Source organism: Bactrocera oleae, chromosome 2, assembly GCF_042242935.1.
Source record: "Bactrocera oleae isolate idBacOlea1 chromosome 2, idBacOlea1, whole genome shotgun sequence".
In the NCBI taxonomy this organism is placed as follows: domain Eukaryota; kingdom Metazoa; phylum Arthropoda; class Insecta; order Diptera; family Tephritidae; genus Bactrocera; species Bactrocera oleae.
The window spans coordinates 70,315,413-70,365,950 of NC_091536.1; the positions used below are offsets into that span (position 1 = coordinate 70,315,413).

The window sequence follows — 50,538 nt, forward strand, 5'->3', positions numbered from 1 at the left end:
TATTAAATTTAATATATTTTATACGTATTCGAATACCAGTTATTTATTAGATACGCTAAAATTAGCCAAAATAAATACATCCACTAACAGCTTCATAGTATTAAACTATGTTTCAAGTGCATTTAAATATTTCACTATAAGGCAAGATCGAATTTTTTGTTTTTTAGACCAAATCAAGTTTTCTCGATTAGCGAGCGATTAGCTTCCAAAATCGAAACATTATCCTTTGAAGTTCAAAATTAGGCTTATTTAACAGAACATAAGTTCCTTATATACAGGACTCAGTCTCTCGAATACGTTGGTTTGGTCTAATAACCAGCCTAGTGATGTACAATGTTATCATAGAGAGTATCAGAATTGTAGCGCTTTGAATATATTTACATACATATAATATTATAACGCAGCATATACCGTTATTCCGCTCACCTGCAGATTTTATAAAATAAACGATCAGGATTGAGTAAGTAATTCAATAGAAGACGCCTGCAAACTGGTAGTTCTAATATATGGTTAACGGCCTTGAAGCAAGATAACTTTGCGTATGTTCAAATAATTCTGTTAAATATATACATATCTCAATATCTCTTATTAGCCAAAGAGTAAGATCTGCCGGAACAGAAGAAATGCAAAAACATTGGGTGGAGTTCTTATATAATAACTTTGATCTTGATGTATATAAAAAGAAGGAGTGTCCCCAAGTAAATAAAGATTTGTATAATAACTACCGCCTTATCTACAATCTTTCCAACTTGAAATTTTCGACGATAATTTCACCGATTATAAAGCGATGAATGCAATTAAACGGCAACTTTTCTGAAATTTCTCTATGCGGTACATGTTGTATTGTAGGTCCTTTTCAACAATATAGATTTAAGAGATAAGAGACATTGAATCGGTGTGAAGAGGTTCCTCTTCGATATTAAAGATTTAAAAGAGAAAATACCTCAAATCGGTATTAGACTTGTCCTAATTACCAGATCTAGACGAAAACTGGCAATTTAGATCCGAATCTTATTTCAACCATTTAATGTCTGAAAATATGTTGCCATTCAACTTGATAATTATACATATTCGGAATGGTAGTGTTCAATGCTCAAGGGTTGGAAATATTTTATTGTTTTCAATATTTGCAGTACTAGCTTCACAATCTCGCTAAGTAGCGGCATTCAAAGCATAGCCATTTCTGTATATTTACCCACATATTTAAGTACGCATTGTTATCACTCACACAACCGTTATCTCTAAACCGCTGCTCCACGACTTTTGATTGATAAAATTGGCTGTCAAATTGTCCCAAAAGCCTTCAACACAATGCTGATAAGTGAAACTCGTGTTTAGTTTAAACTACTTTGAATTGCAGTAGTCACAAATATTTATTATTCTTTCCGCTTTTCATACACAGACATACATATATGCTTTGCTTAGTGACAGAAATACCTCACACCCTCAGCCTTAATAAGAAATAATTTACGATGCTCAATGTTTGTCGGTACAAAAGCATAATAAATGCATTTAAATAAACTTCAATAGATAAATTAGTATTTGTAATGGCACATTAGAGAATATAAATTTAGACAAGAAATGTAGCCCCCGCTTTCATGGTCCGTTATGTGAAAAAAATACATAAATGCATGTCTTACTGTGTTTCTGTACAGAGTATTTTAGAAATTTATTTGTGTTATCAATACCAATTATGGCCATATATAATTGACTTGTTTAGCAAAAGTTTATAAAAAATTTAGAAAAAAAAGCTGAAAGTTAAAGTTTGAAATTCATTTCCGATTTTTTTTAATACACTAATATATTAGAACACAATAATGCAAAAAGAATACTATTATTTTTTTCATAATTCAATTCATACATAATTTCATCACTTATTTATTTAGTTGGTATAAGTATAAGAGATAAGCACTGCTACCCCTTCGTACAGCACATGCCTTCCGTCTGTTGGTGTTGTGAATGACTAAATATTTAATGTTGCATTAATTGGTGACCAACGGACTGCTTGTAGAATTGTTGGGGTTGTTGTAGGAGGTAATTTACAATTGCTTGTCGTACAAGAATTCGCCCAAAGCGCCTTGAGTGGACATCATCTTGGTGAGTGTGCTCAATTTGCCAGCCAAATCGCGTTGACCGGTCAGTTGTTCCTCCAAGAATTCACCAGTTAGCCAGTCGACCAAGTGGTACCAGTTGGGTGTCTTCTCGCAGACCTTGATCAAAGAACGAATACTCTTGGTGACCTTGGTTTCCAATTCAAGCGCTTGACGGAGAGCGTCAACACCGCTGTCTACCTTAACATCAACATCCTGGCAAACACAGAAAAATATAATAGAAATAAACATGCATTAGTGGCTAAATCTTTGGATACATTTTACAATTTTTGCTTTTCAAAATATATATTCAAAAATTGTTTATGTGTACTTACAATGAGTTGAATCAAATCGGTGACGCTGTCTGTCAACTGACCACGCATGGACAGATATTCAATGAGTTTCGAGCCATGCTGACGTTCCTCGCGTGCCGACTTGAAGAAGTGCTCAGCGAAACCGGGACGATTGACGACGTCGCGTGAGAAGTGTGCAGCCATGGCCAAATAGATGTTGGAGGCATTGATCTCCATTTGGATTTGCTTACGCATCTCCTCCAAACATTGTCCACTCTTGTCATTGAGACCCACCCACTCGACGGGAAGGCGTGGCTGCTCCAAACGGCCTGTTGAAAGATGAAAATTTGTTGGAAAATTTAGCGTGAGATGATAATTAGCAGAAGTGCTAAAGTTTTGCAAAGATTTTCGAACTGTTCAATGTCATAAATTTTCACTCAATTTTGTTGTTGCGTAGTAAAATTTCTATGTACATACATACATACATATATACAATCTAAGTACATTTCCATGGAACGTTTAAATCAGCATCTGCTTATCAATTGGCGACAAAACAAAATATTGCCCTGTAACGCCTTTCCTCTACTACCACCCTTCGATCCCCCAAAGCGCCGTTGATGATGCTTTCTGGTTTCGGCATTTCAAATGAATTTAGCGTGTAATTACAAAAAATTAAATTTTATACAAATATGCGCTTGCATTTATACATATCGGTATGCATATTTATGTATACATATATATAGCACGTTAGTCGGACGAATAAGTCAGGATTGTAAATAGGAAAGACATCATAAAGAAGTAACAACAACACGTAGCATATTGATTCACACGTTCCCACAGTAGCTTGCCGAACAACATAAGCTTTAGGCAAGCATAGTTGAGGGCAAGGGGATGTACAGCGTTTAGAGCCACTAGCCAGTAGTGCCGTGTGCAAAAATCTCTCGAGTAAAACTATGAGTACATAAATATTTTTGTTGCTGAGCACTCAGAGCGGAATTAAATTTAATTGAGTGAAGTCAATGTAGTACAAGTACTTTGATCTTGACAAGGCAATACTCTCAAACCTATATACGAACGTATATATAAATAACGTGCGAATGTAGAAGGTGGGGAAACGGTGAAATGCAATAATTTACAGTTGTTGAAGTTTAACATTTTATGCTAAATATGCATATAAAGGAAATGAAAGTAAAAATTAAGTGAAAATAAGAAATTAAATATTCAAACGGAAGTTGAGAGTAAGCTGCTTGCTTGCTAAAATTAATCCAAAGTACTCATGTATTTAGTAAACAAATTTCAATAAAAAAAATCCAAAGTAGTTACAATAGGTATTGTTAACTCAAGAAGCATTAGACCGATTTATTGGATATGTTGTGTTATTAAATGGTCAGAATGTTAAAATAGCGGAAAGATTCACCTTAACTGTAAATCTAGAGAGATATGGAAAAACATAGAAAATACTCGAATTCAAAAATATATGTAACTAGAACTAAAGAAGCAATATGCCATAAATTGTCAGATCGTTTAGTCTAAACAACTTACACTACTTTAGTTAAAGGTTACAAATTTTCAGCGGTATTCTTTAAAACTGAGATTTTAATAATTTATTAATTTTTATTTATATTAAGATTAAGATAATTAATTACTTTAAGATTTCTAGTAGAAACAAAATGAAATAAAGTAAAATGCAAAATTCTAAATCTAAAACCCACCAATGCATAAACTAATTTAACAATTAAAAATTTTAGAATTTTCACATTAGAGTCTTCAATTATGGGTGAAATTACACACTAGCTTAATAATAAAAATCCAAAAGTAATTAAAGCGGTTCTTAAAATGAATATATTTGCACTTACATACGTATGTATAGTACTTAACTATGAATGTATAGAAATCAGACAAGATTTTAACCATTTCTAGTGGTTAGTCACGGCCAAATACGTATGCGTATAAAACTACTATATAAAGCTAACCGGTTTAGCCATATAAGATATAAAAACATACATACATATGGGCTTGCAAACAAACGAATTTATATGTATGCATGTATATATCCGAGTCTAAAATCTTATCGTTAATACAATTTAACAATTAAACAAAAACAGCTGTTACCTATTGAACAAAGCTCGGTTGCTGAATGGAGGAAATTTAGATTTTCGGCAAAAATAAAAAAACGTCGAGTTCATTAAAAAAGTACAATAATGTGGAATAATACAATGAGTCAATATGGGCCGGCAAAAAACATATTTCACCGCTTTTTCTCATAAAACACTTGGCAAAACGCCGAAAATCGAAAAGTTTACAATTGTCATTGTTTGTAAACAAATTCAGTTGCCTTTCGTCAACACGGTAGTCTTAAATAAATTTCTACGTATTACCAAAACAAAGAGGTTCTCACGATTTATTTTTAGTTTTTGTGCGATAAAGCCAAAAAAACCCACCCTTGTTTAGAATGACATGACTTTTGCTCGCTGAAATGTACTCGTTTAAATTCTCAGCAAATTTTTGTTGAGCGGAAATTCACACACTCTCTTGCTACTGTAACACTACTACACTCTGAGCGGATATGACTCGAAAATGCGCAGCAACACGAAATCTTCATGCTTCTTTTCATGTTTATGCATTTTATTTAAAACAAAATCACTTTGCACTTTCACAATTCATATTAAATATTTTAAAACTTTTTGTTAGTCCTGAGATCAATACTTACATGTCATCTGTGCGTTGACCGCTACGGCCAGCAACAAAACTGCGGCTAATAATTTCATCATTTTGTCTTCCTTGGTAATTTAGAGTTGTTTGGGGCGAAATTCAGGATTTCTTGCACTCTTCTCGTTGCTTTTATGGCGTGTTTCTTCGCTAACTGCACAAAAGAAAATGAATAAATTTAATTAACACACGGTAGTTAAATATCTTTCAAAAGTTTATGATTTTTCAATATGTATGTATGTATTTGCCGTAAATTTTACACTAGCTTGGTTATGTGCACAAATTTGGAAAACAAATAATCGATTTACTATCACTATGTGAATGATAAAAGGTGGGAGTGTAGGAAACACGAACTTTTTTTTTTGTTTTCGATTGAATTTGGATTTTGACAATTTATTCAAACGACTGCTCGATCTGATCTGATTCGCAACCGCCTCTGTGCCTTTATACACACTGGTATAGAAGGCAATCGTTGGCCTTTGATGAGTTAATGCGTTAGTAAATCGCCTGATAATAGAGTTCTAGACACAATGGTCGTACACTTTAGTAATCACAAATTGATTGAATTATGAATATTTGACTTGAAAGGAAAATCTTTATGCAGCGCTATCGTAAAACTCTCTTTGTTGTTACTGAATGCGAATACGTACTGACTGCTGGCGAGACGAGCCTAACACTTTTAAATGCCCACACTAATCTCTCAGCACTAGCAATAGCGAGTACGTACAAACGTTGTGTCTTTCGGCACTCACTTGTATTTTTCTTTATCGTTAATATGTCTGCCAATATGTCGGACTCGTATGATTCTTTTGTTTCTACGTTGAGGTTGGTTCTTTTAGTAATATTGTTTTTATCAAATTGGACTCTTTTTATATGCCATACACACGACTCCAATGCACGCCTATATATGAGTATGGGTACTTGTTGTATAGGTATGCACAATTCGTCAGATATGATTTGTTTTTCTGTAAAATCATGCTCATGGGAGATGTGAGTAGTCTATAGACGTTATATGGAGAGCATTCAAATTGTGTAATCCAATATGGCGTCCGTAATGGTGGCTGCCGATGACCTGAGTCAGCTGGTTTTTGTTTTCCTTTGTTGTTTTTGGTTGCACATGGTTTTTGCAATGGCATATCAAAACAAAGGTCGTGTAGAGTTGCCATGTGCATATGCACATACACATAGGTATGTAAATGATTCAGAGGAAGAGTAGACTTGTCTTTAATAACACGTTTGTTGCTATGAGCACAAAACTATTATCTTTCGAAAAGTTTTAATCTGCATAAACTCTTTTCCAATCTTACATATCACTTTGACTGACAATAGATCAATTCATTAAGAACAAGTGACATTGTCTTAATGAAACATTAAATATGCAGGCGACTTTGAGATTATGTATGTAATACTTGTACATATTTTTAAAAGGACTTATTACAGTTTAATCAGATCCTATGTTACTTACATATGTAAATACAGTTTACATTTTAAATTGTAGTAAGAGATTTTTTGTGGACCTTATATAATATTTATTCAGTTCTTGTTGGAAAAACTCTCATAGGAATCGGAATGAATGCTATTAATTTCGAAAATATGGGGGATATACATCTGGCTGTGCCTCAAACATTATTAAAAAAAACTGTTGATTATTTAAACGACTGACCCTGTAATTTCTTACCATCGCAGTGCAGTTCTATTATTTGCTCTTTAATGGGCACACAGCCTAAGAAGGCAAATTTTGGAAAGTACTAATAAACAAAATATAATAATATAGTCATTCCTTGAAAATTTTAAGCGTATATTGGTTGGTTGAGAAGGGAGGCGCATGAGTGCCAGACAACAGGCGGCAGTCATAGGCCATCATTAGGCTCATTGGGCGTATATTAATACATATTAGTAAAAATGTTTGTAGAAACAATTATATATATTTTAAGTTACACGTGATCTTCGACGGCGCTTAAACAAAGGTACTGTTTCAGTAATTCCGGCTTTTTTCGTTGAAGAAGCCTAAAAATAATTCTCAACTGGAAGATGTTATCCGTTCCGTAAGAAAAAAGTAAAATTTAACCAAAATTTTTGTTGATTTTGATCTGGAAAAATTAGATTTTTGATCATATCAAAAAACTGTTAGTTCATTTTATGGATAAAGTTCACAGAACATGCAAAAAAGGAAGATAGTGTTCGAATCCTTTGTCTCCGAGTAATGTAGTTTTGAGAAAAACGCGTTTAAAGATAAACCGATGAAGCTGATTGAACTGAGCGCCTACACTTTGGAAGTCTGTAATTTAATTAACTTAATATATTTAAGAAATCAATTAGAAATTTTGGTATGCTGTTTTTTATCCTATCGAAATATGAAAAAAATAATTTGTTTTTAATTCCAAACAAGGTGTGCTCCTTAAGCTTGAAATAATATTGCTCAGAAATTAGATATAGTTCGGTGGGAGGCAATATGAGTAATAAAAATCTATAGATTAAACTTATAATACAATCTTAGTACGATTGTTTGAATTCTGGTAAACTAAACTGCTTAGTACCATATTTCTTAATGTAGAAAGTACTTTTAAGATGACGTGTACAATTTTATGATTTTGCACACAGAAATTGAGTCGTGCTATATGCAGAAACAAGTTCTAGTAACAAGGGTTATTTTTTTGCAGACTAGCCTACACTAAATGCATTAAGTTGTCGAAGATAAAGCAATCAAATATAGCACGGCCGATATGAACAAGTCAAAGACTTGATGACTAACGACAACCCTAAAATCTCTCGAAATCTCTGTACACAACGTTTTATATATGTGTGTGTATTCACGAGGAAAACAGCTCTACTAAGAGCACACTAAAGTGGCCGCCATATTGCTGCAACGTGTTATCTACTCAGTAGAGAGTCACAGCGACGAGTGCAAAAACAACGAACGAGCTATATGACCACATATATGCGTATATATGTGTGAGTGTGTGCAAAGGCAGTATCGATCGAATAGAAACGGCAAGACACAGGCATTATAAGCGACAGTTGGAAAATTTCATTTCATTGAAACACATCTGTGCTTAAAAATATAAAAACAAAGAGAGCGTGTTATTAAAATAAGTAAAAAACGAAATACTGCTCTAAATCTTAATTGAGACATTTGATATAATCAATAAGCCCTTTGTGAAATATTAGGTAAGTAGTAGGGAGTTTATCAGAAGTTAGTTGAGGCTGAGGTGAAACCCCCTTTAAATTTGCCATACACTTTAAAAGAAGCATTATTTCGAATATAAAACTCAAACACGTCGGTTGTTGCTCCAGAGAAACAAACGAATTGAATTTTCGTGTGTCAAGCGAAAAGGTAGAAAACAAAGCAAAATACCGAATAAAATACTTGAAACGCAATAAGTGGATGCAAACAAAACTATATGTTTTTCTTATAATGTCACATTTTACAAAAAAAAAATAATAATAATAATTTATAACAACAATTAATTGGTATACATTTTTACGTTTCTTTGCAGAGTGAAATACTCAGAAAATAAAAGCCAAAATTATGAATTTTACTGCGCTTACTCTGTTTGCGGGCATTATCGCCCTGGCCAGCGCTGACAACTACGCCTGTCACTCCAATGTGACTTACGGCTGCAGTAACAGTGTCTCAAGTAAGTAAAGCACAAACAACAACAACAACAAGAAAACAACAAATGCATATTTCGTGCTCACACACGAGAAAGCGCTCGGTAAAATATCATTACTAAATCACTTCCGTATTGTTTTCTTCCTCCTCCTTTCTTTACACTTATAGGCCCAGTGATGTGCCATTCCCGTTTTGGTGGCATTGAAAATGTCGAATCTGGCATTCAATCCTACATCAACTTGAATCTGCACAAGTCCTACCAATATCTATTGTTGTCATCCTTCTACAACTCATACCAAAAGAATCGTCCCGGTTTCAACAAGCTCTACCGTTCGCTGTCGGACCGCTCTTTCGATGATGCTATTGATTTGATTAAACATGTGACACGTCGCGGCGGCCAGGTTGACTTCCGTGCCATCAGTCAGCATCCCAACTCTATTGCTCAAAGTAAATTGAAATTGGAGGAGGATGAATTACACTCATTGGGCATTGCTTTGGACATTGAGAAGACTTTGACCGCCGATGCTGGCCACGTACACTATCAGTCGACACATGGACGCCCACATGACCCACAGACCGCTCACTACATTGAGGAGAAATTCTTGCACAAGCAGGCTGATTCAGTACGCCAGGTTTCAGGCTTCGTCAACGATTTGTCGAAGATCATGAACCAACCCGATCCCTCATTGGGCATCTACTTATTCGATCAGTACTTGGAGAAGCAATAAATGATGTTGCTGAAGTGAAGATTGTGCGCTGACTTACATGATAGTTCAGCTAACGCTGATAATAACCATCTAATATAAACTACGTGCAAGAATCTATACGTATTTCTTTTATTACATTACAAACGAAAACAAAACGATGTAACAAAATTTGATTGAAAATATATAAATTCCAACTTTGCGCATTTAAACCTTCAGCTTTATGACTGTTAATTAGACATCATCCAAACAAGTTCTGCTTATGGCACAAAAGCGCATCCATGAAATTTTATGTATTATTACAAATAAGTGCTATTAAATTTTGAATTGTTCATTTCTATTATTATTATTTACTCTACATGAAATTGTAACTCTTTTCTAGTGCTTTACTTTACAAAATATAAATGTTAAATTAACGAAATAGTAAAAAAAATTCAAAAATCGGCTCTCATATTTATTTGTTTGCATTGAATTGTGACATTTGGTGCTAGAATTTGTACAAAAACTAAATAAATAAATGTGCGAGTGATAAGCAAAAATCTCAAATTCTTTTACACTCATTTACTCATTATGTGCAGTGGTACAACTCTCTGCTCTCTCCAGAAATTGGTTTATTTGAGAGGAGTATCGAGCGTTGTTTTGTCTCCATAATAAATTGATAAACAAAAACAACTTCTTAGTAAACACATTGCCAACAAACAGCTGATAGCATGATAACCAAACTTTCTCATTTCACTTTAAATACTTGTATATTCGTTAAAAAGTTATGGAGTAGAGTTGAGTAAAATAGGAAATACGTCTGAGAGGAAGATTTTTGCTTTCCTAATAATGACGACACTAAACAGTCAAAAGATAACTCATGATAAAAACCATAATCCGGTCAGCAATCACAACTTTTACCAAGTTCAATTTCAAAACTCCCATCGATACAACAGAGAGTGCCAGTTTACATTTAATTTTTGTTTCAGACTCTATTTAAATAAACGGTTAAGAGTGTTTAAACCACATCAGACTTTCGCATAGTCCACATACTAATATATACATAAACATATGGAGGTATTAACCATATCAATCTTATCAATCAGTTTCCGCGTCTGCGAATGTATTATGGTGAACATATTGGTTATTTCATAGAAGCATCATAATTCAAAATCTGAAACCGTTGCAATCCTTAACAGGTTTCGAAAATCATAACGGCAGCTCTTGTTGCGGAATCATATATATTTACTTTAATATAATATCTATTTACTTACGGTAAGATATATACGTATGCTCAGCGTCGTCGCACATTGGTTTTTGATGACCACAGGCGCATTTCAAGGCGTAGATCTTATCCAGCATAAAACGGACAGCAGTTGCAACCATGACCACTTCGTATCAGTAATTGATGCTGTTTAAGCTCAATCCGAAGAAGTTTACTGACCGTTGACGAAACATGACTCACTGGCACATATCAGACACCATGGATCTTACCGGCTAACTTGTTCTGTAGGAGGCGAAGACTGTACTATCGACTAGTAAGATAATGACCACTATTTTTTCTTATACATAAGTGTGAACTGAATCGACTACTTTAAAATGCCAAAACTGTAAGAGACAACTACTGTGATGAATTTTTGGGTCGATGGGGCACCGATTTGTAGAAAAAAACGGTCTTATCTCCTGTTATTCTCAAAATTTGACCAGTCGCGACTTCTTTTAGTTTTCAAACTGGAAAAAGTCACTCGCTACGGACTAGTTTGCCGACCTCCTGCAATTTTTTTAGATGGGCTAAGAACTAGGAGAATGAGACTATGCTGACAAATAAATCACAAGTTTTCCAAAACCCTTAGGAATCATTTATTTAATAGTTCTAAGAGTACTAGTGGATTTTCGAAGTAAATTATTGTCAAAGGCAGAGGAAAAAAAAGACAATAGTGAAACGTGGTATAAATTCAAATATGTAAGTATGTAGATATGTAAATGTTGTAACAAGCGCACACACATAAACCCAATGTCACATATTGCTAGAAAGGAGCGACCGCATTGCATACACAACCTTAACACCGTAGTCACCAGCTGTTGCATCACAATTTTATAGTTTTATTGTATCCGGAATAGAAATTTTAATTGGCGCACATTATTAAAATGCATAAATTAAAATGAAATTGCTGCAGAAACAAATGACTTTCAATGGCTTTTCGAATACGACGAGCATATTACTTACCAAAAACTAATATGCAATTAGAAACAGAGATGTGAGCGTGTATGCAGAAGCGTTCTAATCTGAAAATCACTTTGTATAAAGGGTTAGTTTATAGTGAACAATGAGATATACTTATATATGTATATATACATGTTACTGATAGATATTTTAACATATGGTACGCTGGAATATACACATGAAAGTTGCTTGAATTTCTCCATTGCCATAATTCCGAATATATTGTAATTTTAGCTAAACAGCAATTATTTTGGTGTAATAACCGCCCCAAATAGTAGACGAATATTCATACAATCATAACGGTACAACACAGGTAAGTAATAGGGTAAGAGCAGTTTGAATATAATGACTATTGCAGTGATACACATGCGACCGTTAAATGAACCCCGCCGGAAAAATGGGTACTCGTACTTGAGAATATGAAGTGTGAGTAGGAAAGCTGTGTCAAACGATTTGAAGTGAGTACGAAGTAGACTACCCACATCAGGAAATACGAGTTTTGGAAAGAAAATTCTAGCTGGTCAGGTCATATATACGCTCTGAATACCCATAAGAATATCTGAATGTAATAATATTTCGGCAAAAATTATAGAATTACTTTTTGTGAACCAAAATATACATTTCTAAGCTAATATAAATGACGAGCACCTAGTTGTAGGCTTTCTTTTATCTCTCATTGAGAGCCATCAATTTGTATCGTTTTAGAGGGTTTTTTTTTACTATAAAAAGGACCTTGGTAGTTCCTGAAAGGTTTCGTAACAGTCATATTTACTACAGGGAAAATCAAAGAAATAAAATGATTAAGCCCAGAACCGCCATAGTCGTATTAATGAACACTTGATGCGAACTAGAAATAACCAGGGTCCATTCATAACATTAATGAGCCGAAACTATTAAGACGAGAGCTCCAGAAAAATAATTGCAATCAAATTTTACTAAGAATGTACCTACATATGTAAGTATGCATGTATAGTACATAGCATATGCATGCGCTTAAGTATGATTCCCAAAGTCTGTGAGCCATAAGACATGTTTAAATCAGGGCAATTAATATTAAATGGATTATAGTAATTTAATGAGTGACCAGTGCAATCTGTGATGGTCCACTCAGAATGCCCTAGCAATTAAACGATGTGAATTGTGCGGCCAGCGGGAACCTGGAATTCTTGCCAATTTGTGCTACATTAAAAAGCACAATTTTATTGCAACTGTATACGCATATGATGAACCAAACTCCTGGCATTATGGGCAGATTGGCATATGCGTCTTCTAAGTCCATCATTTATACTCGCTGCTCGTAATTACAGTAACGCACGCAGTTAATGCACGGATTTGTGTTGACGCTACGAGAAATTAATGGCAAGTGGTTTGAGGTTATTTCTTTGGTCTCCCACGTGAATTTCACGTGTCTGTTGCACATTTGCTGGCCCATGTAGGCTAGTTGAATAGCAGGGCACATGTTGGCCCTATTAAAGCGTAAAATATTATTTACTATCAGTTTGTATGTTTATGTGCGAGATAATCTTCATTTGGTCTTTACGCTTCGGGCTTCCTGTGATAGGCTTTATGTAGTATATATACAGATATTATATATGTTTGTATGTATGGGCACATGTGCCCGCAATTGTGGCACATTTCTATAATGACCGTTACTAATTGATATATGAATCTTATTTGTAGTTAATTTTTATGTGAAAATTTCCCAACTTTATTGCCCCTGTTTAAGGTTTACTCTATACTTTTTGTACTTATCTTTGGTCCATTACTTGTATAACGTTAAAAATGAGATAGAAGTAAACTTAGAACTATAAATATATTATCTTGAGAATTTTGTAGATTATTGTGTTTTAATAATTCATTACTCGATTAAAACTAAGATTTTTTACCTATTTTATCTTTTTAGTTTGATAACATTTTTCAATAGTCAAAAAAAATTTTAATTTTATTCCGATTTCGTACCACATATCCATTATAATTTACGTTATATCGTTACAAAGTATTAGCCCATTTACTGATTGAAGCATATGACTGCCAATAGTTCTACGAAGTTTTAATGAGATCGCTTCAATAGTTTGCGAAATATGTTCATGAAAACTGTGAAGAGCGCCGCTCATCTTTGAAAAGTTCAAATCCTGCATATATCCTTTCTCTTCTTAACCTCAAATTCAAAGTTTTAACTCAATGGGGTACAGAGTTAAAGCACTCTTCATATGTATATTTAAATAACACTGTTTTGGGTGAGTGAAAAAGGTTTAAGTCGTAGGAGTTGGTGCCCGAAAAGTCCAACGCTATAGGTATGTTTCGGTCTCTTCAACTAAAAAGCTAACACTGAAGTTCGTCGTATCAACTTATATTGGGTGCTTGGGGTCAAGCAATGTATTTTTTTTTCAAAGTCTTAAAGTTAAGAGTTCGGTTAACAAAAATATCACATTCTCTGAGCAACATGCTGTCAGAGTATGTAAAGTATAAAAAACTTAAAATAAGGCTCCATTTTAATTTTCGGTAATGGCAATTTAATTGAAATAAAATAGTTTAAAGTTTACCAAAATTTAAAAATATTAAGTTGTTGGTTCCGGTTCAAGTCTCATAATTTCTAAAAATATCGATATCTCTCTCGACGAAAGTAATTATGTATGTATATGTATATTATTTGGCGTCTAGTTTTATCAAGGCGTAATTAGTATGATCTTTCTGCACACTTATAGAGTATAAACATTGCATTATTCTAGTATAAATATATACTACATTTGTATATTTGTACTCTTCTACTTGTTGTTGTAAGAGTATTCTTCTGGCAAGTTGACTTTGTTTACTGCACACTGCTCGCAAACTTGCGGAGATTAGCAATTTCATGCGTCACAGTGTTTTCATTTGCCTTTGTTGTTGTGATTGAAGTGCAAAAAGTAACGCCATAAGTAAATGAACTAAATAACTTGTTTCTATTAATTATTTATGTAATTATTGAAATAAATGGCGTAGCTTTTGGGTTTTGACTTAAATTTAGACAATTCTTAATTACTATGCATGTTAATTTAGTTATATTGTATAAGTGTGTGACATCCGAAGAAAACGTGCGGGACCCTATAAATTGTATATGTAAACTATTATCGTGAGCAGCTGAGTCGAATAATTATATATATATTATTATTATATATAGTTGAACTAGACACTAAGTTTTGGAGATATCGATCTGAAATTTTGCCTTCGTCCGTTATTTTCCAAAAGAGTAATGCAAATTCAGAAGACATTGCTTAGATGGGACTGCTATGGCATATAGCTGCCATACAAGCTGAACGGTCAGAACCAAATTTGACATGGAACTGCTATTTTGTACTTGTGAAGAGTATCGAAGCTTCGGTGTAACCGAAGTTAACATTTTTTTGTTTTTCTATTAAAATTTCATATATAAAAGAGATCTCTATTAGTCAGCGTTTTGGACTTCACCGGCTCTTTACGCGATTTTTTTCTCATTTTTTTAAGAAAAGGTTGAAATATTTTCATATATAATATAACATATGTATATTATTTTATATATTATGTATATATCATTTCACTCGTGAATCAAATTTATGGCTTTTAATTTTTCTATACGTATTCTAGGGTAAGTAACTGCATACGAGTATGTTTTTGAATCATATGTATATATATTGTATGTAAGTATGAATGTATATTGATAACAATTTCATATTTCATTATTTCATGTAATTTCGTATGAAACGTGTTTATGAACTATAAATTCTTTTTAATATTGCATTTGTCATCCCTCTCTACTTCTGCCTCCGTAACGCTCACAAGGCGAAAAGTAATAGGTATATGAAAATATAGACATACCTCCATATGTATGTGTATAATTATTATAGTTATACAAAAATATATTTGTGAATAAACATACAGACTCATAAATATGGATTTTATCAGCGCTATGACAACATAATATTTATAGGTATATAGTAAGTATATGTGAATATTAATAAGGGGATTTCAAATGACATATAATGGACAAACCAAATGATATCGTTCTTTTCTTCATTTACTAAGAACTACACTGCCACGGTCAAGGCAGCCATTTGTAATTTGAAGAAAGAGTTGACGTGGCCATGTTAGCTGTCTATATTTCTAGAAAAATATGAGAGAAGATATGGTTTTCTAGAACAAAAGAGTCATTTGCTGATGATTTTTCGGAGAATAAATTACTTATTTTATTAACTATGCAGCAAAGAAAAACTAATGTGGATAATTCTAGAAGTATGATAAGAATGATGTTTTTAAGGTAAGTAAGTAAGTGGGGAAGTGTTTTATTTACAGGAATTACTTAGAAGCGGTCTTATGAAATTTTAACATATAATATGTGCATATATATATACGTATAATACGTAAATAAATATTATTTGATTTATTCGCTAAATTAGTTAAAATGCTAAAAAATAGATATTTCATTGTGAGAGGAAACAAATAAAAAAATATTTTTTGAATCAAAAAATTATAAATTGGATAAATAAAAAGTGCCTATACCCTTATTTATATTTTAACAATCAACCATTTTATGTGACTCATAAATCAATTACTCGAATTGCAACATATGAATTTTACAATTTATTTTGAGATTTCAATATATTTTTTCATAATGTAATGTATTCATATCGGCTTTCGCAAAGCAATAATTGCCTTTATTTGTGAAAATCAATGCTTTCATTTTTGGAATTAAATTCGAACTGTAGGAATTAGTGGATTTAACTTCATCAAACAATCAGAAACAATCAATGATCAAACATTTTGGCAAAAATTGAAAAGCAAATTGCAGTGACATGCAAATCATACAGGAATGCACATACATATATATATTTAGATAAATGCACTGCCAAAATAGAGTAACATCAATTCGAAAGATACTAATCTACACGCATTTAAAGCGCACCCGGACTATATATATATGTGTGTATGGCTGTACATTTGCTTTGATGGGTGAACATACCTTGTTGGAAAACTCATAGTATGGAATTCTTGTGAAATGGAACAAAAAATTTTTTTTGTTTCTATATCTTTATTTATTGAATCTGTTTGTTCAAAGCCTTACAATAAGTAAAAAAACCATAAGTCTATTTAAAATAAGGCATGCTTATGTGGGACGTTGCTCTTTAGAAGACTGGCCTAGCAAACTCGCCTGAGGTATACCAGCCTTTATCGGACATTCATCTGATATGAAATTATCTACTTTAACAGAAAATTTCATATATTTTAAGACTCCAATGTTTTATACAATTCGAAATGGAACTATTTTTTAGGTAAATGCCTTGATGAACAATACTCTCTGCACTCGAATGCCTTTCTAATTTCGTTACCTTACTATTTACTTGCTCTACAGTGCCATGTTTTGCACGAAACGCGAATTGATGCGTTGGAATTGTATTATTTTCATTGAGAAAGGATTTGATAGTAACACTTTTTCAAATGTTTTGGAAAGGTTGTTGGAAAGGAGGCTTATTGGTCTGAAAATTTAATAAAAAAGTAGGGAGAGCATTACTACAGCAATATTTTGTAGCTTCATTAGCATTTTTGGAGCAATCGTGTTCTGATGACTTTTTTGAATTCATCTCTTTTATAGCATTTTTAATTTCAAAAGTTGAAGTCTTAATAGACAAGAGCAACTTGGTAGCAGAAATTATCTGCTCACCGAAGTGTTCTCTCAATAAATCCATTGATTGATGCGATGTGTGGGAAGTGACGCCGTCTTGTTGAAACCAAATGTCGCCGAGATCACGAGCTTCAATTTCAGGTATCAAATAGTCGGTTAGCATGCCGCGATAACGGTCGACATTGACGGTTACGTTCTCACCGGCATCACTTTTAAAGAAATATGAACCCCAGATTTCACCGGCCCACAAACCACATCAAACCGTTGTTTTTTTGCTGAATGAAATGGCAGCTCTTGAATCTCTTCAGTTGGTTCTTCGTCCCAAATACGGCACTTTTTCTTGTTTACATACCCATTGAGACATAAATGGGTCTCATCGCTAAACAAAATTTGACTCGAAAACGTCGGATCTTCTTGGAATTTTTCAAGAGCCCATAGAGCGAAGTGATGTTGCAACTACAGTTCTTGCATAAGCTGTATTTTGTACGCTTTCAATCTAAGATCTTGAGTTAAATGCGCCAAGTGGTTCCATACGTCAGTTCGGGTTGCTGCGAACGGCGCCGAATCGTGTACGCTTTCAGCTACGGCCGCTATATTTTCTTCACTGCGAGCTGGACCTGGTCTATTCGGTCGAATATTATCCAATAATGAATGCTGGGTCTGAAGATGAGTGATGGTGTTGCGAATACTACGCTCAGTAAGCTCTAATGTTGACCATAAGTTGAGCGAAGCGCGAAACACTTCTTTTCAAAAATGCCAAACCATACTGAACAAAAATAACATGACAGCTTGACACGAATCACGCGTGATCTATCAAAAAAAAATTATTGAAAAAAATACCTCTCTTTAGATCACCCGTTATTAAACATATTTATAACTGTGACGTGTATATAACGCTTTTTACTATATAAAAAGCTGGGCGTGAACTATGCTCTGCTAATTAGAATAGCGAAGGAACATTTACATTAGTTTAGATTCTACTTTCTACTGCGTTGAAAAGTTTCATTTTTAGTAGTAATTTTTGGAAGAACCAACTGTAACCAGTCTCACTTTCAGTCTCTCAGAGATGAATAAAAAGGTCTCTTTTAAAAAGAACTGAAACTTCTCAAAACATTTTGCAGCAAGGAAAGTTTTACACTGGATTTAGTTAATAAGCTTTATTTATTGCAGATTGAGATAGCTAATGGATTGAACTGCAACACCATTTACTAGTCAAAGGGTAAACTGTCTTTAGCAATAGAAGGTTCCGTAACTGGTTTGTATATACTCCTAACTGCTCCCTTTGTCCTGCTTATAAAAAATTCGTTATGTTTTAACCTAAACAGAAGCAGTTTTGAAGCATAAAAATATACCTATTTCCAAAAAATTTAATTTGATATTTGTTTACATACTATGTAAATTTTCTAACAGGGTCGCTATGTATATACAAATATATATGTATGTAAGCCCACAATACCACTCCGACGGAATTTTTTTTTTAATTCAACAACTGTTCGCATATTGAAAAACAACGCTTAGGCGGATTACATTATACTACAGAATCAATAAAAAACATTTGCATTTGCGAAATTCTCAATAAGATTAAGCGATTATGGTGAAAATTGCAATGAGCATTCGATTCGCTAATGGAAAGATGTAATCACGACAAGATTTTGACTTTTCAGCTACTCCAATCATTGATCGGTAGGATGAAATCACGCCATTTGGCCGTGTGTTTTAAGGAGTTCCACAAGAATGGCAAAGACGATGTATCAGCGCTTTATTTGTAAATGAAGCCAAGATTATCAATTGGACTTAAAATCGAAACATGGAAAAATTCGAACTGTTGTGGAGGTAAGATAGAAAGAATGGTCTACAAATGCAACGCTGCCTGAAGGGAGTCAGTAGCGAAGGCTGTGTGTAGAAAAGGCAATCTAATCACGGGGTATGGGTGCTTAAGTAAGTATATATTTTGTTTTACGCAAAAATTCGCAACAAAGGGGTTGTTTTCGTAAATTTGCAATTTAATCCTCTTTTCAAGGTCAGCGGATAAAACCAGTTTTGCCCGCAAATGCTGATTGTTTTTATCCTGCACAGGCATTGAGGAAACAAGGGCTTATATATTAATGCTGAGCTGGATTTAAAAACATTGAACTCGAAATTGCAATTGAATTCAAAATAGGGAATAGGCCGCACATGCTGAAGTATTTATGGGGTTACTACTGTCCAGCTTTCATTATATACAAAAGCTAAATTTAAGAATTAGTAAAGTTAAACTGTAAATTTCCCAATATGTATACCTTTTATTAGTAGAAGTGGCCCATATAATGTTCTTTTATATAATATCATATGATATATTTTCTTGCAGCGGACTCCTTCAACGCTTCAAATTTATTTTCAACATGTAAGAAAGCACTAAGTTCGGTTGTAACCCAACATTTAATACTCTAGCAACTTGGAAGGATCAGAGCCGATTAAGTACTTTCAAGTGTTGGCAATATTATAAAAATGTAGCGAAAGGGTTCAGCTTCATTGTTCGACGAAATCGTGAATGGATAATAATCAAATTTGGTAACTTGTTAACTTTATTTTGAAGGTCATAGACTCACTTAGTTTTATTACTATATTTTACATCCCGTCAGTGAAAATTATACTAAAATCATCCTCAAATGACATATACCTATGTGATATAAACTCAAGAGAAAAAGCTAAATTTAATGTATTGAGTTGATGTGAAAATCATAAACTAAAGGATCGGAACTCATTATATTAGGGATTGGTGGCTTAGACCAAGACCAATTTATTTATATTGAGCACCAAGCTATTAATATAATTTTATAACTTTAAAGAAAATGTGTGCAATAAATTTCATTAAAATATCACACATTTTGACCAACGTAAACGGTTTTAAGTTAGGTGGAAAGTCGAAAATCATAATATAGGATATATTGGGGCAGAGAAATTGAAAGGAAGATTTCATTAATTTTTGCTATTGCTCAGGTATACTTAAGAACTTATTTTGAAGCAATTTTATAAATACATATATAGGGTGTTTTTTAGAGGTATAAAATTTTAAATTGCAATGAAACAACAATGGATTTTTTGATTGACATGAATTTTATTTATCCGAAAGATAATCTTGTGGCATTACATTTTATATATGATTTCTGGCATATGACCGCAACGGCTGGCTCGGATGTAGTCCAATCTGGACATCCAATTTTCGATGACTTTTTCCAACATTTGTTCATCGTTTTTGAAGAAGTACGGACCAATGATTCCACCAACCCATAAAGCGCACTAAACAGTCAGTTTTTTGGACGTAACGGTGTTTCGACATACGCTTGAGGATTAGCTTCTCTACAAATGCGGCAGTTTTGATTGTTGACGTAGCCATTCAACCAGAATGATGGACGATTTTGTCGACGATAAAATGAACGTAGTGCGCGATACGCATTCCGCACAAAACCATTATTCTCGAAATAAAATTGCACTATTTGCAAACGTTGTTCAGGCGTGAGTCTATTCATGATGAATTGGCAAACTAAACTGAGAATAAATCACTTGACAGCTGTTAAATCGGTCGCCATCTTGAACAGTAATGCCAACTTAAAGTTCTATACCTCGAAAAAAACACCCTTTATAAATAGAAACATATATTATATATGTAGTATAGTCAGCCGGATGTTTCAAAATCCTAAATATCAGTTATTTGGGGGCTAAGGTAACTTTTCGCCCGATTTTATCCCATTCAGGCCCGAAGACACGCTGTTATTAGAAAAACATGCTTTCTCAACTTCATTAGTATATGATATATGTGGAATAAAGTCAACTGGAAGTTCGAAAATCTTTATGTGTGGTATATGCTTTCTCAACTTCATTAGTATATGATATATGTGGAATAAAGTCAACTGGAAGTTCGAAAATCTTTATGTGTGGTAAATCTTGGCTAAGGGAAGTATTGACCCGATTCAACCCATTTTTGACACATGGGTATATAATTATATATATTGTATCTTATATAAAGAATCATGTTACCCGAATTCCAATTAATATCTCACAGATTGGCTGATATTTTCGGCAAAAAGTCAGCCATACACATTAGGGTCCACATATTTGGCGCCTAGGTTCTTGAAAAGTCAAGTCCGATTTTGACAACTTTTGGGCGTAAGTATTTCATCTTACGGTACTAACTGTACAAAGTTTCATCCATTTTCGCTCCTTCGGTAGGAAGTCTCTGATTTGTCCTAAGCGAATTTGGTTATTGTATTGTAGTTTTAGTGGTTTATTTTTAGTCCACAGATGATCTTTGCTACTGCAATCTACAGTACCAAATTACAGTTTTATATCTTAATTTAGTGTTTAGTTACAGCATTTTATATAGGTTTTCGATTACTGTCGGTTTGTGGGCGTGCTAAGGAAAATGTGTATTAAAAATCACAAAGTTATTTAAATGTTTACTCAATTTACCGCCTGCACAGACGGACACTGTCCCGGAGTTCAACTCGTCTCGGCATCCTGAACATTTATAGGTATACTTGTATGTATATATAACCCAATATCTACCTCGATTATTTTTAGGTGATGCAAACAACCGATAGGTGAACAAGTAGGTGCAGTCATTTGTTGAGCCAGAAATTAAAACTCTTAAACTCTTTTAATAAAATGTTATAAGGAAGGTAAGGAGGAATTACGCTATAATATAGTTCCTCAACTCTTTGAACTCTAGTTATACTATTTAACCGACGACGAAAAGACTGTTGGTTATACATTGATAGAGACTATGTCGAAAAAAAGCTAAATTTTCGTGTAAAAAAACTTTCTCAATATTTAGACGAAAGACTTTTCTTATTGTAACTGCGTTTGCTTATTTTAATTCTACCAACGATAACATACATATTCGCCACAAGGCCATGCCAAAGAGTTTCAAACTTAACCACAGTGAGTTATAAATTTTCTCGTAATGGAAAGACAAATACAAACATTTCACGCACAACTGTACTGCATTTATATGCATGTGTTATATACGGTATCTATATATATATATATATAGCCTATATATGTATGAATTAAGATCGACGCCGTGTGCAGTTTATTTGTTGCTTTTTCGTAATTTGATTTGTTTTCGTTTAGATTTTTTCAAGTGGTCTTTAATGCTCGCCTGAATGCCCGCTTACCAAGAGTAGGCATAACCGTAGAACCCCACGACACCACCACCCTTCGGAGTACAAAAGCTTCTATCTTCTATATAATTGTACAAAGGTTTCTCGAGGGTTGTATTTCTTTGTTTGTGCGTAATAGGTAAATACCAGTTAAGCATAAACAAAATCATATGCAAATAAATATGTAATTATATATGTGCACTCAAACATTGCATATGTAAGTGTGCATATGGATGTGTAAGCATTGTAGACAACTGGCAAGAACTCCTAGATAGAAGCATATGAGTACTCAGAAGAGTATTACAATGAAGAAATTATTCAGTTTGTTTTTATGTATCTACCTCTGTACTTATACCATCCCATAAGCATAACTTGCATTTAGGCAAAGGCGAAATTTAATATTTATTGGCAATTTAATAATTTGCAAAATAACAAATCCAGGCTGTATTGAAATGGTTTCCAGTTATTTCACAGATTTGTTTCTGTTTCTCTACGCTTGTAGATCACAATATTTTTAGCTATAGCCATAAAGTTTCAAAAAATATGAATTCAATATTCTCGGTCAGTAGCATTTTTTATGATTTCACTCGTAATTTCTCGATTTAAAATTAGCAATAAGTAAAAAATTAAATATCTTTGGTTGGATTTTTAGGTTGAAAAAAGAAGCGCAGGAGCGCCAGACTGCACCAGGCCGCACTTAGGCCATCATTAGTCCCATTGTGCTCCCGAGTCGTAACCAATTATGTCTAATCCGGCAACTCAGTGGATTCGGTAAAATACCTTATTTTTTCCACTCAGCCTGGCCAATGTCTCTTAAGTTACAGCATTGGAAGCCGTGGAAGATATCCCGTCTTAACCGACCGAAGGCTGGGCACTCGCATTAGTAATAATAAAAATGTCTCCTTATGCTACGCACACCTCTGTTCCTATTTCACCCTTTGCACCTGTCTTAGGGGTTTAAAGATGCACTTTTTCGAATATGCCCTTCACCACACCAACGCACTTGTTAGTATCGCACAGATGGCACTTGTGTAGTGCCAAGAAAGCACGTGGGGTTCAGTTAGTAATCTCCAAAATTACCATCTTGAGTCGAGCGGACACCGTTAGAACAATAATTACGTTCATATTATTGTTCATATTATAATTGATATTTTTATATTTTTCGGTCCGGTTATTATAAACAAATTGGTGTCAAACTAAGACAGTTCTCGAATTGTCCACAGATGCAATGCTAAATATATTATATAACATACTACTTGAGATAATGCTATTGAAAAATATGTTATTTTTAATGTTTATACAGATATTTCTACTATGTACAAATCCTTTGTCTTTATGTAGACATATACAAATTATATCTATTTCAAAAACATATGTATATATTAGACAAGGTTTGTTTGTTGTCTGCGAGAAATTTATCAAAAATGATTGAATATTCATTACTTTCTGACTTTGCGAAAAGTTTTAAACTAATATGTGCATACTGCAAAACATACAAACATTTTCGTACATGCACTCTTCCTGTTAGCAATCTAAAACTTTTGCAGCACTTTAGCGCTCGATAATGTTTCAATGGCAAGACCAAATTTATGAAGTGCTGATACTCAACGAATGTAGTGAAAGTTTATCAAGCAAGTTTCTAATTTTTGTTTTGTTTTTGCATTCAATATACCGACTGCAGAGTGTGCTGAGGTCAGCAGAGTTCTAATTGAATTGAATAAATCATATTATTTCATTATGAGAAATGGCAAAGGAAGGCACGTCTTTGCAGTACTTTTGAATTGGAAATAATATCGTGGATTATATATAGATATATTTACATGCTTGTCTTCGCCTTGTGTTCTCTAAATTGTAGAAGAATTTGAATATTTGTGTTGTTTTAGTCATACAACTCCTGTTTTACTTTAAATCAGCCCGGGAGAGGGACTTTATAAAAACACAAACTCATTTTCCTTCAATATGAACTTAGAAACCCTACACAAAAATTTTCAATAGCCTAGGTATTCTATCTACTCCTTGAAACAACGGTTCAATCCAATATAAACAGTTATAACTTACATTCCTCGCATAGCCAGGAGCTTCACTTGCAAATGCCTGTATGTGAAGACCTCACCATAATTGTCCCTCACAGCTGCACCATTTCAATACTTAAATTCAAATCTCACGAAAATCATTTGCGGTTTCACCACAAATTGATAATTTCGGATGGAAAATTGTATACCTGTGCTGCTACAACTACAAAACTATTCACAATAATAGAAGTTTAACGTGTGCAGGCTATAAAAGTAAAAATTAATGACTGTAAGGATATAAAAGTCAGAAGCTGCCAACGGAAAATTTAACAAGAAGAGGAAAACGAACAAGCAGTTGAAAAGAAGGCAAGAAGGCAACGAAAATTAGCTTTTCACGTCTCATAGCATCTTTTTCGTAGAAATATCAATTAGTTTGAATTTATCAATTGTTACCGCAACGGTAGTCACTCTCGGGGCGACTGGTGCACCTTTCGGTTGCACACCCAGTTGTGGCTATAATTAAAATCAGATTTATAGAATTAGCGCTTGAAGGAATAATGTCATGATTCGAGAGAAATGGAAAGCTCAATTCCTTTTCATCACAAAACTGGAAGAATCGGTAGTCTCGAAAAAAGAATTTGAACCCAATACGTGGTGGAATAGTGTGCACTCAGAAAAGTAATCTACTACGTAGGCTGTAGTTCAAATATAAATGAAATCAGTTACTTATTATTGCATTCACAAATCACTGAGCTGATTGACAGCTGCTTGACCATATCTGACGACTGGACGTAATGGCTTCAAACGACGGTCGGCAATTGCAAATTGCAATTAGTGACAATACAAATACAGAGAAAGCAAATTTATATGAGGGTGGTTAATGAGGTTTCCAGTGTTGTTAGTAATAAGTAACTCATATTGTTCCAGTTGACAAAAGCAGAGTACCACAACTATTTTAAGGATGAAGTAAAATTGGATGAGGTTCTCAACAACATCGACGAAAAAGTTGTTCTCTTAAATTGCGCATTGATTGCGATCTCTTTTCTTGGTGAACTGGTGACAAAAAGGATTTGGTGACCTATTGTTTTTTTTTAAGTTCGTATAATGTAGAGATCAATGAAAATATATAATTTTAATCATTTCAACATCTCATAATACAAAACATTTCCGACAAGAAGAATGATATATAGATAGAATAGCGATTAGGACGCTTTCGTTCCGTAACTTTTTTTTGGTGAAAGTTTGACAGAAAATCGCATTAGTTCGTTTCGTCATGAACAACACTTATACTTTTTTCGAAATTGGTCTTTTTGACAAATGTTACTTTCATAATGAACAGACTTACTCCGGAACAATGTTTACAAATCATTCAAATTTATTAACAAAATAATGGCACGGTTACCGAACGACAATCAAGCAAGTCGCAGGTCCGTGAATGGGACTAAGAGCAGATGGCCACCGATCTCGATTTTCATAAGAAAATGTTTATCAGCAATGAAGCTCACTTTTGGTTGAATGGGTACGTTAATAAACAAAATTATCGCATTTGAAGTGATGATAATCAACGCCGTTACATTATCAAAAAATCACTATTTAGTGTGCTCTATAAGGTCCATATTTATTCAGAAATGAAGCCGGCCATAGTGTTACAGTCACTGGCGAGCGCTATAGAGCCATGATTAATAACTTTTTTGTGCCTGAATTGGAGGATGTTGATGTGGACAAGCTTTGGTTCCAAAAATTTGCCAGACAGGCAACGAAGCAATAAATTTATTGAAGGAAACTTTTATTGAGCGCATTATCTTGCGCCGTTGGCCTCTGGCGTGGGGCTTGTCTAATCAGATAAGTTCGAGACGATTGACAACATGCAAGAGAATATTCGATGAGTCATACGGTCCTAAGTCCTACTAAAACCCTTACCTTTATAATAAATCTAATTCTTGGCCATAACATTAAATTATATGCGTTTTATTTCACCTTGAACCCCACATTTCTAAAAAGAACAACCTTTACTATAATAAAATTTTCTTCACACTTTGTGCGATATTGAATTAAAAAATAATAATTTTTTTAGCATTAAATAAATATTTTTCTATCTGTGAGACTTTTAAGATCAACTGCCCCATTTAGCCAATTCGCTTTCAGGTTGCAAAGTCAACATTTTATGTAATGAGCAATTTTAAGCCAAATTAAACGCAATTAGAATCTATTTTACAGAAATGCAGCTTCAGTGAAAAGTACATTTACGACTATTGATGCGGTTAACCCCAAAGATTTTGGCTAATGACGTGCATTGATGGCTAAGATATGTATTCTTGCAGTTGGAAGAATTTCGACTAATCGACGAACACTTCAACTACAAAAAATTCAAAACAGACAGAAGTAAAAAAAAAGAATTTAGCAGATCGAAAAATGCTATAAAAAATGTTTCGCAGGACATTAACGCCACCGAAGTAGAAAAAAATCTCCGAACAACCGCCGAGAGCGACGACAATTGTTGCTATCATCGATTATTTAGCCAAATCCGACGGTTAAGTGGCGATTAAACGTTGCCACTGCGTGGAACAAGCAAGCCATGGCTATTGGTTAGAGTAACGGGAATTTGTAGCCAGCTGGCTTAGCGCCACGCATGCAAACACATCTCAGTTAGAGTGGTCGCTTGCCACACTGGCTCTTTGAGTTTTGCATGCTGTGCCGTTTTGTTATATTCCTGAAGAAATGAAGCCAACAAGCACTTAAACGCCCACACACTTCGTGCAACGCATTCTGATAGCGGTGGGAAAGAGTTGTGCAATTTACGGTTAATGCTAATTTCATTTTCCCCAAATTGGCTGCAGCTGAAGCCGGAACAAACGGGTTTCTTGCTGTTTTTGCCGCTTCTGCACTTTTTGTTCGACACGCGGCCCCCACTGTGTTGCAACAAAGTAGCAGTAATGTTTGCCGCCATTGCCTAGACTCTGCTGCAATTCTAGGGTTTTTTTTTTGGCTGTTTGTTGGTCTGGACTGGTGGTTTATGGCCTCCGCAACCTTGCAAGCAGACAACTGCTGCTTTGCATAGCCTTTTGAGTGGATCGGAAAGGACGAGTGTTTCTGCAAAACACTTTAATAACATTCGCCCAGTTAATAAGTGGAGTGGTAGCTGATATATGTATATCTGCAATGATCCCTTGCACATGCAACTCAACTCTTGGCTATGTAAAAAAAAATAATAATAATAAGCAGATAAAATAGAACAGGAAAATGTATGGAATGCTTGGTTAATTCCCATTATCTTTGAAAATTATGCTATACAATGACAAGGAGTATACATAAAGATGTTCACGATTATGTTTTTCAGTCTTTCAGTTGCCAGAACCGAGAGCTTAATATTTATTTTGATACTAAATTGATAACGGAGAGGAGGGCTAAAGTGTTTTAGCGGACAAAATTCATTTAACCTATTCTAAAGCTGTAAATAATAAGTTCAATTTAAATTACTAGAATTTGGATTGCAGACAACGCGGATAAGTCCATTCAGGAACACTTGCATCTAGAAAAAATGAATTTTGGAGTAGTTTGAAAAAATGTAACACATACTTATTACCATAGATCTAGTAACAAAAAGTTAGAGTTTACAATAGTTAGTTAGGACGGAATTATGAAATATGCATCGTTTTATTCTATGCTACTCTCATGTTTGTAAGACCCAGGAGAAAACGTCTGAGGCCCTATAAAATATATATATATATAAATAATCAGTGTGGCGAGCTGAGTCGATTTAGCCAAGTCCGTCTGTCCGTTTGTCAGTATATACGCGAACCATTTCTTCAGCTTTGGAGATATCGATCTGAAATTTTGCATACATTCTTTTCAAAAAGCTGCACATTTTCGTAACCGCCGATATCTGACCACTATAGCATGTATGGCAGCGATATACAAACTGAGCGATCGGAATCCAGTGCTGGTATGGAAAACTTTTTCATTTGACGAGATATCGGCATAAAATTAGGTATGGGTTTTTGGTTATCTAAGGCAAAAATACAATTTTCGAAATAGTTGTTCAGATCGGCTAACTATAGCATACTGCAGCCACACAAACTGAACGATCGTAATGAAGTTCTTGTAAGAAAACTTTTATATTTGTGAATGCTATTATAGCTTCGGTGCAACCGAAGTTAACTTTTTATTTTTGATCTTCGACAATTGGCATTTCAGTGCGAAGTGCATCTTTGACAAAAGCCTTTTCAGAACAGAGTCGACGAAACCAAAATTGCGAGTGATTGGCTGCTACAGTATCAGGACAATAATAAAATTTGGCGTATCTTCTCTTTGCTGTTTTGCATCTTTGACGCGTGTACAAACAATCCTGAATCAAATAGTCACAAAACTGTATATAAAGTTTTTTTAGTATGAAATTTTATGTTTATAACGCAATATTGTGTAGCACGATCGTACTTATACAATGTGAGTCAATGTACGATTTACCAGTTGGAAACAAGGTCGGCTATGGTGGAAATAGCGGCGGAAAATTGAACAACCCCGAAGATGGTCTCATATGATGTGAATACGTTGGTCATATACTAAAAATTATGCGTTTTTCGAACTAATGAACTAAAAGCTTTGTTAATTTCATTAATTTTTCTGTGTTTTTGTTTACAGGCGACGGTTCTAGAAATTCGTGCAATAGCAAAGAAAATAAAAAAACAGTATCTGTCAATATATAAGACCTTGTGTATTCTATCATACATATTATAGTAATATGTATATTCCAAAGCAAAAAATATTAAATAAAATCGAAAGCTGAAGAACAACTCGAAAAATTCGGGCATTCCAAATCAAACGCGTCCTCACACTAATAAAATATTCACATGTCTGCCAAAATAATTTTGCTCATGCGGTCAGAAAAAGGATGAATATAATATAATACTCTTATAGCCCAAAATAACTCAATGCTTTCAATACTTCAGATGTCAGCAAAACAAGTTTCGCAAGGAAATTAGCTGAGCAAAGGCAGCACAACCCGGCGACAGGATGTAACGCAAGGATATCCTTCATCAGTATGGCGAACACATACAAACACAAGCAATATACTTGTACTATGAATGTGTACTACTAACACTAACCGAATGCATGGGTATTGCGAATGTGCATGCATCAATGCACAACAATGCCATTGTCATTGCGGGCGTTGCACAAACTGCAAGTGGAACAAATGAGAGGCAAATGGAATAAAGGGCGTGGCAACATACCGATTTGAAAGCGTTCGTATCAAAACATTCAGTTTCATTTCGAATGTACAATATAATGCATTCCCCGGACGACGCTGGAGTCACTGTCGAAGGGTGAGTTGCTGGTGGAGTTGGAGAGCGGGCCTAAAACCAAAGCAAAGATCTGCAAAACATTCAAAGCCGCAGCCGCAGTCGCAGCTATTGTCATTCTCATTGCCATTGCCAATGCCACTGTCAATGCCAATGTCGAAGCCATTGTTGCAAGCACTCTACGTGACACTGTTTGAGCAACTTTAATTGAACAAAATATTTGCCCGGATTGCTAACAGTGAGTTGCCGGTTTGCTTAGCTGCCTGATGACTGCTGCATTTTTTAGTTGTTCCCCAGGTTGCAACAAGGGCAGAGGCGGCGGTCTGACAGGTCGGGCTGTGAGTTGGGAAACTGTTTAGATGTTAGACACACGAATGTGTGTGAATACGAAATGGTGATGCACAGAGTCAGATGTATTTCGAAAAATTTGTAAGTGGGTGCATGTGTGTGTGTATGAAGCACGTTGAAATAGTCAGTCAGTCAGCTAGGCTGAGTGCCAACAGACAAAGTCAATGCAGACAGCTTATAAGCGAGATATTGTTAGGTTGGTATACAAATAGGCGCTTGCAGCTCCAACTCTGCCCCCAAATATGACACACACTACAAATATATACATATACATATGTACATATTGATACATGCAACATGCCGTTGTTTGCCCGCCGTCGAGCCTATGCCAACTTTAAAAGGCAATGGTTGTGTTGGGTTGCCGGCGTGGCGTCTCAGTTCGATACATACATAGTATATGCAAGTGTGTGTGTGGTAGATGGAGTTGCAAAAATTAAAAATTCACTCAGCCGCAATGAAAACTTTATGAATACCGACGCTCAGCCGGAAGCTAAAATTTCAATTAATTGCTGCTCAATGCGGTGAGCGGTTATGGCAATGCTCCTGATGCACTTTGATAACGACGGCTTGCCAGTGTTGCATATAGTACAAAAGGGACACAGATGCATTGCACATACATTATATGTATATACATACATAAATACGAATGTGTTGTTGTATTGGCGTATCTTTCGTATGTATCAAAGAATTTACAACAACAATATAAAATGTTCAAATATTTAGACAATATACTACAGCCAATATGATTGAGCATATAGAAAGAATGTATCCTTGTGATATATACTGTAATATGGTAAATGATATCCCAGCAAAAAATTAAGAAGATTGATTTTTATAAGCAAATTTTACGTTAATTTAAAATTATTATTTGCACAAATGCTCGCAATATCCTAGTCGATATCATATCCCGAGCAGAAAACAATAAAAATAAACAAAAACAAATCCCAGAAAAATATTGGTAAGCTAAGGTAAATTTTTAGCAATAATTTATATTTGGAAATACTATATGTTATACTCTTTATTTTAGCTCAATGCTGAATTTCAAATTACGCTATAAGGAGTTAGAAAGATAAGATTTGAACACGCGTCTTAGATGGACACTAGCAAAGACGAAAAATGTAATTTTTATAGTTTTTCTTAAATAATGGCTAAGAATATAAATAGTATTAAACGTATTGATACTACAATGACCAATACTGGCTATTTTGGTTTCGTGGATTCAGTTCCGATAAATTGGATATCAAAGATGCCTTAGGCTCTAAAGGCCAATTGTCAACAATATCAGAAAAATAATGGGAATCTTAGAGTCGTAAGCGCTATTTGGATTGACTAAGAGGTAAATATGATAAAACAAACCGTTTAGAACTAACTAAGACTGGATACAAACAAAGCTCGAATGAAAGGAGCCACTCGAGTTGACACAAAAAAGCCTCATAGACTGGATCTCCATCTGCGAATAACTGCTGATTCCCAATAAAATCGATCTATTTCTGAAGCGAATTCTCACTGGTGATGAAAAGTAGGTCACCTACGACAACGCCAAGCCTAATGGTAGTGGTCTATTCGCGGTGAGCCGATGGAATCGGTGACCCAGCAAGGATTGACGTTTAGTAAGGTTTTACTAAGTGTTTACTGCGATTTGCAGGATATCACCTACTAAGAGCGGCTCCTCTACAGCGAAACTCTTAGTTCGGATCTGTACTGTCAACAAATGAACCGTCTGAAGAAAGCAAACATACAGAGGCGGCCAGCTTTTCCCAATCAGCGAAGAATTGTGTCCTTTCAGGGAAACACCAGACAACACACATCGACAGTGCCTCGCCAGTAGCTCCGATAGATTGATTGGCTTTATAGTCTGGACTTGGCAGGAAGTGATTACTTCCTGTTCCGGTCAAAAGCGAATGATGTTGCTGGTGAAAACTTCGCCTCAAGAAAAGCTTGCGAAAATTAGCAGTTCAAGTGTGTTGCCAAGAGGGACGACAATTTCTATGTGGGTGGCATAATGGAATTACCTTAAAAATGTTCACAAAATATCGCATAAAAAGGTGTATATTTGACTTAAATCGGATCATTTTACCTATAGTAAATAAATCCTTCAATTTAATGCAAAAATAATGATTTTCTATGTGGGTATGTTGAGCTAGTCAATATTTATCAAGATAGGAATGACATAATATTGATAGATTAACCAAGAGCACACATAGAAGCAAAGCTTATTTTATTTCACCAATATAAATATCGAGCCTTATCGCTGAAACTATTTTCAATAGATCAAGTCTAGAAATACAAACATAACCCTCAAATGCAGCCTCCAAACTTTTTTAGTGCTTTTTCTTATCATAAATATAATTAGAGCTTCGACATTACCTGTGAAGGAAAGGCCACCAGATGAAAAATGTACCACTACAAAATTTCTCTAACTGACATTGGAAACTATCAATCAATTAGGAATATATGGAAAAATATTTTATGAAAAAGTTTGTAAGACAAAAATAATATTTGAACATACACATGTTCACTGGGTTAATCTGAACGCACCTTAATATGAAGGCCTCGTCGTAATTTAGCATGATAGCTTTTTATTTGCCTTTGCCGACCTTTTGACTTCTAATGGAACACAGATTGTAGGTATGAGGTTTGATTTGAAATTTCTTTCAAAAAAATCAGCTATTGCAACTCTTCGAACCCGTTTTAAATATTCTCTCAGGAAATCCCATAACTTTCTCGGCATGACCGCTTGGCAGCTCAGTATCCTGCAAAGCCAGCAAAACCAGACTTTTCCACTCAGTTCGGTTCGATTCTTGAACTCAATTGAATATAACGGCAAATATATACAAATTTACATATGTATTTACATGTTCGCCGCAGCTGTTATACTTGTATTTAACTTATTATGCAATTGTTGTTATTGCCCTTGCACTCAGCCGCATATCCTTTATTGTGAGGATTGCATCTTCGTTATGCAAATTGTTTGCTTGGCTAAAGGAAATTGATTGAAATTCTATTTACCATTAATATTATTGAATTCCATTTAACTACTTGTATACGAGTAGATGTAAATTTGTAAGTATATATGTGCAAACATTTTTTGGTTTCATATGTTTATGTGCTTGTACAATATCTATATTTGAGTCAGACAGCATGCATTCGGCCATTCACATGGTTCGCTTTCGTTTCGCACAAAAGTAGATGTTCGTACGGATGTATTTGCGAGGATGTTGCATTAATGTTCGCGCCTGCAATCAGCGTTGGGCGATGTTGAGTGCACTTCACCAAGAATAATCTTCCATTGAATTGTCTACTCGTAGCTCTTCGCCAAATGTATTCATTAGTTGGTTTGATGGGAATATTGCATATTGCAAGAGTTTGTTGCGGTTTAAGTTGAAGCATATGAGGCATGATAGCGTAAGAATTTAATAAATTTCATGAGACTATGTTTTTATATTTTTATTTTAAAAATTTTTTAATTTTTAGAATTTTCTTAAAGAAGTATAAAAAAATTTCATAAGCATGCGTTATAATCAAAATATATATGTACATATTTTGGTAAAGTAAAGTAAAAGACAGTAAATAAGGTCCAAAATAATTGGCCGTGCCATCACTTTTCTATCTGTAGCTACCGAATACTCTTTTACTAAATCTTCTCGAGTTCCAAGACATAGTTATGTTTGCATTACAGATGAACCAACTGAATGAATTCCACATCAGATCTAATTCTGCAATATGACTGGGAGTTCCTAAAACATCTTGTGACCCGTAGCTAAACAAATGGGTTTATAAAATCCACAATTAACTGAGGTCTGATGCACTTGCAACTTCCAAGTTGAACAAAATCTCCTAGTTAGCAAAAGCAGACTCGGTTTAACCAAACCACAGCTCTTATTTACGAAACCTTTATACATCTGATCAAATTTGACTCGGACTAGTTCATTTAAATTGCCCGTGCGAACCGAATCAAAAAACATTTCTCTCCTAGGCTGATAAAGTTGTTGATGTTTTTTATGGTCGTGTGAAGTTTGATTTCTATATGTCAATTAGTATGTGTTTTGCAGCTGTTTGTTTACGACGCCAAACGTTTGTCTAGAGATTTTGAGCATGGAAAAAAATAAACAAAGAATTTGCTTTGAATATTTTGTTTCTAATTAAATCACGGCTACAGAATCGGGTAAAAGGTTGCAGAAGTGTTTTGGGGTGTCTACTTTATAGCGAACATAAGTTAGTGGCACAAAGCATTTAGTGAAGGTCGTGAAGACATCGAAAACTGGTAATGGTGATAACATTGAAAGCGTTACAGAAACAGTGCTGGAAAATCGTCGTGTTGGCATCAGCTGGATAGCAGATGATCTCGACATCGTTTAACACAGCGGCTCAATGCGAGCCTTGTACAAAAAGAATATTTTGCAAAAACGATGTCGAATATGGTCCACCATGAAATCGGTACACAGGGTCAAAAAATTAATAAGGAATAATATGTGGCAAGTCGTCGTAAACGACCTGATTTTTTCCCCACGATAATGCGCCACAGCATTCTAAAATGATTGCAACAGACTTTTTGACCAAACACGAAAAAATAATCATTACTCAGCCACCGCATTCGCCAGATTTGGCTCCCTGTGACTTTTTTCTGTTTTCGAAATTGAAAAATCCATTTCACGGAAGGCACCATAAGTCCATTGAAGCCATTAAAAGTCATTCGCTGACCATTAAAAGTCATTAAAGCCCATCCCAGCTTATTTTGTAGGCGGGTCTTTATTGATCAGATGTACAGACTTGTTTTTTCCCACAGTAACAGCTTGAAAGGGTTAGGTAAGTCTAAGGTCTAATTTGGAGTGAGAGTGAACCGAATGAAAATTTTCGCTCTTAACATTTTCAGGCAGAATTTTGCACATCTCTCGACAAAATTGTACATTGAGCTAATGGTTTAAGTTGATTTCAGAAAAATATATAAAAATGACATGTTAATTGGATTATATTGGTTTTCCATGTATTTAAAATTATTTTCTACATTAGAAAGAAATCTTAAAATTTGCTTGGCTACAACACATGGAGATACAACGTACTTAGTACTTGGGGCTCATGTGGCTTTAGTGTGCAGTCAAATTGACATGACATTCGTAAAAATTTAATTTATGACTCTTTATCATATTTAGTTATATTCCACTTTGTGAGCTTTTATCGAGCATTGACTACCGAGTTTGAGTTAAGACCCTTTAATATTCGTATCAGTGCTTCAATCAAATGACTTAATGCGACCTCTGTTATACCTACGAAGATATTATATATTTTCAGTGGCGAGAAGTTAGAATGATAAGTACTAGCAGGTGTTATGCTTAGCATGCATACTAGAGCCGCTATTACCGTGTCAAACCTTTTCACAGTAATATATAAATCGCTATATAAATAAAATTGATTTAAAAATGTTAAGAATCTTGCAAAACTATTTATGTTATTATCCAGACTTTTGTTTGAAATATTCTCACTGTTGCTCAAACTATCATTTTAAAACATTTAATAGCAGCATGGGTGATATATTAATTGAGGCCAAGAGACGTTAAAAAACGATTTTGCATGTCAGAAATACTCCTTTAATGCGACACATAAATAAATTATTTTTGCCAGTCAGCCAAATCAAGGGTAAAGGTGGGATCATACGGGCGTGTTGTATTATGAGCTTCTAAAACCGGGTGAAGCCATTAATAGGGGAACGCTACCGTCCACAACTCCCAACAGTATTTACGACTAGACACGAGGCAATAATTTTCCACCATAACAACGCTCGGCTTCAGTTTGCTATACTGGTTAAATTTTTTTTAAAAAACAGCGAAAGTTTTTCCCAGCCGCCTTACAGACCAGATCGTTTCCCTCCTGACTACCATTCTCCGTTTCCGTTCGATGCAGAACGTCCTAACTGGAATATGGTTCACATCTGAAAAGGGTATCGAAATCGGGTTGATTCATTATGGACCAGCTGATTGGTTGGCACGAATATAGTTATAGACCTAATATAAAAAAACTATTTTGATCAGATATTCGTATTTATTCAATCTACACAATGTTTCCACAATCAGCTTAAAGTCCTAGGTGCGTTGTTACACAATCACTGCACCATCTATTCAATCTAATGATATAATTTACGATCCAGTATCATCCCAAACAGGCCTAGTTCAGAAATAGGAGACCGATTTTCTAGCTGTAGGTATATACAAGAACTACCTTGTTCATAAATTATTGAAATATGTAATTGGCGATAATTGAGCGTATAAAAGTATACACATCCGTAGAAACATATAACAGATATTTCCTGGTATATATTATATTATATGTGTGTCTTTGCTACGGATCAACCACACGTTGACACTCTCTCGGTAGCTACGAACCGAATCGAAAGGTATCAGTGCAAAACTTTTGTGCGACAAATCACGTAGAAAGTTTCTGACTGATAAGCAATGCACACATGTCCATATATACCTTACATACATACATATATGGAGTTTACATGTAGTGCGGAAATATAGTTTTCTGCATTGGAGATGGAAGGAAGACGAACTTTGCACCTGGTTAACTGCCAACAGAACAAATCTCAAATAACAGTATCAGCCACGAGTCTAGACTTCAGTGGGATTGAAATGGCAACTATGCGCCAATAGCAATTACATAGCAACAAATATGTTGAATGCGACATCATGCTGCTATGTGTGTTCTCAAATAGATTATAGTGAATGCTGCGAATGCAACATACTTGCATATCTATATATGGTACATACGCAGTGGAGATAATTAATTACGAGCATAATGCATGCGTTGTGGTCGCAGCCTGCTTGGACCACTGGAAGCTATTGCCACAACTTTGCTGACTCTCCACACAAATGCAAACTTCGTGCGCCCCAATCGCATCCGTTGCATGTGCAGTCAGTCATTCGTATTTATCGCCGATTGCGAATTCGTGCGCAAATTTTTGCACACATTGTAATCGAGAATTCACAACTGAACGCTGAACGCAAAACTAAAAAAAAAGGCAACCGAACTCAATACACATTCATTCAGATAAGTCAAAAGTTGATGCTTTTGAAATAGTACGCGTCGGAATTAAAACTTTGTAATATTAATTTCAAAATTTTACCACGTTTGCGCAATCACGTATAGAATTTTGGAATTTCTGTGTAAAAGTTTCTTTCTAAATAGTAACTCAGTTGTCATATTCAAACTCATTTACACCTTTTAAAAGCGAACCCTATATATATAAACAGTTTGTTGAAATAATCGGTTTTATTGTTTTAAATATAACAATTTTGTTGTTAAAAACAATAAAACAAAAAATTCACGATGGACTTTAAAAGTAAGTGCAAATTTATATCGATTGATTAAAAATAATTGAAAGATATTTTGAAACCTTGATCAGGGTATTTTAAGTTTGCCCTGAAGTTTGTAACGCCCAGAAGGAAATGTCGGAGATCTTTTAAACTAACATACCATATATGGTATACTATATAAATTATCAACGTGACGAACAGTCAATTTAGCCATGAGCGTCTGATTGTCTTATCGTATGTATTTATATACTCGAACTAGTTCTCAGATTTTAAAATATAGTTCTGAAATATTGCACACGTCCTTTTTTCAAAAGCTTTGTCGGTACCCCCCATATAGGACCACTATAGCATATAGCCGCTATACAAGCTGATCGCTCAAAATCAAGTTTATGTATAGAAAACTTTTTTATTTGACAAGATATCTTCACAAAATTTTGCACGGACAAAATTCCAAGGCAGCTCTATAATCTCGAAACAAATTGTTCTAATCGGATCACTATTCCATATATGTTTCAAGTGATTTAGAAAAATATATTCGAAAAGATTATCATTGGTCACGAAATGATAAGAAAAATATTTAATATATAATTTAACCCCTTATCTATCAACTGTTATATCGAAATTTTTCTATAAGATAGTATCATTCCTATTATTTCCACTATCCAACACCTTCGAAATCGAATTTAAGAAATACAGCATTGTGGTCTATAACTATATACGTCCAGTTTTTTTTCAAAGTGTGATCGTTTTTTTAAGAAAAACATGTACAATATCTTTATGCCGGCTTGGTGGTCAAGAATGCATCAATCAAATTTTTGATATCCTCATTTGATATGAACCATATTCCAGTGAGGGCGTTCTGCATCGATTGGAACTAATGGTAGTCAGAAGGGGCTAGGTCTGGGTTATAAAGCGGGTGAGGGAAAACCAGCTGCTGTTTTCCAAATAGTTTTCAACCGATTTTGCAACATGAGGCCGAGAGATCCTCAAATATAACTACGAGTTCTCCTTATGCTTTCAAAAATCTTCATCGAGTAATACTTCCAGTTCCTCATCTTCAAGTAAAATCATCCAAACTACTTTGGGCGCATTCGCTCAGCTAAAAGCTTATTCACCATAAACTTCCGTCAAAATACAAGTACGGTGTCTTTCGGCTGAGGTTTTCTATATATTAAAGTGATGAAGAAGAAATCTCCATAAAAACACTTTTCAGGCAAAAAGTATGACGTATTGGAGTGACAAAAAATTATTGTTGTTTATGCTTCAAGTGAATGACATTTACAGTAGCTTTTTAACAGATGTTTGGAATATTAGAGAAATGAAATAGAAATCTAGTTAAGTCATATCTAGAGAAACCACACGAATATAGTTATAGATATACTTTCCTGCATAGAACGTGTTCAATTTGTTCTAACAATTTTCACTGTAGATTTACTATTGAAAAGGTAATCCTTAAAAGCTGGCTTCATTTGGGGGACTCAACCCGCTAACTAGGTCCATTCAGGCCCAATGCTTTAAATTTAGCTTAATCTTTCTGTTTTTATTAATTCATAGAAGGAATGGCTATGAAACGGACAATAATATTTGGGAATGTTAACTGGACATTACCAATAATTGATATACCATTAACCATTTTGGAATAACAGTTGAGAATGGAATAACAAAAAATGACTGTTAGGTGCAAATATGGGAAAGACATTAGTCTCCAACTTGGAGGGTTAAATATACTGAGTAATATTAAGACAATATAAGAGAGAGAACGGGCCACTTGAAATGTCCATCTTTTTCTCTTCACCTAGGAGAAAATGAGGTCAACAAAATACAAGTAAAGGTTCAAGTAAATATAAGCTCTGACTCTACCATTGAAAGTTGGAACATCCGGAATGCATGAAAAGCGGCAGTTAATATCTACCCGCTCGTTTTGAAAGACCCTTCATATCTCGATATAATCTAAAATTTTATTTCCTTGATATTCCACCACTTGTTTCTTTACAACTTGTGTTCTTTGATATAATAGTATAACAGCATTTACGATACGAAAATATAAATTTATTAGCCATATTAATAATATATGCAATCAAAATGAATTCAAAAATAATAACTAAACTAACAGTTATGACCACAAATTTGTCACACCAATTTCGTGAAAATCCCCAATCAAAGGCCAACATTTCGTCTTACAAATCCGAGATTTGTATTTCTAAGCACAGAAACAAACAACTATAACAATATCCGCAGTTGTAACTTAATAGCCAGTAGCGAAACTATAAAATCTAGTTGAAATTACGGCAACTGCTCATTCACTGGTAATATCAATTTTAATAATGCGTCCACAAAATGAAATAATTTACGCATTTTATGCAGAAACACAACGGCGAACGTGAAGCTGAAATGTGGAGCGGATGCCAGGGTGCGCATTGGCACAGCCGAGGTGAGGAGTTCACATGCGCAGCACGCATACATATATCGGGAAGCAAATAAATGCGGGTAAATGGAAATAAAAGTGAACGTTAGTGGCATAAAAATGCAATAGACGAGCGAGCGATGTGAGCGCTCAACTTATTACTATGTTAAATGCGCTAAAATGTACTAAAATGCGTTAAAAAGCGCATAAATGTCATCAACACCAGTCGAGGAGGACGCGCCGAAATGCCGAGGATACTGACAGTAGCACGACTGCTTAGTATGTATGTATGTATATGGTAGTGGCAGTAAGTGGGAACGGTAGTCAGGATACACGCCGCGCAATGTGGCAAGTTTTATGACGGTGTCAGTCAGTCCTGCCAGTTAGCTGTCACCGTTAGTCGTCGTGTCAACGCATCGTTGCTGCTGCCATCTTACACACTCCTCCTTTTGGCATGCACATTTTTATGAGACGCTCGCGTACAATCAACCAAATTGCATAATATTAATTTCTAATTGCATAAATTTTGCAAAATGACACAATTTAACGATTATGCTCGCGGCAAACGTCTGCCTCTTTATCCACTCACCCATATATACACACACATACACCATTGTATACAGTTAGAGCGTTGTAAACGTTTATATTATAGTCATGTCATTTTTGTGGTTTTTATGATTTTTTGATGCGCTCTTTGTTACTAAGCGCGCCCACACCCCAACCAATGTGGTGGCCTCACCCTCGGCGGTGGTCTGTCAAAACAAAGCGGGAGAACACTAAAAATTAAAGCCTCAAGGTATTTTCGAATGATTCTCATTTATCTAGTGCTTACGCTTTATTTACTTATTTTTTATTTGCGCCACACGCTGAGCGCCATATAAAAACAGCATCAAATGTCAATTTAAAATGTTTTATTATTTTGACATTTTCGCTTGGCAAAGGCAACAGAACGTTTCGTTGTTGTTGATTGGAAAAATGTTGCTGTTTATGTTCAATTTTTCTTCTTTATGTACTATGTACATATATTCTTCTTGTTATTTTTATTTTCGCATTTTCGCCTCAGTTTGCGACTAAACATTGTCAGCGCTATGTCTGCAACAACAAAGATAAAGTTTAATTATTATTTTTGTGAGCGTATCGTTGTTATTTTCCAATATAAACATTTGCATCGCTTTATGACAAAGCTTTACTGTAATTGCGGAAGCGTACTAAATAAATAGCAGCGCTAAGTTATTGATAGAGACGCTAAATGAGAATCAAATGGAATTAAATATTGTGACTTCGAACGCTTGCTCCCAGATCGAATGCGAAAATTCGAAATTCAGCAATTTTCTGATAAGGAATAATCCACTTGTGAATTTAAAAAAATCGATATTTTTAGCATATATGTACATAGTTGTATGTGTATCAAATGAACATTGATAATATTGGAGAGAACGCTGATATCGGCAGTTCCAACAAATGAGCAGGTTCTTGGGAAGGAAAGAACGTGTACAAACTTCTAGATTGATATCTCAAAAACTGAGAACTTGTTCTTGTATATATAGACGTGCAGACCGACGGACGACGCTAAGTCGTGTTACAATCCTCGTGCCAAACTTAATATTGTATATTCTGTTCAGGGTTTAAAAATATAAGGAATTTCGAAGAGGTGATTATACAGGTTGGTTGAAAAGTTAGTTGGTCTCACCAAGAAAAAGCACCACTAGCTCCAAACTTTTATTTTCTTAAGTTAATACATATGTCGTGAGAACACATGCAAAGTTACAAGTCATTCTGTCATTTAATTCTTGGTTTACAAGCCATTTGAAGTTGACGTGTCAGATTATTTATTTAATATGGAAAAAAATTTAATATCGCGCAATGATTAGATTGTTTGTTTTGAAAGGTTTAAAAGCAAAGAAAATTTATAAGCAATTGTTAGAAGTGTATAAGGGGTCCGCAACTTCAAAACGCACCGTTGAATTTTGTGCGGGTGAATTTAAACGTGGTCGTACTAGGCTTAAAGACTATCCACGCTGATGGAAACTGGTACGAAAACAAATTCCTCATCATAGTTTGGAGCGTTTTAAGCAGAATAAACCCGATTTATTGTATCGTTTTATAACTATGGATTTAGACTTTGATCTACCATCATGATCCTAAATTAAAAGAAGAACATTTACAGTAGTGGTTCAGCTCCAAAGCAGGTGAAGTCACAACGATCAGCAAAAAAGGTTATGTCATCAGTTTTTTGGGATGAAAAATTCATTTTGTTGATTGAATATTTTCGGAAAGGTAAAACAATCAACTCTGAATATTATTGCAGCCTTTTGGATCGGATGGACTGGGTTTCGTTTGCAGCAAAAAAAAAGCATTTTTATCAAGATAATGCACCTGCTCATAAAAACTGATTTAGTAGAGATTTCGATATAATTTTTAAGTAATTATGATATGTATATTAGTACTTGAAGTCAAATAGGAATTATATAGAAAAAGTAACACTGCTCAATTGAAACTATACTTAGTATTTTGGACTCATCGGAATCTCCGGTGCACTGCGAACCACACCAACGATAGCTCTCAACGCTATATTAAATATAGCACCTGTGGACATTGCCGGTAGGTGCATTGGTAGGTGTGCTATTAGGCTCAGAGAAGCTGGGCTTGTGAAGAGGTCGGACCAAGGACACGACGCAATTCTCTCCTCCTTAACCTGCATTCCTGAAAATTTGGATCACTGCGTCACAGCGGCCACTCGAGGCGGCTTTTTCTCTGCTCATATCCCGACGAGGGAGATGTGGAGGGGAAGAAGAGGCGCGGTGAGTTTTTTCACGAATGGGTCGAAGCTAGGAGGGAAAGTTGGGGGGGGGCTTTCTGTAAAGAGCTCTCCGTCAATCTTTGCTTCAGGCTACCGGACCACTGTAGCGTTTTTCAGGCGGAAGTGGCCGCGATCAAGGTGGCGGTAGAAGTACTGTTACGTAGTGTAGCTTCGTTTAGAGAGGTGAGCATTCACTCCGACAGCAGAGCGGCAATGCAAGCCCTGAGTGCGCGAACCGTGCATTCAAAGCTAGTCAAGGAGTGTCTGTCCTCGCTAGAATTAGCATCAGGCTACTTCAATATCAGGCTCGTTTGGGTGCCTGGTCACAGCGGAATCGCTGGGAATTGCAAGGCCGATGAGCTGGCCAGGGGGGGTTCCCTTGCCCCGCTCACATCGGAATGGGATCGAGTTGGTTCTCCACTAACGTCCTGCATTCTGGCTCTGGACCAATGGACCTCTCATGCGCTCAGCAGACGCTGGTCGACGACCAGGGGGATCTTCTCGCCTTGAACAAAGTTCACCTCGCCGCCATGGTAGGAGTTCTCACTGGGCACTGTCCAATGGGAACTCATGCGGTGCGGCTTAGAATATTACCCGATGGCAGTTGTCAAAGCTGTATGGAGGAGGGTGAAGTGGAAACATTCCGGCACTTTCTCCTCCATTGTCCTTTTGCTAGGTTGAGATTGAAACATCTCGGCAATCACACTTTTGGCGGACCAGAAGATCTGGCCGAAACATATATTGGCCGTCTCAACAAGTTTGTCATAGGCACAAAGCGCTTTGTCGACATGTAAGGGTCTATTGATCCGGCTCATAGGAGTTTTGGGTACCACAACGGACCGGCGTTTAAGCTGTCCAAGTGTGATCCTTCTTAGGATCGACCCTCTAACCTAACCTAACCTAGTATTTTGGATGTCTCACTAAGAGACAATGAATTGCTCAGAGTTAATAGCATTTATACATATCTATATACAATTAAGTTTTCATCCGATTTTATTTGAATAAGAAAAAAATTAGATAAAACAGCTGTCCTTAAAAACGATTTTTCCTTGTTGTTTGTTGCAAAGTCATACTGCTGTCGGCCATGAATAATTAAAATCCCCATCAATATTAAAATTCGATACTTTTAAGCCTCTAGCTTTTTATCAGCAGTAAAACAGTCGCACCCCACCTCCCAAACCCAAAGACAGAGCTGCGACGGCACTTCGTTAGTTATGGCCGAAATGCAAGATAGAATGTTGGGATTCATTAAGATTGTGTTTCCCAAATCCTGTTTGACAAACCAAACAGTAAATTAGCGACGGCGGCGGGAGAGGAATTTAAGAGTTCGAAGAAAAAAAATTTTGTTAATTACTAATTTATATTGGAAACACAACATCATGCCGATAATCACTCGACCGGGGTTCCAATGAGAATGTTCAAGTGCCCTGTAAATTAGCTTATCTCATTGCTGGCCGAACATATAAGAATTTAATTACGAATTCAAAGAGCAAAAAATTGTCGAGCAAACGGAATGAGTGGAATATTTAAAATAACAAAAACAAAACAAACAAAAAATACAGTAAATTCATGTTCTTATACACCTTTAGCCGCTGAGCACTTATAATGTCTTTTAAGCCGAAAGTTGAAAATATATGGAGATGTTGAAAGAAAACCGAACGAAAAAAACTTCGGTGTCAGCCATAAATATGCAACAGCTTTTAGTGTACAGGAAATTGAAACAAATCTAATAAATGGACCAAAAAATGGTTACAGCTAGCGGGCCCTTGAAGAGCATTGTTTTTGTTGTGTGTGTGTTTTTTTATTTTCTTACTTTGGCTTGCCTTTGGGCGCTTGGACTACCGACCTTTTTTGCATTTTTAAGTATTTGCCACAATTGAACTTTCACTTCACGTTCAGGCCACGTAAATAATAACTGTGTTGCGCTTTGTTGGCTTTCTTCTTCAAAGCTTGTCCAATTGAGAATTTCACTTTGTCTCACACCAACCGTTCACTTAAGCATCCTTCTTCCGTTCTTACCGTTTACAAATAGTACCTCGTTGCCCAGTCAACATGTTTCGAAGGCGTAGATTATGAAATTAGCATATTTTTCCTGCCGAAATTACCTTAACCAAATTCCACATTTAACTTGTGAAAAAAATACATTGGAAATACTTTTTACCCTTACTTAGCAACCGAAGCGAATGGAGCAACTCAGTCACGCACTTTGTCGTTTGCTGCTCTGCTTCGCTTTGGTTAAATATATTTTTTAGAATTCTATTCAATTAAACTTGTAATTACAGTGTTTTTAATTTACATTTTGTTGTTGTTGCAAGTGCTACCGATTGTTCTTGGTGTAGTGTCATGCCATCCGCCAATTTTGACGTTTTTTATGAACGATTTTACTTGGAAATGGCCAGCTTCCGTTTGAATTTGTGCTATAATTTGGTTTGAGTAACGGTTTCTATGTTGTCCGTTGCGTAAAATTACTATTTGCATAACATGTTTATTTCTAGGAAATTCAGTACTTTTGTATGATTTGAGCTTGCGAGAAAAGATGAAGCAAAAAAAAGCACAAAATATCTCAAATATCTAAGCGCAAATATTTATAATTCTTCAGAAATGCCAGCGAACCGAAGATTAATACAAATTAAGCACTTATTAATTATTGGTATTACATATTCTATAGGTAAACTAACACCGACTTCTACTTCTTGATTGACGCATTAAATAAAATGTTGAGGAAGTTCGTTGTTACTTACTCGAAGAATCGTATCCATTTGAAATTCTGTCACTAGTTTCACAGTAATATTATCTAGTAAACTACTTAGGTACGTTTTTTTTTTGTAACTATTGCAACTATTGCTAAGCAATTTAGTGATAATTTTTTCACTAAGAAATTTTACCTTTTCTCACAAGTCCGAAATTTCGCGAAATGTTTGTAAAATTAACCACCAATGAAAAAAAATGTAGATAAACGTCCCGTTGCCCGTAGAGGCTCTCTTGCAAAAGTGACTCCGAAATTTGGCCCTGAGCTAATTTAATTATTAAAAATACACTCGAATAGATTTTTAACAAAGCCTGAAAGAGAGAAATTAGCTTCACTTTTCTCTACTCCTAGAAACATTTGTAACATTTAGGACTTTTTTGAGGACTCTAGACCCTTTAATAACAAGCGTGATTATAAGTTGACACCCAAGCTGAAGGTTCTTAATGTCAACATGTCATAGACTATACCGAGAGGAAATAAGTCAATATCCTCCTCCGATTAATATTTATATTAAAATTTAATATCAGTTATGTTCACTCTCAGTCTCGTCATATCTCGTACAAATGTCGTTTAATTTTTAATAAAATCTGGTTTACGCAACCTTAACTCGTGTGGCTGTTGGTTACACAATAAATGCATTATTAATTATTCCTACTAAGCTACCGATTCGTGCTTATAATTATCGCGGTAAATCTACCGCGACGAATAAGCCTTCATTTCAAAATGGATCAAAAAGTCAAGATACGAAAGTCTCCAACGGTTACCCAGTGTGCCAAGAAATCCCCCTGATCTGGCAGCCTGCACAATGGATTTGAAGGTGCAAAATTCGTGTAAACACGAATTCTATAGCAGAAACCATCAAGCCCTATGCTCCAGTGAAAAATACAGGAAATGATGTAAGTAGATATATTCAGTATTGCATTTTGAAATTCATCAAAATAAAGAGAATATATGGGTTTGTTTAATTAGACGGAATACCACCAAATGGTGACAAGTGCATAAAAATAAAATATGTTTTAAAAAAATGTATAAGCAAACGAGAAGTATGTATTTTTAAAAAACCTTAAATTATTTTTGAGAATGTTTGAAAATGCTTACACACTGTCTAAAAATGCAGAAGAACTTTGCGGATTTATATACACACTACTTTTCAGAAAAATAGTATTGATTTCAAAGTTAGTACAGTCATTCGGTGGCATTATTAATCCTACCATGATTATAAAGGATGTGCTGAGAAAATAGAAAAAACTACCAAAATCCTGGCAATAATAAAAACAATGTCATTCAAATAAGTCTGAGCAACAAACATAAATATCAATGCTGCTAACAAAAGGACAATGAGTGGGAATGGGACTTTGGTGCGCCAGACAAAGCATAAATGGCACTTTGTAGTTGTTGCATGAGTGGTTTTATGATTTTACCGTCGTCGAGCCAGTGAGTCCAAGAGGCGGAGAGCATTACCGAAAAAAAGAAAGGCATTACTTCATTGTAGCGCCAGCGTAGTGGGTGCTAATGGCATGCAGAATATAATGGCAGTTGATAGTGGTGATGGCAGTGGAAAATGTGTCCACTTGACAGCGGCAAGACGTCATCGGCTGCATAGATACATATATGTATATATATTTCGACAACTTAATGGATTTCCAGTTGTAACTAAGTAGTTATGAGCAAATTTTATGAGTGCGAATGCGAAATTAAATGTCTCTGTTAGTTTGTTCCTTTCTCATTTGTAAGTGAGTTCTTTAAGTTGTTGCTATTTAAATGCTTTCCGGAGGGGAAGCAATCGTAAGTGTCGTGTATGCTCGTATTAATGTCCGCGTGGCCATTTGGGTTATCTATTTTATTGCAATGATTAGTAGTTGAATTTGTCGTTGTTTACAATATCTCTGTAATTTACAAACATACATATATACAAACATTCAACCAAATGTTTTTGAAAACAAAAGTGTTTGCTCGTAGTTGTTAAGCTCTAAATCAGTTAAGAAATTTGCAATAGTTTTGTGTTAAATGTGAAAATCGAGTGGCATTAAATAACGTTTAAGATAGCAGAAAATGTGTTTCATGATTTTCAAAAAGAAATTTGGATTTTCGCATGAAAAGTGTCGTTTCCGACTACATTTCTTGATTTATTTATCTAATTGGTGCATAATTGCTGATTTAGAGTTTAAAGTGTGGCAAATATAGCTTCGGTGGAATAAAATGCGAGGTTTGTGAAAACGATATATGTACCTACACATACATTTGTAAATAATAGGGTCGCACTGAAAATCCAATTAAGAATTTTTTTATTTTAACCCTAAAAATGTATAATACGGTAATTAACCTATGAACGCTCGAGAATAAATTAGTACATCGTTATATATTCGTGCATTTTTTTTCAAAGTTTTAACGTTTATTTAAGAAAAATATGAACAATAGTATTGTTCAAAGTATTGTCAATCTGAGGCTATAACATTTTCTCATCTTTCGTTCAGTTAGTTCAAACCATCCCAAAAGAACTGCCTCGGCTTGGCAGCCAAGAACGAATCAAGCTTCAAAACTTCCCAGCCACTGTTTTCCAATTAGCTTTTACCGGTCTTGCAAAAAGAGGCCGAACATTGTCACAATGGAAAATTATTACCTCGTGTGTTGCCGCAAATTCCGGGCGTTTTTCTACAATCGCACGCTTCAATTTTATGAGTTGTGGTCGGAAGTGTTCACCATTAATGGATTCACTCGGTTTCAAAACATCATAATACAGCACTCTCTCCTGATCCCACCAAATATTGAAAATATAGTACTTATTACCTTGGCGTCATGGATATTTGACTATGCCGTTGATTCGTCATATTTGAGTGAAAAAAATTATTGTTGTTTACGCTACAAATGAATACTGAAACATTGCACAAGGACAGTAGCTCTCCAACGCATATTCGGAATATTGGAACAATGAAGTAATAATCAAGTTGTTGTTGTGAGACCTAAGCTACAAAATAAATGTTTGAAAATCACTGACATCAAAATGTGGCTTTATGAGTTTTTGTATGGACCCTCCGCTGGGCGAAGTTACCATTCGTAAATTGTTTGCTAAATTCTATACAGGTATATGAGCATCAAAGACAATGAGCCTAGTGGACGTCCAAAACAACCTATTGCGGATGATGAAAACATCAGAAATGAAAAAATTATTTTAAATGGTCTTAAAATGAGATTGATTGAGATAGCTGATGTTATAAGCATATCAAATAAAGGTGTTGAACATATCGTTCATGAAAATTTTGTTGTGCGAAAGCAATTAGAACGATAGACATATTGAACGAACTGGGTTTCGAACTGTACGTACCATTTTTCTCCCGATCTAACTGCAGGGATTTTCCTATCTTCTGAGAACGGTCGTTAGTCGATTATTTCCCTAATCGAGAATGAGGCCAATTTCTGGAACAAAAGTTAAATATTAATAAAAATGTTATCGAAAAATTAGAAGATCGTTGTAATCGATTTATTAGAACCATGTTTAATAGTAAAATCGAGTTTTCGTAAAAAAAAAATATTATTTACTTGAAAACTACTTATAGGAGTATATGAACTTTTTGGAACCGAAAGATAGCAGTTAGGTGTTTTTAATAAAAAATAATAATTTAACTCTTTTGAATATTCATTTATTTAAACCATGACTCTAATGGAATACATATAACAGTATATTATCATCGGAACCACAATTAATACCACGTTTGAAGTCTTCTCTTAAATAGACATTGAAATTGAATTGCAGAAACTGAGACAACCCTAATTAATGATACAAGTATGTATATCACCCCGCCAGGTCGTAGCCACAAAAAAAGCCGCATCGAGACACAGTTCAAGTTTAGCAGGTTAACAAGCCTGATTGGCACATAAGTTTGCATACATACATACATATGTGTTTGAGTGTGATCAAATGAACGCTCGTTGGCGTGCCGATATGCACGACCTGTGAACTGTGAACCTGCGACCTCATAAATCCCTAACCAGCAGCATACATGCACCACTTACATGCACACGAATTCGCTCGGCAGTGACATGTCGGCGATAAGCTTCGGTGACACAAATCACATTGTTGTTGGTGTAAACGCTTTTACATAGTCATTGCCATGCTTGCAATGACAAAATCACGAGGCCACGAAAAAGTCGCAGGACATGCATGAGTCCACCGAGGTCACATGTGTAGCAAGTGTGTCGCATGAGGACAGGAAATATGTTACTCGCTAAACTTAAAAAAAAAAAATTCGAAAACAACAAATAATGAGAGAAGCTGAAAAAACGGAAAGTCGTAAATCTCTTTTTAACGCAAAACTCTAAAGTCGCATTTGAGAATTCAAAATGCGCATACATGTGTGTGTGTGCACTCCTATGAGTATGCAAAACAGGTTCTTGCAGAGCACTATTGAATATCGAAACGCTGATTTCTGAAGTTCTGGTTCGTAAATCATTCGCTGAGTTGCACAACATAAGTATTTACTATTTTCTCACGGCCAAAGGGGCAAGAGATCGGCAAGCACACGCGTGTAGAAGGTTTGCATTTGAACTCACACTTGTCTATTGTATGCAAACACACACATGTATTTGTAACGTGTTCGTATCCCTTTCGCATGATTATATGCATCCCAGGAGAGTCTTAAAGAAACGCGCACTTTCATTAATATAAAGTTCTTACATACATACATATGTATGTAGGCGACGTCTGTAGGTTGCGTGTGTGACTACCAGGCACTGGATCATGTGTTCGTAGTTCGTGCAGCCCATACTGTAGGAACTATATCTATCAGAAAAGGAGGTTTAGTTGCTTTAAAAACTGTCGACAAAATTCCATTAGTCATTAAAGCCTTAGGGTGCCTGCAGAGTGGACGCTGTAAGCCGAGTCTTGATGAGTAGTCGCTAAGTTGAGCCAAACATTTATATTTATTTTTGGTTATGATTATAACCCTCTTATTATCACAAATATTAGTTGTTCAATCACTACAGCCTTAAACAGATTGGTCCCGTTACTACATTTTTCTTTCGGAGACAAGATGTGTTATGCGAATGCATTGATATATTCCAGTAAGGATTTATTTAAGACAAAACTCTTGATCATCCATATAGATTATTTATAAAAAAAGAACTCTGCACTTAAAGTTGAGTAGAGCGAATAGCCTATCGTTATACAGGTGGTAGATTATTAAGTATTAAAGTCTGTTAATGTGAGTGGTCTCCTCTTTCTACTCGTAGCATTTCA

General features: G+C 35.2%; 2 protein-coding genes and 1 long non-coding RNA gene across 7 annotated transcripts; 2 read left to right on the forward strand and 1 right to left on the reverse strand.

The window, feature by feature from the left end:
* Positions 1–1,333: 1,333 nt before the first annotated feature.
* Positions 1,334–5,999, reverse strand: Fer1HCH (Ferritin 1 heavy chain homologue). 4 transcript variants are annotated; one of them, XM_036368233.2, is made up of 4 exons: positions 5,845–5,999; positions 5,094–5,246; positions 2,426–2,712; positions 1,334–2,306 (listed from the first exon to the last, which is right to left on the reverse strand). In XM_036368233.2, the coding sequence occupies exons 2-4, from the start codon at positions 5,152–5,154 to the stop codon at positions 2,040–2,042; spliced, it is 615 nt and encodes a 204-aa protein (XP_036224126.1). In that variant the 5' UTR covers positions 5,155–5,246; positions 5,845–5,999; the 3' UTR covers positions 1,334–2,039. The 4 variants fall into 4 exon arrangements, with proteins under 4 accessions (XP_036224126.1, XP_036224127.1, XP_036224125.1 ...); XM_036368234.2 differs by having other exon boundaries at positions 5,743–5,928; XM_036368232.2 differs by lacking the exon at positions 5,845–5,999 and adding an exon at positions 5,633–5,780.
* A 2,092-nt stretch (positions 6,000–8,091) lies between these two features.
* On the forward strand, positions 8,092–9,955 carry Fer2LCH (Ferritin 2 light chain homologue). Of its 2 annotated transcripts, none has more exons than XM_036368229.2 (3): positions 8,092–8,260; positions 8,590–8,730; positions 8,874–9,955. In XM_036368229.2, the coding sequence occupies exons 2-3, from the start codon at positions 8,622–8,624 to the stop codon at positions 9,431–9,433; spliced, it is 669 nt and encodes a 222-aa protein (XP_036224122.1). In that variant the 5' UTR covers positions 8,092–8,260; positions 8,590–8,621; the 3' UTR covers positions 9,434–9,955. The 2 variants fall into 2 exon arrangements, with proteins under 2 accessions (XP_036224122.1, XP_036224123.1); XM_036368230.2 differs by lacking the exon at positions 8,092–8,260 and adding an exon at positions 8,274–8,426.
* An 18,596-nt stretch (positions 9,956–28,551) lies between these two features.
* Positions 28,552–31,004, forward strand: LOC138855725 (uncharacterized). Its single transcript, XR_011394796.1, has 3 exons — positions 28,552–28,936; positions 29,036–29,932; positions 29,992–31,004. It is a non-coding gene; the product is annotated as an uncharacterized lncRNA (long non-coding RNA).
* Positions 31,005–50,538: the final 19,534 nt, after the last annotated feature.

Excerpts from the sequence above, each read along its gene's own strand:
- Fer1HCH (XM_036368233.2), bottom strand. The coding sequence starts at position 5,154 with ATGATGAAATTATTAGCCGCAGTTTTGTTGCTGGCCGTAGCGGTCAAC. Across the intron at positions 2,713-5,093 it reads GGTCAACGCACAGATGACAT|GCCGTTTGGAGCAGCCACGC; the intron begins GTAAGTATTGAT and ends ATCTTTCAACAG. Across the intron at positions 2,307-2,425 it reads CCGATTTGATTCAACTCATT|GATGTTGATGTTAAGGTAGA; the intron begins GTAAGTACACAT and ends TGTGTTTGCCAG.
- Fer2LCH (XM_036368229.2), top strand. The coding sequence starts at position 8,622 with ATGAATTTTACTGCGCTTACTCTGTTTGCGGGCATTATCGCCCTGGCC. Across the intron at positions 8,731-8,873 it reads CTGCAGTAACAGTGTCTCAA|GCCCAGTGATGTGCCATTCC; the intron begins GTAAGTAAAGCA and ends TTACACTTATAG.